We start from the raw sequence: 72,089 nt of genomic DNA, 5'->3' as shown, positions 1-72,089 counted from the left end.
CAGTGGTTCATATTTTGGGATTGGATTGAGAAGACCAAGTGATCCTGTTAGGTCAGATACCTAAACTAGAAACAAAATATCTTTTAACAATTTCAATCCACAGGTCTTTCATTACAAAAACGTTTTTCAAGTTGTCCAGAAAATTCATGTTCAATTCTCTGGAAACCATTTCCCATGCTTCAGTCTTGTTTATAGCAAATAAATCATGTGCTGGATTAACAGAAAACCCTAGTCAGGCTTTAGTTTGAGTCTTTAAGCTTGAGAGTTTACAGAGATTCAGCTAATTTTTTTTCTTCTTCTTCATTGCTGCCCAAGACCGAGAGAAATCAAGACTCCAGCAAAGACATGATGGATAATTTGATTTTGTCACATGATGAATATTCCCCAAAAGATGATTTAATCGATTATACTACAGACATGAGACCTCTATTTTTCTTACTTCAGCTCTAATTCAGCAAGAGATATTTCTTATCCTCCTAATTTCAATTATCCTTGAATACGATTTTCAGTATAGTCATAGTATTACTTCAAAAATATACTGACAGAAACTCTTTTTTCACAGCACCATATCACACATACATAGGATGCTGAAAGAAATATTTTTCTCGGTAACAACAACTCTTCCTCCCCAAGAGCTTTAATACCTTGCCTAATAACAATATGAAGACTTCTCATGAAGAATAGTCTCATGAGTTCCCTGGGTCTAGAGTTTATTGAACATGTTTTAGCCGACCCAGCAGTAAGTATTCATGAAAACAATATCTTTATAGCACATGTAATTGTGATAACAATTATCCCCCATTTCCAGTTTCTTCCAATTTAGTAGGATCAGTTGCCTTTGAAATCTGGCAGCTCCTCCTATTGCGGAGTTTTCCAGTTATTGAAGTAGCACAGGTTTACCACAGATTCATCACCAAATCCATAAGAAAATACACTGAAGATAGTATATAATATGCACTAATTAAAAAAAAATCTAAGTACATACTAACTTTATCAGGATCTATTTTGACTTTCAATTTTCAGCCATTAAAAAAATTTCAAATGTCAAGGTATTGAAATTCTTAACATTAGCTAGGCAACTAAATTAAACTTCCATTCCACACAATAAAATTGAAGCAACACTTCTAAAATTTCAAAATAAAGTTACCATTTCTCATTCTATTTCCTCAAATAATTTTTTTTTTTTTTTAAATAGAGAAAGAGCAAGATGTATTCATCCAAGTGAAACTACAGGACTATAACTGCCTAGCAAAAAATAAGGGCTTTCCCACAATGCAATGTGTACATAGCACAAAGCTTTAGGAAAGACAGAGCTCCCCTACAATCTCCTTTGTGTTCCCAAGAGTCACAACAGGTGATCTGGCTCAAGGCTCTCACTCTTGAGTGCATAACTAACTCTGTTTATTATGTTTGAAAGCTACCGTACCTAACACAGAACTGCCACTTTCAGCAGAGTACCTAAAATTTTAGCACTGCAATATAATTCTGATGGCCAAAGACATGAATCTAGGATCAATGACTTGCTATTATTGTGTCCAAATCAGTAAACAGATGGGAAAATCTAAAATGAAGCCTGACTTTATTAAATAGTCACAATAACAGCAAGTTATGGTACATGTTTTCTTTTCCCTGCTGTAGAAACTTCAGTCTTGCCCTGACATCCAGAGCAATACCAAAGAGGTCAGCACAAACCCTTGCCCCTTCTGAGCTGCTGAGTGCATCCCTACTTGTGTCTGGGCATCCATACAAATCATTTTCCCATATTTTGTGCACGTTTAGACTGGAGAGTATATTTATTGCGGTAGAGGGCAGTAGTATTCATTCAGAAGCCAGACAGAGCTGTGTACAGTACATATAAACACCAGAGCAGTTGTCAGACAATTTAGGCAAACAGAGTGTGTTGAAGGAAAAACAGTTCTTCCTTGGAAGGTAATTGTATTTTTAATACCTTGATCAGAGAGCGTAATGAACTCACATCACACTCTTTACGGATAAAGACAGGTAATCAGATTGTGTAATCCCAATATTAAAATCATGCTACACATGTTAAAATTAGTAACCTCTTAGGAAATCAGTCCAAATTTATGAGTGAACACAGTCTGCAACCACTTGTGCTTCACACAACAATATGTGTAATTTAAAAATCTGCAATATTGAACTTGGGGCCATCCCTACCCCGTTAAAAAGAAAAGTCTCCTCCAAGCCAGTGGAAACTGGCAATCTTCACCGAGTAGCAACAGCTTACAGAAATATATCTCCATTTGTAATCATTTGAGCATATGGATGATGACATTTAGAAACATCTGGATCTGATGATGTCCACAGGAGATTCCAAAATGGTAGTGTCTAAATGTGATGATACAATAAATACAAGATGTTTTATTTTAGATTGAAATAGCAGAATAAAGACAAGGGCAGATTTAGATAAAGCACTCAAACCTGGGACTTCAGGTGGCAGCGTGCATGCCTCCTAACTCTGGAGAACACCTCCAGCTACAGCCACCTTCTGAGAGCTCAGAGCAGCCCTGCAGCTGCTCTCCAGCCAAAATTCTTAACAGCTCTGTGCTCACCAAACTATGTGGCTGTAATTCAAACCATTCACTGCTCGACATAATTAAGAACCAATCTCTGAGTCCAGAACAATAGTCTGCTCAAGCACTAGCACATGGGAGCAAAATGAGACTTTATGTCTTGGCTCATGTTTGCTTTCGTCATTTTTTTTCTCCTCCAAACCTTAGCTTCCCCTCTCCTCCCTGTAGCACATCCGTGGGCAGCTTTCAGATCACCGTAGACTCCTTCAGGCTTTCTTTGACACTGAAACAGAGCCACAGAATGACCCCAAATATATTGTCACACACGAGCGCTAAAGCAGTAAATTCTGGATCTCCGCAAACCGATCGGGCACCATTACTTCTGGTCCACTCCAGCTACTTTCGAGGTGGAACAGAGGGGAAAAGGTGGGCTTTACACAACCTTTGCTGTTTCTCAAACCCTGGATGACTCAAAAACTACTTTATGCCTCAGCCTGACCAAGGGTAGCCACAGGGAGATCTCTGACAGCCAAGAATAGTTCGTATGGAGCAGCCCTAGGCAATTTCTGGTTTCCCACTACAGTCCCTGCTTCACACAAAGGCTGAGACGGCCGAGAGAAATAAAATCTGTTTTATGACGCAGTTTTCCTCTGTCAGGAAAATTTTCTTCTGGACTGGGAGGGCACTCGGCTCTGCAGTCAGGAGGTTTCCAGTGGTCAGAAGGCTTGGAGGTGGGTCTTCCTTATCCCTGAGGTGTTTGACACCACTAACCACACCTGCACAAAGTTTTTGTCTTGGGTTATGTGCGGCCACTGCTAACAAGATGCAACTTCAACACAGGTTAAAGGTTTAAACGAAGAAATAGAGCAATGAAGAAAAACAATTAACACTGACAAACGTGTAAGACTTTCTGGGCCACAAGCCGAGTGAAGAGCTACCCTGTCATGGAAAATAATCAGAAATGAGCTCCTCTTCCTACATGCACTGGGTTTTTTGAAAAGATCTTTCCCTACTTCAAGCTACTGACAAGACATAAACTCAGGAAATATTTTCTGTTTTGCATAACAAATTCCTGCAAAGGAGGCCAGGAAAGGAAGAAAAAATATATTTTGAAATTCTGAAATCAAAACCACGTGGAGACTCATGGAAACAGACAGAAGACAGGGGTTAACAAAGAGTAAATCTAAGCAAGGTTCATGTCAAACTTTTTCACTATTTATTCCTTACAACTGAACCAATGTCCTTCCCCATGGAAAGGCCACAACTAGTCTCCATAGGTCTGGAATTTGCACAGATTAGAGGGATCAGCTGAAAAATCTAAAGAGGGGTCCTACACTGCTAATGTTGGTTCTAGTTTTCAAAGAAATATAAGGGGTACACAGCTCAGGTGGAGTCCCTGTCTACTTAAAGGAGACTACCCAGCTTTCTATGGGGCTGGAATGCCTGAGGTTTTAGGGGGGGGAGGGGAAGGGGGCTGGCTGAATTGGTCTCTGGTATACTTCCACTGATAAAGACCATGGGCCCATAAAAGCCCTCCAAACTCAGTGAAAGAAGTATATTGCTACCAACTTCTTTAATCTGGTGCATTTTGTGAGTGGGAAGGGAAGAACCACCAGAAGGGGTGCTCAGCATGCTCCAGCTGGACATGCTATGGGAACCACCATTTGGAGGAGCCAAAAAAAATTGTATTTGCAGTTCAAAATCCTCTACCCTCACCATGGGGCATTACTCATTGTACTATCTCTCTGTCTCCAGCTGACTAAATTAGAATTACTGAAACACAGAATAATAGGTTGATTAAGTTGAAACAGGGCCTTTCTATCCCTAATTAACCTTTGCTATCATTAAATTAGAAGTTTCTGAGATTGTAAAAGATACTCACCGAAGCTGAGAAGTAACTGTGCCTGTTTACTTACCTAATCAAAAATAAGGTATGGCACAGTTTATGTCATCTTCCATGGAAACATGGAAGGACTGGAAGCCAGAAGGAGTTGGAGTCATCTACTTGCCATCCATTAGCTCATTTCCATTTAGGAAGTAAGGATTTGTTGCCAGGAGTGTATTTACGTGCTTAGATACTATTGTCATTTCATTAAAATTGTTCTTAGACTTCCCAGACGCTCTGTGGATGGGATGTGCATCGCTGCTCACTCCTACACATAGGGTATTCAGGCTTCTGAACACAGCTCTACATATGAAGAGGAGAAAATCACCAGTGTCAATGTGAGTCCTGTTTGCTACTGGCACCATAACTACTCTTTTTAAAGTTAACATTTGGTACTACAACTAGTTCTCCATAAAGTTAACATTTGTCTGCTGAAAGTATCTACACTACTTTTTTACCAGAGTAAAGAACAGCATTTCAAAGCCCAGAACCATCAAGGCAGTCTTTTTTTCACACCTTGAAATCAATTGCCTGATGCTTCTGCATATTTGAGCCAGAGGAACTATTTCAGAAACTTCTTAGGTCTTAGAGCACAGAGCTCTTTGTTCACATGTCCCCTCCTGTCTTCAGAATACTTGTTACATAAATTTATCATTCTCCCCCCTTCTTTACTTCAGAATCCTAAAAATCACGTGTTTGCTCCCAATTCCACACTATTATGTATGTTTTTGCACACACAGTCTGAGTGACAAAGCTGGCGTATCACATCAGTTTATCCTACAGCAATTCATCTTTCTGTATTAGCCATGTGATAAACTATGGAAGAAAGAGAGGCTTTCTTTCCAGTCCTCTTATCTATTGACTGTTGTAAATATTATCAGGAAAATGGTGACCTGTTTCCTTCAGTTTCCCACGATAACTTTACTGGATTTGTTTAAACAAACTTGCGTCCCAGTCCTCTGAAACACTAACATGTTTGTTGTAGAATCACTGCAGCTGTTGATAAATCACATATTTTACAAGACTACTATCAAATTTTTTGGATCAGTTTTGGCTCTGTGTCCCTTTCAGATTGAACAATGATCACACTGCCATGCTGATGAAGGAGGGCAAAATTCGGAGTAGGGAACAAAGCTCTTTGCAATGGAAGGGAAAAGAAGGAGAGAAATTACAACAGAATTTTCATTAAAACACACTTGAGTTTGGCCAGAATGGGGTTATACTTGTTTTTATCAACGTACAAAGAAGTAATCCCTTTTCTATTGTCTTAACTTATATATACAGCCATGGCTCTTTTATTATAGGTATGTTGCTTTATGCTCCCACATTTTGAAATTAAGCAGTTTAAAATAGTATATATAATACTGCTCAAGTGCTTCAGGTCAACATACTGGCTTAAAGATATTTCAAATGTTCACTCTTTCAGTTGTTTTCCACTGTAGATCTCAAAACTTTAAAGAGTTGTGTATCTAAATGGTATGTCTCATGCTCTTTAACCAAAAATCTCCTACTGCAGTAAGTACCCCCCATGTTTGATAAAACTCTTCACTTCAAACCAGCATTCAGGTTTTGAAACCATGCTCTTTAATTCTCAGTCATCTAAAACCAGGAGTAGTATGCTGTGAGGAGTATGGAAAAACTTTTGGAACATTCTCATCTGACGAAAAATGCCTCATGGCACCCTGCTGGGACAGAATCCATACACAACATCAGGAATGACAAGTCAGTCAGGGATGCTGCTGCAGGGCTCTGAGAAGGACAGGAGCAGCTTTATGTGCTAGGAATGAGGTGTACCAACAGCCTCTATCCAGCATGGGAAGAGAGACACTATCCCTGATTGACCCCCTGATAAGCCTAGGAAAAGGGATTTTTGCTTTTCTCCTTTCCTGGTCCAATGCAACCTCAACACACTGTTTTTTGAAGGTGAAAGCCACCAATACTGCCCCTCCTCTCCCTTTTTCTCTCCAGACTCTGGAGATTGTTTTTCCCTTGCTGGTCTTATCAGTTCTCAGGCCCCACCCTGCTGAGATGGAGGGACACTTTTCTTAAGAGAGCCTTTTCAACATGAACATTTCCTTGCAGCTTCCCGTGACTCACAGACTGTGTCTCCTTGGTGCTGGGGCCCAACATCTCCATGAAGGCTGATGGAAATATTCTTTTATATAACACAGCTCCTTTTAGAACTTCACTTATGTTACTTGTGTGACATTTCCTGGGAGAAAGAAGCCATGCTTTTTTCTCATGTGATTTGCTAAAAAGTATGAACTATGTTAAAAACTAAAACCCTGCAAATACCTGAAAAGTCTTTGTTTGGGCATTCTTGACCTAAATTATTTCATTGGATCATGTTAATGAAGCAATAAATGGAAACTTAAAGAAAAGAAGAAATTTGGAAAAAGCAAACACTGAATATGAATTAGCTGGCAGTCACGTAAATGTTGTAAGTTTCTTTTCTACTTACAGGCAATTTTAATCCCAATTTTGTGCACTTAGTCAAACACTAAATCTAGATACCCTGTCAATTTAGTTTTTAAAATTCTGGCTAATTTACATTTTCTTACTGAACATTTTATAAATAATATATGCTGAGTTGTTTTTATAAAGCTGTTGAAAGCTAATGTCTGCCTCCATTTTGATATTCAGTGTGGAAACTGAGAGGAGGGAGGAGCAGTGAAATGAGTGCAGAAAATAAAAAATTACCAACGTAACGCCCTTCCTCTCACGACAACAAATTGGAATAGGAGAGCCCTTTTCACTATCTTAACTCTAGAGCTAGGAAATACTCAGATAGCTGTAACCTTTTGCAGAAATTGTTCTCAGACCTTTCCCAGGGTGAATCGAGCTGGATTTACAGCCTCAGCATCTTACGAAACGCCAGGGCTTCTTGTGCAGACATTTATTTCTCCATGGGCCTTTTATTTCTCCATGGCTGGATGGTGTTGGAGATGAGCCTGTTGGGTTGACTCCCACTGCCCTTTTAACCTGTGCAACGATGCAGCACCTCCCTCCACGGGTAATTGGAGAAGAGACAATCTTTGCTCATCAGCTAAAACTGGCCACTTTTTCCAATGCAAGAGAAGGTGACATCTTGCCTGATGCTGGTTTAAAATATACACTCCCTACCAACACTGACAAAATGGACAATGCCTGAAACCTGTGAGGCTTTGATTTTTATTTTATTGATTGTGTCTGCTGTACACCTGTAACATAATGTAACTTTCTACTGGAAATGAAATACATGCGTATGAATTCCCACAAACATATAGTAGCATATAATAGCATATAACAAAATTAAGACTCTCCTGGGCTTTTGCCAAAATAATTGGAAATCTCAATTTTTAAGAGTTTTAAAACCCAGTACCAGCTGGCAGCTACTGTTTGTAGGGGATTCATTTTGATTATGGTAACAAATAACTACTTTCTTTTAAGCTAATAACAAACTCTAGTTTCAAGTTGAAATCCAATATAGTAAAACAACCTTGCTGCAAAATACCTGTTACTACAGTATCCTGGGAAGAAAGATAACTATTCCTCTACAGTTGTTCCTAAGCCGACACCATGGAAGGGACTAGCATGCCTGGAGTTTGCAACTTTTCCACCTAACTGCCATTAAGTGAAATTATCTTTTAAACACAGCAGAGTCTTAGGTGTGCTCTGTCAGAGCTTTGTATTTAAAATGAAACTTTAATCCTTGTCCATCAATGCCAGTGGCAGAGATTAATATTCTGTACAGAAGGAGATTTGCATAAAGGAAATATTGTCCCAAGATCACTGGATATGCCAGAAATAAAAGAACGTGAAAGCATGGAATAAAGAACTAAGACTACGGGATGTAGCATAAAATGCCACATCAGCATTTTTCGGAGAAAGCCCCTTATTCTTTGCCAGATTGAAATCTCCTCTCTGCTGTTTGAGTCATTTGGTCCTGACACTCCCCCCCCCCCCGCCCTGCTCTCATCTAAGAATATATGTGAGGAACTGTGGTATGAAGAGAAACCACTGTCAGGATGGCCAGCATAAAACCCTCAGCAGGCTTATGTCACCAGGAAACCTTCTTGAGTCACTAAGAAATTTTTCCTTGTGGGTTTGCATCACTTGTATAGAATAACCAGGGAGGGGTCTGAAATAATACCTAGTTTTCTCCAGAGTCAGCGATTCTGAGAACAAGTAAACTGTATGAATCACTGTATGAAAGCATTTCACTCCTCTCTGAACATCAGGTCAGCTAATGAGTCTGACTGATGAACGAACAGAGAAGTATTTCAAAGTGAGCAAGAGGCAGGCATGCTCAGCACTCCCAGCAGAAAAACCGTTTTACCCAGATGGTGAAGTAAGCATCCAGCTTTAAATGCTTTTACCAATTTCTCCTAGGCTTGCTTCTTCATATTTCCATCTTTCACACACAACCATTTTCTTACTTGTATGCAGAAAGCATGGAAGCACTTAGGAATGAAAGCAGTAAATGTAAAGATTAGTTTGGTGAAGGGGCTATGGATAGAACAGTAAGAAGACTTTGGATACATTCAGGAAATACAATGGGTGTAAATACAAGGAAAATACAAGGTTTAAAAATCTGTAAGCAAGGGACCTCAGAAGCACCAAAGAAACTCTTTACTTCACCTCTTTGTGATGGAGTAGATATTTTTCACACGAGAAAGGATCATGAGCCACCATAATGCAGAGAAAATCTGGGAAACAGGTTGCAGGGAAAACTTTCTGGGGCTTGCACAGAGGGGACTGAATGTTCAGCTGAGTGTTGTCTCCCTGAGACAATCACAACACCAAACCTTTCAACTTTTGTTGCAGTAAATGGGCTACACCTGCCAGGCAAAATGAATTCTGACAAGAAGAGATGATTTGGGGAAATGCATTTTTCATTGTCATTGATGTTTTAATAAAACCAGTTTTGTCCACTTTGCAAAGACCATGTGTTGAAATAGAGACAATACATCATGATAAGACCCTGAAAGCTATTGTTTATTATCTCTCCCTACTAAAACAAAGTTTTCAATGCTCCTCAAGCTGTTTCTGTCTTTTCCTTGTTTGGTTTTGGTTTTTTGAGTGCCTTGTCTGAGAGTTTCCTTTTAACTTTCCTGAGGAAAATAAATTTTGTAGAGTAGAGCTTTCAAAAATTCTTGCAACTGTGAACTTGAAATCTTTAACCAAGCATCTACATGAAATTTTAAACTGCAAGCATGGGAAGAAGCTAACGCTCCTGTAACATTTTATGAATCGTAGGAATCCTACAATCACTAAAAACATGCCTGGCACCAAGGACACCAAGCAAACCTGAAAGAATTAACAGGTGGTGGGTTAATACTGGGCAGAGCTGTATACCTAGGAGGAGACAGAAACAGAACAATCAAAGAGGAATGAGCCTCTCTGACTGAAGCAGCAGTGAAGATCCTTGGCTCTTTTTCTTTTCCTCTGGATTTCATTTACATCAGGCTCATGCTACCATGGACATATAATCACATGTTTTTAAAAGCAAAAGACTGGTCTATGACCTCCATCCTGGTGGTAAATGCTCTTTACTTGATAATTTGGAGATCCTTCACAAGAAGAGGCGGCACACACATCAGCGTTGTTGGGATAACTTACTTGTGGGCAGCACTCAGAGTCACTTCTCATGGGGTCCTGGTACTGGTAAATGTACATGAATGTGGAGCAGAGATTTCAGCCAAGTCTTTGTCTCAGATTTGAAGAACAAAAAAGATTTTTGGCATCCCAGGGATGTGACCAAAAAAATTATTGTTTTTCCTTTTATTTCTATGTTATTGTTTTAATTAGGAAACCACAAAAGTTATTGTAATGAACTGAACATCTAAAAGAGAAAGGTAAAATTAAATCTGAATGTCCTTGATAGGAGCGCTTTGATGTAATGTTTAGTTTAGCTGAGAGATAGAAGTGTAGAAAAGAGGGGTAGGATGGCTTATGTCTGTCAAGTCTCCTACCAGAGCTGAAAAGAATGATCTGAACAGTCTGTTGTTAAAATGTCTGAGGCAGATGTTACTTTTACCACCACAGTCAAAGCAAGGGTCTTCAGTGTTTGACTTTCAAAATCCCCTCTAAGTTCCTTACAGAGACATAAAATGGTTTGTTTATTAAATCTGTAATTTTACAGAACTTGTGAGGTCCAGAATGAAATGCCTGGTTCTCTGCAATCTCTGGAGTGACAGAGATTTCCTTAATCTCTTTAAGAACATACCTCCTTCACTTTACACCAAATGCCATATTTATAACCTAAGAAGACCCTGTTCTTTTCATTATCATTTCAGCTATAGTCATCTTTAATACTTACCAATTTAGTAATTTTACTCCTGTGAATATATAGCAAAACTCCACATCATGTCTCATTTCAAATGCCTGAATATACTCATACTTACTTGCTGCTTTTTGTCTCAAAAGATTTCAAAACCTCATATACAAAACACTCAATTTACCAGACACAAAAGATGGATCATTACTCAGCAGCAGAATGCAGTAATGCTAAAGAATGAGAAAGAGTTCATGTCAAGAAATACAAGTAGAATCTGTCCTGAAATACATGTTCAATTAGTATATTTTTGTTTCCACAACAATCTGATCAGGCAGTTGCATCTTTAAGTACTAGAAATCAAAAATGGAATAACAACCCAGCGGTAACACTGGGAAACAATGCAGCTAAATGCATCTATTGTCTGCATTTAGACTTATCAGTACTTTGATAATACTGATTAATCCACATCAAAATCTGAATGACAGAATAGAGCCAGACTTCAAGGAGGGAAAGGAAGTAGCACTCCAAAAGCGTGTAGGATGTATCTCCTAATGTGAAGCAGCATTTAAGCCATGGAGGAGACCCTAAACTAAGCTAGATAGACATTTAGCTTTTTTTTCTGACTGAATTACATTCACTCACTGTTCCATGTCAAATGACTGACAGGAGTTTAAAGGCACGCACAGCAGCCCCACAAGACCCCAGCATTTACCCAGGAGCTGCCCCCATCTCTGATACCACAGTAATCATCAGCCAGCTCCAAATGTTTAGAATTGCTGCGACTAATTGAGATGAGGACCTAAGCTCTGCAGCAGGGTCTGAAAGGACCAACAGATGAGAAACACATTACCACAGCCTTAGCCAGTCACCATCAATCCACAGACACCACCGGAATGTCACATGCTGATTGCCCAAATCTGACACTGGGCTGACATAAACCAAACTGCCAGTGGGACAAAAGTGTGGCAGCCTGTCCTGTGATGGAGAGTGAGCTGGTGAGCTGGGACGGGCAGGGAAGGGAAATGGGGGGTATAAAGAAGGGAAGAAGAATCATCTTGCCTAGTCAGGATCTTGCCTAGGTCTGGTATTTTCCCCAAAAAGGGAAAGAGAAAGCACAAGTAAAATAAAGCAAAGGCCATAAAATGCAGAAAAGAGAGAAAAGTCTGATTGAGTAAACATCAAAATTCTGTCGCTCAGGTCTACATGACCCTGAGACGCTGATTACAATTTAAAGAAAGACTTGGAGTTTTCTCTGCTGTTACTGCTGCAAAAAGGAAACAGTAACAGACTTCTCCAGGATGGGAATTTTCTTTCTTTCCAGGTACTCTACACATTTTTATATGTCTTGGTACAATTTGTACACAAGTGTGCAAAGAAATCAGAAACAGATGCATCAGCTCTTTAATATGTTTATACAGCAAAAATCAAGTTCAGACATAGAAAGAGTGGCTCCCCAGTATCTAGGTTTCCCCAGAAATATTCCTTCACTGATTATATATATATATATGTAAAAATATATAAGTAGAAATAGGAATACCTGTCATGCATTACTTCTTAGAACCAATACAGAAGGAAAGCTTCTCCACTGATTTAAGGAATAAAAAAATAAATATTTGTTAAAAACACTTTGAACAAGAACAGGAATTCTGTTCTAAGTAAAAACTAAATTTAAAGAGAAAGATCTGTAATTCTTTGCATACATACTGTGTGACTAAATGAGGAAAAGTGTAAGAAAATGTACATCCTTCATTTGGTGCACCAATTGGAACAAGCACAACGTCAGGTGGCATAAACTATTCCTGAACACCTTTAAGGAGTGAATTCAATCCTTTAATCGGTCCCCTGAAATCAGTGAAATGAGCTCTATTACCTTCAGTCACACCTTGTGGACTTTGTGAATGAAACAGAAAGCTGTGTTACAGCAAAGCCAGAGAATCAAATGCACACTCAAAATAAAGTGAAATGCCTCTTTGATAAATACCATTATTTTTTACTCAAGGAACCCTGAGGTCTTATAATACTGTATGATACTTTATTTTAACTTGAGCATATTTTTCCTGAATTCTTTCCAGATTATTTTTTCAATTTTTATTACATTTCAAAATTGAGACATAATTTCTAGATTTTTCAGGGTTTGTTTTCTTTTAATTCTGTATTATTATCAGAGAAAAATGCCTCATGTCTGCTGTCTATTTTATTTGGAATCAAACAGTCAGAAATAGTTTGGGGCTGGAGTAACCAGTAAGAGACATTTAATTATAGCTAACTCACAAGACTAGCAGAGATAAAAGGGAAGTTTTGTAAACAACAACAGAGTTTCCAAAACAGCCATCCTGCAATTCCATCACCCACACAAGAAGCTGAGTCCTGGTGTGCAGTGAGTTTATCAGGAGCAGCCTGCAGCAGAAAGTGGAGCTGAAGTCAAAGACGAACTTTAAAGCAAGGCAGCTCAGGCCTTCTGCCACAGCATCCATCCCTGGGGTGATTGGAAAGAAAGGAAATAAAGAAAGGAAAGGAAGGAAAGGGAAGGGAAATTAAAAGGGAAAATGGAAAAGGGAAATGCTTTTTTTGAACCAGTTCTTATAGCCTCTAGTCAAATTAAAAGTGTTAAATTTTCAAAAGCCCACTAGGTGAATTCAACTGTGGTTTTAGCAGGATATCATGAAGTCCTTTGGAAGGCTCATCCTGTGCAAGTGCCAGCAGAAGCACAGAGAAATTTTGCTGCTGGTACCTCTGAATTTTATCCCATGCTGCTTCTAGCTCCCCTTGATTCTGCTTTCTGCTGGTCTCCCAGTGCTGTTGCTGGAGACCTTTTCCAGGAAGCTGATGTGGTGGGAGCAAGGACGGTAGCACTAAGGTCCTCACTTTGTCTGTTGTGGGGAACCATCTTGAGGGCTCTGATGAGTCATTAACACTATGTTACTTGGCAAAACAAAGCACATTCCCAAAAATCTGGTCTTTGGAGTTACTAGTACCTTATCTGTTTCTGTCACTATCTCTGAAGAATATCAGTGCTTGAAAGCGCTTGCCAATGTGTTGTTCTCTCTCTCTGTACAGTTCTTATTAACATCTGGTCACAAAATATACTTCCACTGGTTGATATTACTTCACTCTTCTTAAAATGTATTTGTTCAGGGTTGTATGAAAAGTGCAACTACTCCCTGGTAATGCCCAATACCACATGATTAAGAAAGAGTATCTGGACAAGCCAAGCGTGCAGTGGCAGTTCCTCAGAAAGCCCATTCTGTTTCCTGTCCTCTAGTTCTTTATCTGTTGTATTCCGCAGAGAGAAATGTCACTGTCTTGATGGTGAGCTCCAAACAGTCATAGAGACAAAGAGATAACACCAGTAAAGGTAATTCTTTGAAACACAGCTTTAGGGCTCAATGTTAAGATGTGGTCTGACACACTGCAGTGTTTGCTCTCTTCCACTGGCAGAATTTCAGCAGAAGCCTAACATAGATTATCCCATTAAGCAAGAAGAACCCTCAAAACTCTGTGTTTCTGTGTACCTCTGAAAAGCATTTGAAACCTGAAAGGAGACCTGGGGCTTTGAAAAAGAAAGCAACTTTACAATGGTTGTGATCTCTTTTGGTTGACTATAAGCAAAACATATTTTAAAAATCTTTACATTGAGGTCTAACCACAACAACTTTTGGTCCTGTTTCAAATTAATTCTACTTTTCTAGATGCAAACCACTTTATTTCTACTAGTTTCAGCAAACAGAGGAGTTCAGAAAACATCACAGAGGAACCTACTGTTGACGGAATCACAGCAATTTTTATGGCTGAGCTTACATTTACAAGTAGAAGTGTCACCGGGGTCACAGCCCTGCTTCATGTCATGTGACAACTGAACAAAGTTGAACACACACAGTCAGACATTTAGGTGGCCAGCTGGCACAGGAGGTAAGCACGGCAGTATCACTTTGCCCACCCACATAGACAGTGTTTTAAAATCAGTAAATAGAACTACAACAGTAGTTTTATAGAAAGGCCACACCATAAATAATTAATCCATTGAATAAATATGCTTACATCAGACAGAAAGGCAGAGCTCACCAGCCAAACTTTACCTTGTATAAAATTTTCTGGAGCATGTATTGTTGCCAAATGTCATTAATAGAAGAAATACAGCTCTGAAATTATCCAAACTTTTTGTTGCTTCATGCAACCAGCTACACTAGTAAAAGCCTTTCTCAGGGGACTTGCTATATTTGTGTCATGGAAACAGCTCTGATATCTGTCACATAGACAGTTTCCTTCAGGACTCAACTCATTCTGCAGTTATCTCATTAATGTGATGAGAAATGTATTAGTAAATATGAAAGCTTCCTGTGTTATAAGGTGAACTCTGGTAAGTGTATTTGAGTATTTCAGGCAATTTAGAGTACAATACAGGTAGGTATTAGGAAGTGTGCTCTTCTCTCTTTTATTCTCAAGAATTTATCTCTGTAACTGTATCAGCTGGAGAAAGCCATACGATTCTTCCTTATTAAAAGAAAAATAACTTTAATTTTATCCTTTAAAAGTAATATACATTTACCATTTTCATTAACCTGACTGTGAGCTAGGCAAGCACCCTTAGGACTATCAGAGCTCTAAGTTTAAAAAAAAAAGTTAAAAAAAATTATATTGAAAGTGGGTTTTGCCACTTCATTATAAAAATAATGCTGCAGTTTAATATTATTGAGGACAATTCTGTGAGGTTTAGTTCTTAAAAATATAGGAAAGCTACTCAATATCACATTCATTTTTTTGAAAGAGAAAACATAATTTCAATAATTCAAAATTTATTGTATGTACAAGGGACAACTCCCTTTCCTACCTAACTGCTGTTTTCACTACACTGGCGGTAAAGGTAAAGAAGAGGCTAAGAAGATCTTCCTCCTATACTGATCTGCTCTGAGTTGAAACACTAAAAAGTAGAACTAAATTGTTCCCCATAAACTGGAGTCAGGTAATGAAACCTCTGGTCTTTTAATCCCTGCCCAGGTGTCATGGTTTGAGAACCCCAAAATCCAATTCCCTAGTTCAAACCCCCTCCCACATCTCAACCCAGTGTGAGATGGCTTTTCCAGGCACCACACGAAACTCAGAATGGGGGCAAGGGAATATATATTACAATGACTGTACAAATAAATACTACAATACATTATATACAATCTTAACTATTTCTACCATGACATAAAAGTATTTACAATGGATCAAGTCTCTTCTCCCCTCCAAATAAAAGTCCAGGAGGGAAGTAGGAAAAGATCCTTTTCCACTCTCAGAGCAGCAATGTCTCTAAGGCAGCAGGTTCTCTTCTTCTCATGCAGCAGCTTTAGCCGGATCTCTGCCAGTACACAGAAGGGGGGGTATCCAAGCCCCTCGACCACTCATTTCCAAGCGAGGGTCTTATCTTCCGTGGGCTGCATTCACCCAGACAACGGTCGCGTCACCACGTCTCACCACAAAGCACGGGGGTCTTCATGACGGTCTGTGTCTGCAGGGGATTCAAGTCCCCTTTGCAGAGCTCCGTGCTCTGTCTCAAGTAGCGGTGGGGGGCAAGGTCTCCCCCTCCGCATTCCTTCTCGGAGCTTTTCAGCTCCTTTCTGCAGTGCTGTAGCACTTTAAGACTCTTTCAAGTAAGAGTCCATCATCCCCTTCCTTTCTCGGAGGTCTCAGAGGGGTATGGGGTTTTATTTCAGTTCTTACCCCAACTTCCTCTCTCTCTCTGTAGAGCCTAATTCTCTCTCTGCTGCTGGCTCTCTCTCGGCTCTCTCAGACAACTCTGTGTCTTCCTGCTCGTTTGCAGGCTTGTTTCTGCTGCTTCTCCAGTTCAGTTCTTATCTGTTGGCTTTCAGCCATAGCCTCTGTTCACTGCTGTCTCTGTTGCTGCTCACTCACAGTGGAGAAAACTTCTTTCAGCTTTCTAGTTACAGGCACCTAGCCCAGTCTAACACTGTTCCAAGTCCCTGTAGCCCCCAGCCAGGGGCTGGGGGGCCAGAGCCCCAAGGGGTTCCGAGCCCCTTCCTCGTGGCTCTACAACATGGCTACCTCTTTTAAAACAACTACTACAACTACCTTCTCTTCCGTTCTGCTTGTGATATGTTTATATTTTGCAGAAGCGCCCATTGGCTCAAAACCTCAAGGGTCACCAGCCCCTGGGGATTTACCATTTTATAACTTCAGGGGGAAAACTGTTTCCCCCCACCACACCAGGGAAGCTACATGGTTCACAAATCGTGTTCTGGGCTATCAGGAGACCGAGGAGAAGATAAAAAAAGAAATACTGGAATTAGTTTCAAATATCAACACCTACCAATAAATCTGGGGGGGGGGGTTCTGTGTTTTGAGATTGATACATTAAAAATATGGTTCATGGTATAAAATTTCCTAAGCAATTCCCCTATCTGCTCCCATAACATTTTTCTTACCTACTTTCCTACAGATTGTGAAAGAGCAAAATCAACCAAAAACCCAATAACTTTTTTTTTTAAATCAAGTTATTTTGAAAATAGAACTTTATTAGCCTGCAATTATTATGTAGCTTTACAGACAAAAGTAAACACTTACCAATGCAGTGCAGAACTAGCCTTTCTTTGCAGCAAGATAGCATCAAAGCTAAGAATTTATTAGCATTCCAGAAAAGACTGGACAAGATATCAAGAAGAGTCACCATCATGTTGAATGAGAAAACCATATTTTGATAGACTTATAAAAGAAGCTAAAAGTCTCAGAACATGATCCAACTTGTACTGTGTCAGGGAATTAGGGAAATCTTAGTCTAATGTGAGAAATAATATTGAGTTTTACAGAACGTTGTTTTTCCCACTGACACAAAGCAATGGGCAGAGTTTGGTCCTGGCCAGATTGATGCTCCAAGTACCCACACAACTTATCCATGTATAAAATGAGGTCTACATTTTGTGTGTGTGAGGATACTAGGCTCACCAAGCCTGCAGTGTGGTTTTCCACAGCTGCTCCATGAACCCAGCTCATCAGATTTACTGCATATTCCTTACCCAGAGCCTTATGGGATTTTAAAATAACTGCAATAAGAATCAAAGTTTAACTCTCCCAATTCCTAGGTTGAATCAGGAAGACTAACACTTACTTGTAAGTTTGATTAGAAAATAACAGAGCTAATAAGAGGGGGGGCACGGAGGACTGCTCCGCATACCTCTTTTTGAGAGAGAGAACAAATACATTTTCGGGTTCTGTTTGAGGTTTAGGCACAATCTCACATTAATTCTACCTTCATCTTTGCTTTGTTTTCACCTGGTTTTACTAGAATTCCTAAAGTTTGACTTCAGACATTTGCTCAGTTACACTTTATCTCTTTCAGATCGCAGGTAGGGTTTCACTCCTGGCACACTCCACACAGCTACCAGAGCATGTTAGCAATCAGGGAAGCTCACTGTTTGGCTGCAAGAAGTAGGAGTTGTAGATCTCGGATGAAAACAGATCACTATTGTTGCTAACACTTGGTTCTCCAGTACCATTTTCCCACTGGGTGTTTTGTCATGCCACATTGCTGCAAAAGAAAATCTTCTACAGAACACAAGACTGTCATTGATCACAGTCATCGGTCCATGAAAAATCACTGCTAGCTTCAAAAAGGGCTTTGAAGTAAAAGGACACATATACCAATAACAATCAGATAACAGCTTTCACTTTCCCTTCCTGAGCTCTCTCCTGGGCCTTTTCCCTCACCTTTTTTCTCTATCTGTCACTCCATTCCTCATCGAAGCCTCAGATTTATGGTTGGACTCGATCCTAGAGGTCTTTTCCAACCTTAATGATTCTGTGCTTCTATGGTTTTGATCACTGCACACTATCCTCTCTGTTTTGTGCCACACACGTAAAAAACCTAAGGCTCCACCTGCTTTACCATTTAGAATATGTGTTTCTTTCTCATTAGTACATATTATTCTGTTTTCAACAGAACAGGAAAATAATGTGAGTGGGATCCATATGTTCAAAGTAAAGCTCAGTGTTTTATTTACCTATTTAAATCATTAAGGCACCTTTTTTTTTTCCTTACCTGCTAGCAGGCTATCTTGATAATCATCATGCGTGATAGCTACTATTTGTTGTTTTATTTTATTGAATTATCACATGTGCAATCAAGTTGGCTGCAAGAGATAAACACAGGAAAAGAATATGTAATAAAAGTCTCTTTCCTTTTTCATGGAGGCAATAACAGTATCTGACTATAATTCTATCTGTAATGCTAATGAATTGAAAATGAAAAATGAAAAAACTGAATCATCTACCAGTGATATGATTTCCAATACTCCTCTCTTCAAAGAAACATGTTAGGTTGAGTAACACAAGAAGACCATTAGGAATAAAAAATCTTGAGAGAAGATGTTCAAGGAGGGATTTTTACAATTCATATTTCAACATGAGTTAAAACTTTACCAAATAACATTCATTACTATACCAGAGTATCCATTTTTTTTCTTCAAATCTGTAAGTTTGATGCTTAAAATAAATCCCTGTTTATTACCTACTTAATGAAATATCTGAAGAGTCAAAAAGACTATTAGATCATACAATTAAATCAGTGAGGAAAACTATCTTGCTTTATTTTTATAGAATTCTTCATTAAAATAAATTTTGCCAGTTTTTTGTCCTGATAGTGAAATACATTTTGAATTAGGCATCTGACATCAAGTAAGGGCTAATACAACACAACTAGCTGAAAACGTATTTTGTGAAAACTTGTTTTAGTAGTTAAAATACCCCTTTATATCTGGGTTGCTTTGTACTTTATGTCATACAAAATTATTTCAAGTTCAACATCTTCATTGTTTGCAGTAATCCTTTTAATATTTGGCATGGAGAGAGTCAACAAGTCACAAAAGTGACTTTCCCTTCTACTGTGAAATTTGATTTGGACTGGAAAAAAAAAAGGTCCAAGCTCTTGGGGCTGTGACCTCTGTCAGGAAGTCCACAATTTCTAGTGTTCATCAGCAGGAGGGAAACAAGCTACTCCATCTCACAACCAACCTCAAAAACAGCCACATCCCTTGAGACCGAGCTTTAGAAAGGGCAGCTTTGGAGCTCAGATGGTTGACATCTATGCAAAAATTCTTCATGGTCAAATCCCTCAGAATATTGTACAGTGAAATTGCTACATTTGCAGAGAATGGCATTTTGTTCAGACTGAGTTGCTTTTTTTCTACTAAAAACAGCCACCTCCAAACAAAAGCTGTTTCATCCCAAGGAATGAAGATCAATCCTGAATTTAGGATACTCTGCCCTCTAAGCCTCTTTTTTTCTTTTTTTTTTTTTAAACCAGGTTAAATCTGCCTTGATATCATTAAACCCCTCTTTCCCTCTCTTATAGTTCTCTCTCTATAAGATGGAAATAGCAGCCCTGTGTGTCAAAAGGAGATAAACGCCTTAATATTCTCCAGGTACTTTGCTGCTACATTGATGAATGTCCTAAATAAGGCCAAAATGAAATGTATAATTCCACATTTAATTCAAGCATTAAAGACAGAAAGGACTCTGCAGTGAATAATGAAAAGAAAGAAGAAATAGTAGGAAACTGCCTAGAGTACTTGTGAACATGCAAATAAAGACTGTACCTTAATGCAAAAGGCAGATGAATTAGAACTGCAAATCCCCTTAGTGTGTTAGCACTCCTTGCTTCACAGAACTTCACAGATTAATGTTCTTTTAATGCATTTATGAGTAAGGTTGTGCAAACGTACACATATTTAAGCATTGAATGAGCAATGGCTCAAGTCTGATTCAGGAGAGATTAACTGTGTAACAACTAAAGGAAATAAAATCTGGATAAGAAATGTCATTTATTCTGAAAATTAATTTCAAAAGCTCTAATAAAAAGGATAGATTTTGTTTTACAAGTTAAAATTAGCACAGTCATTATAAAAAAACCCCAAAAACACATCATTACCTTAAACCTGTTTTAACCAACTCAGTCAAAAACTCCATTTATTACAAACTGTAACTTTGCTGTCATACTCCTATCATTATTTCCCTACTATTGTGATGATTTACAATGCTGCCACCCCTCACATCTGGGTTCATCTTCCCTGCCCTCTTGGTGATCTCCTGATGGCACAGTTCAGATCTGGTCTATTCATTACCCATCCTGCAGACACAGTGGTGTTCATTTGAGTCCTGCTTTCATGCTCAGAGCAGAAAGGGTTGAGGACAGGCTGGAAAACAAAAGGGGAGGGGAAAGACCCTTGATTGCTGTATTTTTATGTAGTGTGGATATGACTACACCATCCCTGCTGATAACTTATTTGATGGTTCATTCACCTTCCTCAAATGTCTGGTACCCTTGTGCAGCCCTCTCTACCCACACCAGCAATGAGCTTCCTTTACTGGGGTGACTTGTACAGGGGAAAAAAAGAAAAGGAGAAAAAACAGACCAAACATGAGAGTAGGCATAATTATAGCCTACATAGATGGTGATTCCTCTCTCAAAGGCCTCCTCAGAAGCTTCCCTCTCTGCCCCTTCTTGCTCCATACGGATACATAACAGGATGCACATTAGAACTGCTCTTCAGCTGATGTTAATTCAGCTCACTTAACTCAAAGCTCCAACAACAGGAGGGAACAAAGGGTAAAATAAATAAAAATAATGAAGCAAGTGCTCAGTGAGTGTAATTGCACAGGCTTCAATAGAACTACGCTAATTTCCAGCAGCTGGAGTTCTGCCTCTATATTTTTATTTATTTTACCTCCTGTTCTTAATTTCCTACCCTCACATTTGTTTGTTATTTCCATGTCCTATGGTAGCTTCATTTGGAGTGTAAATTTCTCAAGGAACCATGGGGGGGGGTGGTTGTTGGTTTTTTTTTTTTTAAACAACCACCCAAGTCTGACATAAAGTAAATATAAAGTAAATGCATTCCATCATAGGATAGGTAGGAGAGATGTGATAGGTATAGAGACAGTATAGAACTGGAAAAAAAATTATATCCATATCCAGCTCCACAAATATTTTTTAATTTGGACAAGATCTTATTTCATACACAATATTCATTGTTCCATTTACAATTCATAACTTAGGAATAATTTTTTCTTGGTCAAATTTTGTATGAAACAGCCTCCATATATTTCTGGGTAGACTTGCATTGGTTTTTTGAAAATATGGTAACTTAACAGACACATTTCTTAATGACCATCTTTTAAATTGACTGAACAATCCACTTCCACACCAACAGTTTGAGTAAGATTGGGGTGAATGACATGCAAAGGGTTGTTTTGAAAGTATCACAGGACTCTCTTTGCCTAAGCTACTGCTGGTGGGCGGTCATACTTAAAAACACAACAATTTGACACATATTTCACTTTCAGAGCTGTTTTCTACTTCTCAAAAGAAGGACCTTTGAGAGAATTGATAACTATTTTTCAGCTGGTGTACTTTTTTTTATGATCTTTTCTTCTTATGTTTGTATCCCTAGCAAGGCAACCAATGGTCCAAATCAGCCAAGTTGTTTCATTTGCTGGGAACTTTTTACAAAGAACACCCTAATTTGAGCTCTCAAAAGTTTAAATCTGTTGAACCACAAACCAATCAAAATACAGTGAGATTAATAACACAAACATATACAGAGATGCACTAAAATACAGCATAGTACCCTCACTTCTGTAATAGATTCCTGGAGGCCTTGCTACTTGTTGACAACCAAAAAATTTATTGCTGACAATTATTATGACCAACCTGTGACAAAGGTCCTCCAAATTCTTAAGTTAATAAATTGAACTCTGGTTGCAAGTTCCTTCTGAATAGCCAAGATAGGTTGGTGATATATTTTATTTGTGTTCTCATTTTTATCTTAGTAATATTAATGCCATAGACATATGAGACTTAGTTATCATTAAGTATTGTATAACTATCACTGCAAATTACCAGCTAACTTAATACTTATTTAATATTTAATAAATTATGTGGAATCAGTTTTATCAGTTTGTGGGGGGAAAAAATCCATAAAGCAGTAACAATTCCTAGTCAAACAAGTTCTCTCAGCACCAGTTGCACAAAATGCTTAGGACTAGGACTGAAAGGACGTAAAACATGCAATCTTGTAATGAAAATGTGAGTAGACCTTGACTGTTCCCAAGGGGAGGAAGGGCTTTTCTAATACAAAGCATGCCTGTAGACATGCAGCAGGGGGGCTGGGAGTCAGCATGTACCATTACTGCACAGATGTATAAAGTTTAATTTTTTTTCCTCTAAACCACTCCAAATTATATTTACACAGGTAGAGACATAGGTTACGAAATCAGTTCTTGCTTATTACTCTCATTCTTTCTGGCAATTTTTCAATTATATTCCTCAGATCTACCTATCAGCAGCTAATACTGACATATGTTAATGTATAACTTAAACCAGTGTTTTACTTACCCTCTCTGTACAGTGCTTCCACAGGTAAAGTAGAAACTTCAGGTCACAGTCTGTGAAGATATTTTTGAGATGTAAGTTTTAACCTTGGAGTTGTACTATGTAGCCAACATAATGATAAAATGCCATTTAGATGTTTATGGGTAGGGATGATGTCTTGAACAACAATTCAGGTCAAAATAATCTTGTTTCATGGTTTCTGTAGCAAAAGTTACAACAATCTTCTACAAAGATGGTTGTAGTCCATCATCAAATTTATATTATTTAGTATTAACAATGAAATTTTAAATTCTAAAATAACAAAGCACTTCTACATTTTAGTCCTAAAGCTAGATTAGTTAGGCAAACTGGCTCATAATTTTCACATAACTTTCAAAATAATATATTTTCAGTTAAATGAAAATATCAATGCATCCATTTATCAAAAAAAAAAAAATCATTTAAATTGGGTCTAAGTCATTCTGTCACCCACATTCAAAGATTTTCCTTATTTTTGCAGACCACTTTCATATAAATATGCCATAAATATTTTCCCATTAGGTTTCCATTCCCTTATGTACAAATGTCATTCTGAGATATAATTTACAAAATATCATCATGATAATTTATACTGGTGTGGCAGCGTAGGTGGAGGCAAGCGTGAAAGAAATTGGTTTGTGGGACAAAGGCTGATTGCCAAGGAATCATGAGCTACAGTGTTTTAATAAGAGAATTCTTCTGTCAGAAATCAGATTATTTAAATGGTAAGAATGAATTAGATTTGCAACAGAGGAGTATTACTGTTATTTTCCCAGGAATCTCTTGTGTCTCAGGTTTTGCATGTAAGACTCATAAAATAATGCCAAACTCACCCCATCTTCCCCAGATCAAAGGCCCCAGTATTCCCTCTGAAATTAAGCTGGCACTCATGTAAGGGTTTAACAAGGACAGCGGGTCGTAGACTGAGCTGAAGAATGGAAGTCAAAATGGAAGTTGTAAAATTTGGTCTAAGGACTATTGCAGAGCCAGTAGTTAATGAGTTTAGTCCAGCAGTAAATCAGGAAAGGTCTAACAGCAAAGGGACTAAAGAGCTCGATGGTGTCTATAGTGTTTTTCTTATATTTCAAGAGATTTCACTCTCAGTCATTACAGTAGATGAATTTGTTCAATTAAAGCCTCAAGGGATTTGCTCTTTTAGTAACAGACAGGAAGAGACTAATTTCTTTAGTACAGACTTTATCCAGTTTATGATTCCTCTGAAATGTCTTTGCATACACATATTTATATCTGTTTACTGTGAGAACCCTTTCCATAAAAAAAATATAAACAGCTTTTACCAATAATTCATTAAAATTTACAACAGCTTCATACTGTAAATATATGTATCAAATGGTTCTTAAAAATAGCTGAGTTTATACTGGCATAAAAATCACTATCGGTTTTTGAAATTTATTCCTCTTATCTCAGTTATTTCGTGTTGCCTGCATAAACTTCTAATGCCAGCACTTGTTATCATCTTAGTCTTAAAATCCCTTGTGAGATAGACTTTTTTCCTGGGATGAAGCCCACCTAAATGAGAACAGAGACATCTGTTGAAGCAGGAGACAGGGAACCTAGAAGTTAAGGGGTTTATTAGGTTTATTGTGCTCATCTTCTGCTTTGGTGTTAAACCTTTCAAAAAATTGCATCTTACTAATCATCAGGAAAGCTCTTTTATAAGTTCATCTTGGTATATCCTACACAAGACCTCTAAATGATGTTTATTGTATGGAAAATACAAGCTTTATCTTATTTAATAGTTATTCTTAGCTTTTCATCAGACAAAATACAAATCGCAAAGAAACCTGAAAAGCCTATTAAATCCCAAAATGTGCAATTTTTTTTTTTCTTTTCAAATTAACAGCTTGGCTTTTACATCGATAACAAACTGAACTGTACTGAGCAATATTTACAGATTACTCCTCAGATTAAGCACAGGTTACATAGTGTTTATTCCATTTTTAGTTTAAAATACATACATATTAATATTCCATTATAGTTAAATTCAAAACCAGTCCAATTTAACTAGAGGATAAAGAGTTTATTCATAAGTTATTAATCCCATTGTCAGCAGCATTTATCCTATACTGCACTTATTTTACTGTTCCTGACTGCACTTATTTTTATTGTTCCTGAAATCTGTGAAGTAAAAAGAGAATAAAATTTTTTTTAAAAAAATCCCTAGATAATTTATCATGCTATAAATTTGTATCACATGTATAAAACCCTGGAAGTATCATTTAAAATGTGTATTTCCAAATTATTGATTGTTGCTGTCATCATGAATTATTTGGTCCTGTCAGGTAAGAACTCAAGTTATCAATTAAAGTCAAATGAGAAATCCCATTTGACTCAATCTGGTCACATAATTAGCACTCATTTATAGACTCTCTCATTCATAGTGTCACTCCATTTACAAACTACTATAGTCAGGAGAAATAAATATCCCAAATTGGTTCAGGCTGACAGAAGGAGAAAATTGCAATTCCAGGTGTAGCAATAATGCCATTTATAGCACAATTCTGTGGAAAACAAAAATCTTGTAAGTATGCCATATATTTTTATAACCTTTCTACTGGTATCTAACAAGATATTGATAAGCCCATGAATCTTTAACAGTCAAGGCAGGAGTCTTCAGATATTGAAGTTTTTCCAGTTTTGGGAAATAATTATTTTCCTGTAATGATGAAATCAGGGGAACTCAGAGTGCACCTTTAGAACGAGTCAAATATATTCTAAGTGCCACAAAATATAGACTGCAAAGTAAATGCTATGTTACTGTAGCCCATACCATTTTCCTTGTCCTGCTAAAAGTTGAAAATAGATTCCTCACAAGTAGAGGGTTTTTTATGTATAAATTCTTACTGCTCAGTGACACCAAAAGACATAAATGCTAAAATTTTTAGGTCTCTTTTTTGCCTTTCCCAAATGTAAAGCCCTTTTCTGTGACACGTATAACTTTCTCACTCAGCATTGCATGAATTTTGGCCTATTTTAGGGGCTGAGGATGGTATAAATGTATATAACTAAGATTTTGCCTTTGATGTTTTTGGCCCAGACTGTATTATTTGTAGTAAAAAGCAGTAGCTGCAAGTTGCCACTGTGCAACAACTACAGACACTTAAATTCCTTTTAGTTTTCTCAGAGAGTAAAAAAGGAATAGATCACTGAACTTCAAGGGGTACATCTTGCCATATGTTAGCATTCCAAGAAATTAAAATATATTCTGCTAAAAGACTCATCTGAAGAAATACTTAGAACTCCAGGATTTTGAAACTCAAGCCCAGTCCTTATGTTTATAGATTACATGTAACTTTAGTTGCATGAAATAAATTTACATTTGAACAGGGATAAATGAAGTAAATGAAAAAAAAGGAAGGGAAAAATATATCAATTTTATTTTTTTTAAAGTTCAGAGTTTTAACTGTGAGACTATTATACAATTTTTAAAAACAAACAGTGAAACATGAAAATACTCATGTTTCTTCTCCTTTAAATGGTACGAGAAAACCCTTCAACAAATACATATGTGCATTTGTACAACAGTTTCAAATTACAAACTGCATTCTCTAGTTATTACAGAAAACCATTGTTTTTGGTGGCAGTATTAAATTATTTTTTTATTGGCCTAGGATATGTACTAGTTAAGCAGAACTATTTAGTCAACCACACATACAGGACTGTTTACCCACAACTAATGCAGCACAAATTAATCACGTATGAGCAGTACGTGTAGACAGATAATGGGGCTGACTGCAAGCCCCAAGTTTACCTCCATGATCTGTAAATTGTCTCCAGTCAACCACTCAAACATTTTCTCTGAGCACAAAGAGGTGGAAGGACAAATCAACTCTGAATACTAAAGAAGTGGCTTTTGAAAGAAGCTCCACAGATTTTAAGCTACTGGAAATAGTACCAGTTACATTTAATTCTAAATCAATAGACCTTCAAAATTATTACTGAAAGCATATGAAAAACCACAAAATGGGAAATAGCTGGGAAACTGTAAAAAAAGGTGGGTAGAAGCATTACACACCCAAATACCCTTTTTCTTCTCCTGTCATCATCTGCCACAGAGTCAGAAGCTGGATGGAAGTGAGTCTACAGTGCTAGAGAAAGAAACCCTCTGCTAACTGAAGTAACTGCTGCAAAGTGGACAGGGACAAGATATGCATGAACCTGGGAACACATCTCCACCCTGTTATGCAGGCACCATTGTTTTCTTGTTGCTATTGTTCTCCATGGAAAAAGAATGCAAAGGCTTTCAATGTCCAACATGCCCTTACACGAAATTTATAAATATGTAAATGCTTGTGCTTGGGTTCTCTCAGACAGTAATTCTTAATTTAAGGGTCATGTTCAGAGATAGAATACCATAAATAGCATCAGTGACAACAGTTTACATTACCACAGTCCTTGCTGGTTTTAAGATAAAACAGAATCTGTGACACAAGATACTCTAAATCCTGAAATTGGTGTAGTCATAAAATAATGCAAACCAAGGGAAATACTGGATCTGCTGTGTTATCTGACAGCAAATTAAAGAATGTGTGAGTGTATCCTATAAGGCTACCTCCCATAAGGCTGCCTGCAGCACTTTCAGTATGTTAATCCTACATGGAATCCTAGTTTGCATTTCTCACATTGTCCTGGTTAGAACAGCTGGGACCGATTCATCACTGAATGGGTATAGCCCAAACTGTGTATTCTATAGCCCTCCATGCCATTTCCCAGAAACTGTTGTCAGTAGAGGCCTGCGAGGGGGGGTGGGGGGGGGGAATGTTCCTGAGCACCCTCATATCCTTTTATGGAATGAGCACCCTCATACCCTTTTATGGAATTCCCCGCTCTGAGGGGAGGACTGAACATTCCCACCTGAACTGGAGAGTATATAAACCTGGAGTTTCGGAACCCTTTTACCACTCGTGGGATCCAGAGGAGGACTGCAGCTCGTCGCTCTCAACCTGCAGCTCATCACCACCCTCGGTTGGACTACAATTACCACTTTTGGTTGGACTGCAGCAGCTCTCCCACCAGCAGGTTTTTTCCCTTCTCCCTTTGCTTTGGACTCAAGGGGGGGGGGGCCCAGGGAGCACTGCTTTGTTTGTGCCCCGGGGTGCTGGGTTGTACATTTGGGCTTTTGTGGGTTAGTGCCTGTTGCTTGTCTGTGTGGTTGTACTTATTGTATTATTTTATTAAATTGTTATTCTGACTTGTAATCTCTCTTTGAGTTGGCTTGGTTTCCTCTGCTGGTTAACTTTCAAACCAGCACACACATGAATATTCACGACATCTTAGAAAGCCTTTTTTTTCTGTTTGGAAACTTTGCTCTAGTGGCAGATTGTAAGGGACAAGCAAATTTTTCTAAGCACCATGAATGCTAAATTCTAGATGTGGTACTTTGAAATAGCTCTATAAAAGCCATTTGATTCCAAATTCAAGATTCAAAAGCGTTATGCTTTCATTTCTGCAATGCCTGGGAAACTCTCCAAATAAAACCCAGGGTTGTACTATCCAAATTTTGCAAACGTTTCCCAATGTTCTATGCTTTTTTCCACAATTATGGCAGCCAAATAATTTCTATCTGAATTAGCAAAAAAAAAAAAAAAAAAAAAAACCAAAAAACCAAAACCATTTTGACATGTCAAAGGTTTGGAGAAGATGGTAAGGAAAAGGGAAAGCTCTCTGTCAAATGCAGACTCTTTTTATGGACGATGCAGACACACTGATTCCATCAGCTCACAGCTGAAGCTCTACTGTCACTGTGATAATAATACACTGTGCTTTTGTGCACCTTTAAGTAGGTGAGACAATAAAGAGAGAATTATACACCTTCCTTGTAAGTCATGTGAAACTGTTCGACAATAAAACATGAGCAGTCCCCCTCTTTTGCCCTAAACATAATGGCTTCTCTGTAGTGTGATGCTTGGATAATTCCTGATTTTTTTTTATCCCAGTTCCTTGTCCTCTAAGGTACCACCCAGGCAGGGTTTTGGGCAACGTTGTGTGTGTTTGGGTCACAGAAAAAGAAAATTAAACCCTCTACTTTTCATCTTATTGAGAGTTTGGGAGTGCAGTCCATGCTGTTAATATTGACATTCCAGGACATACAACTATTTTTCTCCTTTGAATTTTTCTTATTTCTAGTCAAGACAACTGGTATTTGGACTTCTCCGTGGACTTTAGAAAGAGAATAATCCCAGGCTCGTTCCCATTCTTGTTTAAACTAATGAAACATTTGCCATTACTTCAGTAGAATGCCAGGCCTCCAAGGAGGACTTTCACAATATTCATCTTCAGCTTTTGAAGTTCCACATGGTTCAACTCAAAAGTTGAGTCATTTGGGAGGAGCAATTTTTTGACTTCTTCTTTGCACACCAAAATTCACATTCCAAAAATAGTAGAGGCCAGTTTAAAATAGAAATAATTTCACCAAACCTGCCACACTTTTCCCTCCACTTTTCCATAGTACCTGCTGTTTAGTGTCACCTTGGCAAGTCCATGTGTGACTTGCCGTTATTACAATAGGACAAGTCTTTGTAAGAACAAGTCAGTAACAATGTCTTCTGTGACACTGAGTAGCAGTTAATTTGTACAGATTTAGCTACAGATTTAGCTACAAAAAATACAGGAGTTGAGAGCCTTACTAAAAAGCCGCACTATACTCTGCCTACAAATATTATCTGAAAGTGGGCTCCTTCCAGAACAAAATACTCACATTTGACTGGACCACCTTCTGTGTGCATCACCTCCCCACAAGCTGTATCCTGTTAGTGGAAAGCTCTTCTATTTAACCACCAAAACATACTGTCACTACATCTCTGCTCTAGAATGATCATGTGCATCACCTTCTTGTGACCCACACTTCCAACTCACAAGGAATAAATATCATGCATTTAAAGAAGCGAGGACAGGGATTTATGCTGTCTGAAGAAGTCACTTTCAGACGAAAGTCATTTGTGCAACCATTTCCACTTCAGTGCAGGAACAGGATGATGTTCTCCCATCCAAGGAAAATAGTATGGCTGCTGCAGCAAGGGTGAAACAGCTTTAATGGGGGAAGCTGGCATACTATTTCTTTTGCAGAAATCTTCAGAACTTTCTGAAAAGGGACTCCGTATTTGGAGAAGCATTAAGGACTGTTTGGAAAATGTGCTTTGATTCGTAACAAGTTACTTAGAATGTGATTCAAAATGTGTTTTTCTAACTAAAGAGAAACGTGTGGTGCAAAAGAAAAAATATAGAAATTCATGAAAGATATCTTTGTTAAATGTCAGTGATATGTGCCTGTTATTTTTCTGTCTTGCAAGCTAATAAACTTAAGACCAGTTGCTTTACAGACAGGGTAGTTATTAGCTCTCAGTAGAAAATAATGTACCAGAGGGAATTTATAGTACAAGAAAAATGCTCTTAAATATTTAGGACCATCTGAGCCACCCAGGTTAAGTGTTTTCTGGCAGTAGAGGTGTTATTGTTGTCATAGCCCTGCCACATGATGTTATTCTCCTAAGTAAAATGTAGTTTTTCCTCTTAAAGAGCTCTGCTTAGGACCAGTGGTAAGTAGCCATGATTTCCTTCTCATACCTGGGATGGAAGAGATGTTTTTGAGGGTTGTGCAAAAAAACAGAAAGAACAAAATTACAATCAGTATTTTAAATAAAGCAGGTGGGTTCCAAAAGAAATGCATTTCATTTTTGGCAGTGGTCTTAGAAAATAGAACAGTTGAAGGACCATATTATTGCATACAGTAACTGTGAACTTGTCGCTTCTCTCTTTCATGAAGAACAGAAGACACCCAATCCCAAAAATAAGATACTACAAAAACAGCTCTATGAGGACATATGTAACCCTAATGGTTTTGTTTTCATGGAACCTTCTTTTCGCTATTAGACATTTTCTGTTTTTTCTTAATTGTAACTTGAATCTAGTAATTGAAGCTCTAGGTCAGCCATAATAACAGCTACTGTTGCAAGCCCAACAGCTGACTGATTGGCGGGATTATCAATCACGTTCCAGACAGAAAAATAAACATGAAATTGTGTTTCAAACCCCTCAAACAATGTCTGTCTATACACATTCTTGGCCTTATACGCCGCTTTTAATAATGTAAATATAAAATCATTCTTCATTAAAACTTGACAAAATTGCTTCATCCCTTATTCCAAGGCACCCATAGCGAAGTTGAGGTTTTATGAGTATAAGTAGATTAGACCTGCAATGTTATTTTTAGTCATGTGGTTATTCATGAGCGAAGGGCTTTTTAGATACAAACCAGGTGCAGACCAGCTGCTTTGTGTATCTGTGAAAGTGGCCCCAAACTGAACAAAAACATTGCAGATGCCTATCTTTGAATAATAGCATTTCTATGTCATACAACTCCTTCATGTTATTCTTGTGCAACATTTTTCCATAACTAAATAATTGGTGGGCTCCTCAGCTGAGGTCAAAGTCGTGCGATGTGATCTGTCTGAGCATGTTTGACAGTCTCCAAAGGGCACCTTCATGGCCACACCAAGGTGGCAGTGGGTGCAGACTGCTCCTTCCCAGGTCCATAGAGCATTCTGGGGTCAAGTGAGCTGCCCTTCCAGCCCCTGCTACACTCACACACAGTCAGTACGTGCTGAAAGAGCCACACAATAGCAGCACAGATAGAAAAACAGCATATTATGCCAAATAAAACAGGCTGAGACAAGGACTGTAAATCCCAGTGGAGGTCAGCATCTCCTTGACCATAAACAAATGATAATGATTAATATTAGCACATAAATTTGTATGTGGAAAGGAATAGATGCCTTAAGGAAAGCTACAATACTTAGTAATAACCTAAACTTCATTTCGTATATCTCACAGTGATTTGCACTCAGCTTCTGAATAAAGGCCGGAAGCAACATTTGATTGGAAAAATATTATGCAGCCAGAAAGCAAGAGCCGAGAAAGGGGAGCCTACAGCACTTGAGACTAGGGGCTGAAAGTTTCATCTGATAGAAAAATGAATGCCTGTTGATCTGGAGAAAACATAATGGGAAAAATGTTTGCTGAGTGAGAAAAATGTTGGTTGGGCAATATCAAAAACAGCTGTGGTGTGACAGTCAAAAAACAATTAACTAAATGTGACATGGCAGCAAAATAGTCTGTGTGGATTAGGGTCTGTGACGTTACCAGAGGGGACAGTGATGTAGAAGTCAGTCACTAAGCTGTAACTGTGACGACAGCATAGGGGACCTGCCAAGGGTGAGGGGCACTGTGTGTATTAATGTTTCTATGCATCTTACTTTCATAATTATTATAATTATTCATTACATCTTCCAGTTTTCCAGTTGATCAGACACATCTCATGCTATGGTGAAGGTAAGTCACCAACACATGAGTTGGTGAGTAGCCATGTTCACCTGACATTTACCTGAGAGTTTCCATTCCCTGGATTTCTCTTTGTTCTTCTTTATACCAATCTTGAAAAAACAAACAAACAAACAATCAAACCACATAACCAAAAAAAACCAAAAATCCTGATATGCAATTTATTCTTCAAAAAAAAGAAAAGTGTTAGAATCACTGTGCTGTGACTTTCAACTCTGTAAGAGTATAATAAAATATCTATACATTTTTAGTATTCAGAGCAGATCTTCTGTAAGCTGCCAATCTTCTCCTTTGAAGGAATATGCAGTGTCTGTAAAAGGATGAGGTTCGTTGTTTTTTGAGGTATTACTACTACAAAAAAATCACTGTTTTTTCTCTAAAGACCAGATATTGATGATAGACTGGATAGGTGAGATACACTATCTATCAGTGTTTTGTAAAGCGGCATGGGATGAGAAACTTCTTTTTGAACTTGAAAATACTAGAAAGTCAAAAATTCAAACACGGAGAAGAAGGTTTATGTCCTTTTCATCTTTTTTTTTTTTTTTTGTGGATTTCTTCATGAACAAAGAAACCAGTATTTGATTTTTCTGTTTATTTGAATCACTTAAAATATTTCGCCAGTGAGTCACTGTCAAGAGACTAGATGAAAAGACTTTATCATCAACAGATAATGTGACAAAACAACGCAAGTTCATGTTCCAGACTATTATGTAGTCATTTCAACTTAATGCTAGACTTCTTGTTTTCAACGTATGCTTGCAACAGTTCAGTCAAACATGAACTAACACCCAAAAGGTGTTAGCAGTTCTAGTTCCTGAAGCTTTCTACACTTCCATAGAATGGGAGTAACTTTCTTTCAAGCTTCCCCAACAGACTCCCACCTTTTCCTTAAGAGACTACTTCAGGATGAATGGATGGTTTAGTCTCCATGACCCACGCACTCGCTGGTGCCACTGTGACTGCCAAGAAGTGACTGACATTAGATTCAACTGCCAGGCAAAGACCGGGAGTAGTTAGACAGACACCAGCAAATCATCCTTCACATAATACATATTTCTACTACTGTTAATCTGCCTAAATCAGTGACCTACAGCTAATGGATTCAATAGGCTTTTTGCTTAAGTCTGATCAAGTCATTACTAACACAGCTGGGAAAAAAAAAAAAGCAAACAAAAAATACTTTGAACATGAATATGATCTTTTAATGACATTCCCTATTCCTAACGCCTTCAGCCCACTTGTTTCCAGGTCAGACTAATGTCTAAAGCAATCATCCCAAGAAGCAATGGGTTATCTTTTGTGCCTACAAACCATTCCACTTGGTGAGTTTTCCTTTTCTTTTTTTAACAGCAGCTGGGAAAGTAATTGCTTGTGGAAACACATGGACACAGTGAGCTTCAGCACCGCCAGGACTGCACTAGACCATGTGGTTAACTTGAACTGCATGAGTTTGGATTCCCTGTCTTAATTCTGAACCCACAACATAAGGGGAGCATATTTCCCTGCTCCCACATCATTAATTGCAATCACAGTTACCCAAATAATCTGGTTCATAGATAAAAATTGGAGAGAGACAATACATCAGTTAACAATAGACTGGCTAATCTTTTAGGAAAACTAATAAAAATATAGCGACATATTAATAAACCGTTCTGACTCCTGGCTCGTCAAGTTGTTGGTCTATGAAGTATAACAAATCCAAAATCCATCTGGTAAATTCTACTGACACTGACATCCATAGGAACTCTGATTCTTGTGTAGTGTGATGGGTCAGTTCAGTGAGTTCAGCCAAGCACTAAGGCCTGAACTTGGCTTCAGAAGTTCTGACATGCCTCCACCTCTGAGTGATCACAAAGGCTTACCAAGTGCTGTAAATAGCCTAGGCACAAGGCTCCGAGTGAGCAAACAACCCAAGAAGCAGCTGCCTTAAGTTTTAGCAATAAAGATGTTGTTACCTTCTGCCTTACACAGATTTCCTACGTGACAAACATTAGAATTAAACAGTTGCAATATTCAGCACATTTTTATCCAGATAAATATTGAAAACATATTTAATGCAATATTGAAGGGATTACAGAATTCTGAAAAGGAAAGTCTGACTAATGCTGCAGCTGTGCAGCATTCCAGTGAATCCAAGCCATTGCCAGCATTTATTAGCCACTCAGCCTTTGACAATAAACAATCTTCAGCTCATGATCATATATCCAGACAGATAGATGTACAGAATTGCCTGCACAGATGCATTAACACTGTCCTGACTATACACCATGAATACCCCAATATTAGTTTTAGTTCAGTGAGCCTGTTACAAAAGGTGCAGCTCAATGTTGATTTTATTTTCTTTAATAATAAAAGTGTAGATAATTACACTATATCTTATTTTTTTTTATTTACTTTTGTTTTCTGGGAGAATTACTGTGGCCTGAAGTACGTGTAGACTGCTTAGTGCTGACAATAAAATGAAGACTTCAGTCATTTCACAAAATCAAATCTTAGATTGGAAAGGATGCTTTTCCCGATAACTTTTGGAATCAAAATACTTGAAGTTATGGTAGTAACTGCAATATAGAGCAGATTTTCGTCCATGGGAGTAAGTGTGCTTTGAAAAAGAAAACACCAGTGGAAATGTCTAGGCTTGCACTTCTCTAGAGAAATGTACAGGATTAGAATAATCAAAGAAATCATCATGATCCTATCCCATTAGATCAGACAAAGAAAAAACTCTAGAATTGTTTTAAACCGTTTTGTGGAACAAGTAACACAAGTTTTGTTAAATCTCTTCCATTTCAGCATGCACTCCACACTGCATCCAGATCACCAGGCACACGCGGGATAGACTCAAAGCCTCAAAGCTGCCTCTCTTATCTTTGGCCACCACCACATTATAAATTTCAGTTAAGAGTTTTATTTATACTTGGTGTATACTGAAGGTTCAGAAAAGGAAGCAAAGGGAGAATTGTCGTTAACTAGAAAGAACTTAGCAGCATGAAAGTGCTTTGTTGTCTTGAAATACCTGGTTTCACAGGGTTTATATCATGCAAGTCGAGACACTTGCCTTGACATACAGCATTAAAACTGGACTAATACCAGCTAAGATGAATCTCCAATCAGCCATTCAAGAATGGCCTAAACAAGAAAACAAGAATGCCTTGTACAGAAAAGCCAGGGGAATGATTCAGTTCTTCTGACAATACAAAGCAGAAAGTCAAACAAGAGAGGCTCTCATGTAAAAATATGTATTTTTTCAATACACATGATAAAATAATTACTTGGCCCCCTTTCTCTTCTGTTTCTTTTTCTAAATGAAGAATAAAATGTCACAAGTATTATCCAAATATAGTGTTGCCAAAGTTCAACATATCAGAGAAAAATCTCTAATAATAGTGAGAAAGAGATTGTTGTCAGCTGGAGAGTGTTTTATTGTGGTACCTTGCTATAAGAGTTTTATAAATAAAATCCAAGAACAAGTGGAAAAAGCACAGAATCCTTGCAATATATGAAAGGATTAGAGTAAGAATAATATATCTATTTTCATTTTTACTCCAGTGTTGAATGTTCCAATATGAAATACAATGGGAAAGTATTTTAAAAGCATATTTTTCATTAACATAAAATTTTCCCTTCAGTGCAACCATTTCTGGGGCATCCAGACTTCTTAAAATGATGATTCTCAAGGTAGCCTTGGGTGGTGAGGCTGCAAACGAGCAGTAGTGGGATCAAGCACGCAAATGGGGATCCAACTAACATCAACTCATTCCTGACCCCATCACACCAGTATCTAAGCTGCCAGACATGCAGATTCCTGAATAGCTGCAGTTTGTAGTGCATTTTAAGTTGAATATTTGGAGGCAAACCAAACTGGATACCAACTTATGGTTGGAACAGACAAGCAGCTCAAACAGGTATTAATGCATGATGAGCAAGTCTAGCTAATATTTTCATCAGTCATCCCAAATTGCCTGTGCTTGTTAGTCACTACAATTCAAAACATCTCTCAGAGAGGCATTTTTGGAAAAAAAATGGACCCATAAATATGCCCATATCCAGGATTTACAAAGAACTGCAGTTGAATGGACTTTGATCCTTTGACCACTCAACCAGCAGAGCAGGGATGTCAGCAAACAGCCCCAGGGAGGCGAGAGACAACTCTGATCACACGGAGCCATTGCTGAGCCCCACTTGAAGTTCAGCTATGGAGCAAGAGTTCTGAGATCGGAACTGGATACAACTGGCATGAGACAATTAAACACTGTAGCTGCTGCACTGTTCTCAGATATTTTTAGTAAAACAAGCATTGCTAAGATAGCACTTCAGCCCAAAACTGCTCGGTGGCACAGAGTTATCAGGCAGTAATCAAAAATATTCAGTGTTACAGAGTCATAACAAATTGGACCATTGATAGCATTTGCATCCTCTGTCATTAATGACTGAAGAATGCAGGAAAATTACCGAACATTAGTTCTGAAAGTCCCAACATACTTAATAATTCACATTTACTGGAATTTCACTATTTCAAATAGAATTCCACCTCAAAGAAGAAGGATATCACCCCTGAGTTCACATCAAGTTCAACTTGAAAAGCACCACAGTACAGTATGAGCTGCTGGATATAACAAAATAAAGAGAATGACTACAGCTAAACTGAGATTATTGAACCTGAGAGAGTTACTGGAGTCAATGATCTCCAACTGAAAGCCTACCTCGGTGGTCTGATCCAGAGGACATTTTTTACTGTATAAGGAGCCCAAGGGACCAGACAAAACTCAATAAATACATTTTTCATTTATGAGTGCAGTGATAACCTGGACAGTCAAGATCCTTTAACAACAACAAAAAAATCATTCATTTCTTTGGCCTTTTGTTAAATCTTTTTGATGCTTCACAGAGGTTTAGTAGAAGCTGTGGTCAGGGATCAGGAGCTCAGATGCAACTGCCTGCAAGTGATAGTTATATAAAAGATAAAAGGGCCATAATACCATATGGCACCCAAGCAATCAAAAAGAACATTGGCAGAGAAGTAAGGAAAGAAAAGCCTGAAGTACACAACTCAAGTTGTATACTTCCTTTAAAAAGAGATACAGACTAAATCCAACTTCTTTTCCATTGTAAATTACTCTTCCTTTTGAATAACATGTGAAGTTATGCTAATCAAGGTGACATCTATAGGTCAAAGTAAAACACCACCAGCTTCTCAGTTATCCTTTCCAGAAAAAAAATAATATTTGCAACTAAGACTTTCAGTAGTATCTGCCTATAAAAGCTGTGTTCTAAATAAATGCTATTATTTTTCAATCATACAACACTACTGTATTATTTCCACTCTTGAAATCAAGCCAAATATTTAAGCACATTGTACGGTTTTATTAGCCATTCTAAAAATCTAATTCTTTCTATTAGGCCTGTGTTAATGAAAGACTGCTGAGATTCTCAGCTTGACCTTCTAATTATTTGGTTATGAGCAGAGTTCATTGTGGTTTTGAAGATCAATTTTAGTTTAAATTAAAATGCCATCATATTTTTAGGATAATCCTTAATTACTGAATGAAGGAACTAAAGATAAGTATGAACACGACTTGTAAGGAGATGATATTTCTTCATATAGTACTCAGTGATTATTTCAACTCTTTTTTGCATCTACAGGATATCACACTTTGGTAACGCCATGATGATAAATTATTTGAAGACTCATGGCATGGCTGCATTTCTTTATAATATCAGGCAAAGTTTGCACAGGCTTTGTCTCATTCTTCCCACCTCACTTTAGGCACCTACATTGGAAGATACGCTATTGCAAGCACCCTCTTATGGTGAATCAGACAATTTGTATTTCAAAGCCTTTTAGAGACTCCTGCGTTTTTCCACTTCATAGACTCCCAGGTGTTAGATCCCATTTGGAGCCTACAAAATGAATGTCAAATTGAAGTAATCTGTAATTTTCCTGATTTAGCCATTAATTTCCTTATTAAGTAAATGCTAAGGAGGCCTCACACTTCTATAAACATTTCATTAGAAAAAACTTTCTGGAATTCCATTTTGATTGTAATGATGCAGATTCTTGAAGTGACACTACCTGTTCTTTGTCAGCTACCACAGCTGACATCTTTCCTTCACATTTACCTCTGATTGGCATTTCCATGGCATTCATACATAATCATCTGCTTGGGAAAGCAGTATTAAGAATTATTTAAAGTTATTAATCTAATAGACCTTTATATGACTTACAAATTGGCAATTAGAAGGAAAAATAGCATTATAGACAACCAGCTGGATTTCCATGATCCGCTAACAGACCATCTGTGAGGGTGACCACAGTAGTTTGACCTTTTATCCACTAGCACTCTAACCCCAGACAGGACCCCTGGGAAGTCTGGCTTGAGAATATGTGTTGGCTGTGAGCAGAAATATCCCAAATGCTTTGGAGCAGGAGCTACATTCACAAGTCTGAAGACATAATCACCTCTTAAACCTAGAAATACTGCCCCTCTGTATTCTGCTGCTCTGGACAATTTCTCCATAGGTTAACTGGCTGAGTACCCAGCAAGCAGTTGTCTCAACATAGTGTGAGAATCTCTGAACTAAATCATGTCTGTGATATTAATTCTTTAGGAAAAAATAACTACTCTACAAAGTAAAGTGCTGAACCATGCTGAAGGGTTGCATCAAATACAAGTGATTTCTGTCAAGTTGAACACTACTGGAGACATTTCCAAAGCCTCATAAGGACCACCGATAACCCCTTCCCGTTAATGGGCTATGAGGCATCCAGACCCCACATTAGCTTTGAAAACTTTAGAGCTGATGAGGGATATTTGTTCAGATTCCTATTTCATGTTTGGAGGGTCTATTCTGCTACAGTTGAGTAAAACCAGGTTTCATGTTCACTTCAGTAGGATTAGTCTCCTTCATGAGAGGGGACTAACCAGACTAATGTCTTCTTATTGTTCTCTGTTCGAACTTTATCAAAAAGTGTAACCCCAGAGTGCCAACACCTGATGTATTCAAAACAGTGAGATATACTGTGCTGCTCTGACCTTCGTCACATCCTGCTGAGAACCACCAGGTTAATCCAGGCTAAGTGAGACTCTGATGTTTAGAGCAGGTCTGGTTTACAGTAGAATATTCAACTCTAAAAGGAGATGGGAAGAAGTGTCCAGAAGCATTATTTATAAACGAAGATAAGTGCTGGCTAACTTTCCTGCCTTATGCTTATATCATCTAATTACTTTGGCACAGTGTTTCACTCTTTCATGTTCCAAGTCTGGTTTGTGCTCTAGCAATTCACATCATTCTCCTTCCTATCTCTTAAATTTTCTTTCCACTCCCTTTAGACACACCATTACCAGTCCTAAGTAAACTGATCTTCAGAGGTTTATATATGCTCAGTGTAACATAATTTCTGCTCCCAGTTTCCAACCAACACTAATTATTTTTTTGGCTGCAAGACATTACACTGTGATGGACATACTTTCAGTGGGATCTCCCAGACCCACATGTCACTCTCGAAGCACCCCAAACCCAACGAGAGCTATAAATCTCAACAGCTATGTTCTATATTTTGGGGAGAGGGAAGTCTAGAACTATGAAATTCTTTAAACAACAATGAAAACTAAGTGAGGCGAATAAGGCCTAAGATACAAAACCTATCTAGCATGTCTAAGTGTTCTCTTTTTACAGCACATTAAGTTAAATGTTCAAACTGCAACATGGTTTATGCCTTGCATGTGCTATTAAAAAGGTTTGTATGAGACACAACTCTCAGTCTCAACATCTTTGAATCCCCAAAGCCAAACAGGATTTTTAAATGCTTCATCTCTTTGATCTTCCTAACACTAACAAAAAATCCTTTTAACCTCACTACCTATATCCCCTTCTTTTTGGGTTAGCTCTGAGTTTTAAGAGCCTGTTAAAGTTTCATAAATGTATCTTATGTAAAGGACATTTCTTAATCCCAAATTGAGATAATGAAATATAATTCCTCATTCAAATTGTCTAATTATAGAGTGTTAGGAAATGACAAATCATGCTCTTCAAGGTAGCTGGCAGAATAGATTATGTTTAATTATAAATATTTGCATTCCACTGTTAATACATGATTTAGGAAAAAGATTAAAAATGTAATGTAAATCTTTTTTTGCATCCATTTTTTAACAAGTCTTTTGTTCTTCTATACACAGTTGTGTATGTGGCTCTAGCATTAATTTGTAGAAACTAGTTCAGTGTCAGGGGAATCTTTGATCTGCACAATTATCAATTACCTAATTAAAATAAGAAGAGTGAGGATGCTTTGAAGATTTATTGGTAACTTAATTTATTCTCAGTTATTAATTTTCATTGCCTAAAATTGAAAAACATGAAACAACAAAGTGTGTATGCTGGCTCAGTAGTGGTCTTTGAATTAACAAGTCTCCTATGAGTTCTAGGAAGGATATTTTGGGTTATCTAATAATAATGTATTCCTAAGAAAATATAGGCAGAGTCTATGAGGAGTAGATTTGTAATGAGTATTGTAGCAAATACTTATATTTATGGTTTTATGAAAAAATAGGTTAGTTTTGAAGATTTTAACTACATTTTCTCTTTCATTTAAATTTACTCTAAAAATGCTTTCTCCCTGAAGAAAGAACAGGGTGGATGTTATCATTCCAGTCCAATCTGTTTTCTTCACTACTATCTAATGCATTGAGGGGAATTAAACACAAACCATCAGGCAAATCAGATCATCTTATGATTACACACAATAACCTGCTGCTTAAAATGAAATCATGGTACCTCAACCCTTCTTACATGGATTAAAGAATTTTGAACTTATGCAGTCTATTTGTACTTACCAAAGATGTTACACAGTGACATTGTACTCTCATGAGCAAAGGTAAATCACACCACACAATTTTCTTCCAGTTAGGTGAAGTGATTACTCTAGAATTACTCTTTCTGTGAAGCTGAGTAATATTAACTATCCAACTGGTTACTTGGAAGCTAAAAGATATAAAGAAATCTCTGGACTAGTTGACATAGTGGAATTGGTAAAAAAATATATTGTTGATGGAACACTTGAAACAGCTACAAGCCAAAACAAAACAAGGCTTAGCCTACTTTATACACTCAGATACATGAAAGACACATTGGGTATGAATACTACCAAAAAAATCATGGGGTTTTGAGGGTAACGAGTTTTTTAAAAACATAGTGTACAAGTCAAAGCAACGGAGATGGATGCTGCATCTGCAGACTATAAAAGTTAGGAGGAAGTAAAACGTTTTCAGTTCAGAAGTAATGTTTTGGATTTTAGAAGAAACCAATTTATTTGAGGGAGTTTGAGGAAAAAAAACGAAGGAAGCACGTCCGAGCATTTCAGCAGCAAGCCCCCAGCCTGATACCATCAGACTGATTTTTATAATCTAAATATCATAGAAAACTACCAGAAACAAAGCTGTGGCATTGTAACAGTCACATAAGTCTACCTCCTTAAGAAACAATTAAGAGAGTTCTGTCATTCAAGATCTGTTTGCGAACCTGAGTTTGAAGGTTCATGTCAAGTATTCTGCTCATTCACATCATGTACTCAAACAGGGATATGTTTTTGTAACTATTATGTACAAAGAAAACAAGAAAAAAGTAATGAAGTTCAGAGAATGGGCCTTCTGTATGCCAGCCCATAGTCTTCGTGTAGTTTTTCTACAGGTGTATAATTTTTCTCTGTGTATAAAGGGTGAGTAACTGAAGACAAAATCCCAAAAGTTACTCTATTCGGTCATATACCTCTATGGTGACTTGTTCTAGCAATCAGGCTTTCCAATGCCACCTCATACATGTGATAATTTTATTATTTCCTGGTTTCAATTAGGAGAGAAATCACAAAAACATACCTTTTAAAACGTATTTTCCCTTGTCTTTCTGTTGGCATTGTACCTTAGAACTAAACCAGCAGAGAAACAGAGCACAGCAGGATAATGAGCATATGGACCATAAACAAGGGTGAGTTACTTCTTTCATTCCAATGAGTATTTATGTAAATGTTACTTTAATCAGACATGATCAACACGGGGTTTTTTAAGCTAAATGCAAAAACCCAGCCCAGTGAACTGTTATCGCAAATGTGAAATAGCATCAGCTAAGTCATGGAGCTGACTGAAAACAGAGCTACAATTTCTGCTTAAAGCTAGAAAGTAGAATGGCACAATCTGTGGCAATCACGAGACAAAAACAACCCACATTATGATACATTAATTAAATGATTTTACCACAATGTGGTTCACTTATTGTTCAGAGGGGTCAGACATGCTAAGCAAGTAGCATCATAAGCTACCCCTCTCCACCCTAATTTGTTCCAACAAAGCCTACAGCATCCACCTTTATATTTCATAATTAACATTTTGAAAGGATGCGTGTACCACTGTGTCTTTCCTTGGAATGGAGCTGCAGAAGACCCTGGCAGTTCTTATTCCATGGCTGGCAACTGGTTTGGCCCCCAGTGCAGACTGGGCAAAAAGCAGAGCTTTGTCTCATATTCACATCCTACACACTGCTTCTGGGCAGCAATAGAGCCAGCAAGTTCTCAACAAAGAAATTTTTATGATAAATGCAATTTCACTGCTTTAAACCTAAGTAAAATAGTTTTAATTTCATCAAGTGTTTGCTTGAGACCTCATTATTTCTCTGTAACATGTATTTCTCGTTCAGAACATAGTCTGATAATTTTAAAAAAATGCTGGAAATGTACCTCAAATTTGAACATAGTTACTCGGAATTACTTTCCAAAGATTCAGAATACAAAGCAGCATTTCCAGTGATTTGTGTCATGCTGATAACCTGGAATTGTCAGGAAGAGAGTTCATGGCTGCTTCGCATTCCCGAAGTGGCACAAAACGAATGGGTTTACTAGAGAATTCATCCTTTCTTAAGTACTCTTCTCCCTTCTTTTTCCAATGTTATATCAAATAACTAATCCACCAAAAGAAAAAAAATCCCAACTTTTACTGAAGAAATAAGACTGCTATACATAAGAGTTGCAACATTGCTTCACTGAAATTTTTCATCTTCATTTTTCCTTTCTTCAGAAACTCTCTCTGATAATCCATAACAAATCCATTTAGCCATGAATGACACGCTTGATGGTCTGTAATGCACACTGCATGAAAACTATGGAGCACCTTTTCCAGGTACACACCCTGTACAGACATACACACACGTGCAGGGGTTGAGCAGTCAGATAGTAGGTATAAAACAGGTAGTAAGCATATGACCCACCAGTGAGTTGGTAGGACACTCCATTTTGGTGCAAAAACCAAGCAAGAAGAGAGGAGGCTGTAGTTTGTTCCCCACACTGCCCACAATAGGCAGAGGAAAACAACATGTTTCAGCCAAAACCAACACACATGTTGCTCCTCTCCTCTGCCTCCCAGGTCCTCTGGGGCAGAGAGGTTCAGAAGAGCATCCCATAAGTCAGAACTGTCAAAACCACTGTGAAGCTGGACACGAGTCCTACCCTAGCCGTAAACACATGGTAAGGATCTGTGCATAGTGCATTTTTCTTCACATGTCTGAGTTCCTTGCAGGACCAGGGAGAAAACTGCACTATCTGACATCCACTTACACAGAAGCTCAGCAGAGAGGGAAGAGCTCTGAGTAGTTGGAGAAAATGGAAGTACCAGTTTCCTGAGGACCACTAAGGCAACACACTATTAAATGTACCGTCTAACATTGTTCTATTCTTCCTCTCTTGCAGCTACCACATGTGATGGACAAAATCCAAGTTAAACACTCTCACCAGAGCATGCTCCAAGATAGACGACTGGGTCTTGCCAAAACAATGCAGTTCTATTCTCTATTTATTTTTGTAGTTCAAAGACCTGGCAGTAGCCCATTTGATGCCTGCCATAAGGACCAGTGCACCCTTGATTACTGCCATGAGATTTCCAAACCCACAGACGGCATGTATTCCAGACTATGCCAGTCACCAAGATAGACTATGTACAAACAGCAGCAGGATTCTCTGAAAGAAAGAAAAAAACCAGCTCCCATTTCCACTTTGAACCCACCAATGATATGCTGCCAACTTGAGGACCTTGCTTTAATCACAGCAACCACATGAAAGAGTTTATTATGTTTATCTTGGTTCATTTAGGAAACCAGTGATAAGTCTACCATGAAAAAAATTCCATCTTCTGGAAGCTGGCATACTTGTGCCAAGATACAGGCTTTGATTTCATTTTAAGTGTGGTTATTTACAGTCACATCACAGAATGCACAAGTTTTCTCATTCTACCGGATGACTTCTCTTCCCCAATAAGCAATCTTGTGAAAGTTTCAAAATCCCTCTCAAATACAATGGTATCTCAGGGTGGAAGTGATGGGAGAAGGGTAGCAGATCCTCCTAAAGCCTCTAGTGTGCAGGCTGCATCCTTGATGTGTGCAGCCAGGCAGGAGACAAGGGGTGCTGGAAGAAGGGCTGTGGCCCACACATGGGAGGGAGTGAGACACGCAATGAGACCAAACTTTCTTTCTTGCACTGGACTTTCTGAAGCAAATAGGACAAATGCAGCCTCAAATAAAGATATGAGACTGAAGATGGAGTGTTACCTTGCCATGGAATAGCAATAACAGGAAAAAACAACAGACATGCAGACTAATTGCAGACAAAGTCAAATAGGCCTCTCTGCCTCTCATGAGGTAGATGCGTGTTTCTTGGCTGTGGAGTATTCAGGATAATCACACAGGTCCTCCATAAAACAGAAGTGTATATAGTCCAACATTAACATCTACAGAGTGCTGGCTGTCCCCAGTGCTGTTGCTGCTGTAGCCAGATGCTGTTGCATTAGTTTTCTGGGCACACCCAGTACCTCACAGGGTTTAAGGGTCAATGAATATGATTCTCTGTTAATGAGAAGCATTAGAAGGTGTAGAATAACCAACAGGTTCTTTTGAACCCAGTTATGGAAGGCAAGTGGCTATGGGGATAGGAGTACACCCTGGAGACCATGTAGGCACAGGTTGCTACAGGACTCCAGCACAGATGGTAGCAGTCTGCTGTAACCAACTGAAAGACATTTATGGACATATTGTATTCCTGGAAGCTACATGAAGCCTCAACTTCTGGCAAAGACATAAATGGGAATGGACAGGAAAACTCTTCTCATATTTGCAGAAAGGTGCATAATTTTCACATTCTGAAGGATCATTATCTTCAGCATAACCATTTTTCCTCTTGAAATGCAAGTTATATTCCTACATTTATGTCTGACTTCTCAGCCCTTGGCACCTATAATTCAATTTTCCCATTTAAAAAAATTGCTGAGGTCTCTCTGCTGATATCTCAGCAAACACAATATTTCATTTCTAACTGTAGCCTGTTTAGTCTGGATTCGTTCATGTTCACAAGCAGTAGATTTGAAATACAGCCTTGCAGAATAATCAGTAATAAACACACGACAGTGACAGGCAATAATTTCATAGTTTTCATGGGAGATAACATATGATATTTTGCAAAACTTTGCTGTGTTGTGTGATTGTGCCAATTTACCTCTCACAGTAAGACAGAGTTATTCCTATTGCAAGATACTAGGAGATGCTACCATAAATCTTGCAGTATCTTGCAAATGTGCAATTACTCTTCACAAGTGCCCAGATGGGGATTATATCTCATTATATCAAATGCTATGCAAAAAACAAATGTCTGGCTGTAATTAATGGGGTTGGAAACTTCAAGAACAGATTTGATGATAAAAAAACAAAAACGTTCAGAGTTTCGGCTTGAATAACAACTCAAGTGACTGGATGTTTATGTTAACCTTGTCCAAAGTACGTAATCATCCTGAGAATGCAAAACTGGACCAAATCACAGGAGTGACCTTCCCTGTAAGCTTTCCACTAAGTCCTTTATCTGTGTGTCTATGTGTTAGAAGTTTGTCCAAAAATTTTCCTTTCTGATGCTACTGTAGCATTTAGATTTCTGATCTTTTTTTTTTTTTTTAGAGGCAGAAATAACAGATCCCTGAATGAAAACAAAAGAAAACAGTTTTATACAGCATTAAAGTTAGAAAAAGGTCAATTTTGGTGAAAGCTCAAATGAGTTCCTATTTTATGTGTGAACCAATTCACTCAAACACCTAGACCTGTGGTTTGCTCACACAAGTGTAACACAGTGTTGCCAAATTCCCAATTACACTCTCTAACCAAATTTTCCAAACATTCCCATTCCCCCTGCCTGGAACCGCAAAACGTGTCACTGAATATTCAGTTCCCTTCAAGTAACATCTGTGAACAGAAATCATCCCTGGATTGTCCTGCTCAAGAACTGCTTGTGGCCAACCCTCACACTTTGTAGGATTTCAGTTTCATTTATCCCCCCAACAACAGATTTCCCCAAAGAGACATCTTTGGATGATCTCATGTGCAAGTCAGAGACAGTCGGTTATACTGGGTCAGGCTTGGGATTTTCCCTGAAGTTTTCTGTAACATTATTAGATGACCTGGCTCCACTGAGTATATATTCAGATATGCTTCTAGTAAATTTGACTTTTAATATTAGTTATGAGCAGATCTTCATATTTTGCACATTTTTCCCTTACTGCCAACATACTTAAAGAAAATTGCATCTGAATAAAGTTATTCTCATTGTCTAATAAACATTTTGATTAAACACACCAAGTGTGGATCCATCTCTAAAATATTTTTAAATGCTTTGAAATGTGAATTTTCAGTTTTCTCTAAAAATAACATATTACATCTATTCCAGAGGAAGTATGGGACAAGTCAGATTAGATTTTTAAGGTGTAAAGTGGAAACAGTTGAAATTTTTCATTCAAGAAAAATGACTTCTCTGAAAAGAAGGCTTCAAATTTACAGTTCTACAAAACAAAACTGAAAGCAATTCCTTTTCCTTGCTATTGTGAAAGGAGTCAAAATGCTGAGATGGGTGAGTTTCACTTACCTGCCTTTAATTTCACCCCAGTAGTGTCATTTGTCAGTCGGAACCAATGAGAGGTTGGCACACTTATCAAATGAGCTCCTTTTACTGAGTCCTTGCAACTCTTATTACTGTGCAAGCCAGGAAGCACGAAAGTCCACATTCATTTTCAGTCCAGTTTGCAGAACAAGTAATCAGGAAAACCATCACAATGCTTCTCTTTCCCTCCAGCTCCCAAAACCTGCCTTGACAATGTTTAATGACCCTAACCCTGCAAAACCACAGTGCAAATGGATGCCACTTCTTAACAGCATCCTTAAACAGACTGTCATAAACCATGATGAACAAGGGGAGCTGTAATGGCCGTTTTCAGACGGATGGCACCAGTTTCAGAGAAACTCATTTTTTAAGAAAGGTTTTTGGTTCACCCTTTCTTATATGCAGCTACATCAATTTACCTCAGCTTCCTCTACAACAAAAAAAAAGGAGTAAGTGATGTCCAGTATCATACCTGGGCTTTCTGTTAGATGGAGAGGAAATGTTCTGCCCCTTCCATGGACCAGCAGCTCTCACTTAGCAAGGACTTGGTTGACTGTGGTAAACTCCAACCCACACGTTTATTCTCCTGTTCTATTAGTTTGCTCTTCTGACTTCTCCTTGCAGTTTCTTCCATCCAGTCTGTGCATAATCAGCTTTTCTCTCAGCACTTAGAATGTGAACTTCAGGTTTTCTTCTTGTTAGAATTCCTGCTTATTTAATCCCATTCACTGTAATTTTGTACTTGTTGTATCTGCCCGATACTATGCTCTTGCTAGAGAGCCAGTGTGTTTGCAGTAATTGGCTCTAATGGTTGCCCTTGAAGAACCACTGCTGTTTTATGTTTGGGAATACCTACCCTGACACGATATGTCAACACTTAATTTGTACTTGAACCATTTAGTAGGTGAATTGACTTTGATCACCGTAACACTTAAATGAAGCCAAAAAAAAACTAACAAAAATCATATACAATGTGAATAAAGATGCTGAAATATCTCTGCATTCTTGAACTCTCTGTCTCTTCTTCTGATCTGTGCAACTCTGAACAGGATAAAAGGTGTTTTGTGCTATTTATGTGCAGCTTGTTCAGGAGAATCTCCCTGCAGCTGGAAGAATATGACAGTGTGTTCTTACGACAAAATACACAACACTGAAACGCTGCTCTGAATTTTTTATGGGTGGGGAGTTAATGATACAGAGCTCTGTCTACAGATTAACTAAGAAAGTATTACCTGGATCTAATGATATGCTCTTGCTTTCACTAAAATAAGATAATGCAAACCAGAATAAAACTCTGGTTGTATATCCACAAAATATAATTTTTTCCACCAGAAACTAAAATACTTTAATGTGTTGATTTTTACATCCTGCTACTGTCCTTTAATAAAATCATCCTGGAGTGTGGAGGGTTCAGGTATTGTATTTAAAATGCACTATTGTCCTGATTGCAAAGTTGACCATTTCTCCCTCTCTCCTGCCCTTAACAATATTCCAAAAGAAAGGAAAGAACTAAACTGTGCTTGTGACATACTTACATAATTTTCATCCTAATAAATTAATGGATTTATATGTTCTACTAACTTTTCTAACAAAGCCAGAAGAATATATTTCTAGGAGTTAACTGAGGCTTCTAATCCAGAAGATACCAAAGAGCAGAACTGGTTAGAAACAGTAATTATAGAATCATAGACTGGTTTGGTTGGAAGGGACCTTCAAAGATCATCTAATCCAAACCTCCTGCCATGAACAGGGACAACGTCAGCCAGATCAGGTTGCTCAGAGCCCCGTCCAACTTGACCTCAGGTGTTTCCAGGGATGGGGCATCTACTCCCTGCCTGAAAAAAAAACCAAAACCCACCAACACCCAAGAGAACACACTTCCACCCAGCTAAAAAAAAAATTAATTAAGAAATTAATCCCAAATCTGTATTCCCAGAAACCCCTAAAAATATTTATTTTTTCACAGAAATTAGAAACAAACAGAAAGCTCTGGCCTCCTGAATGTGTGCCAGGAAAGCTCCTGTCATCTGCCAGAAAGTGAACTTACAGCAGGGAAAAAGGTGGCTTCAATAAGTCCAAGAAGGGAGCAATAAAAGCAACAAAATTATTATAAACAGCTTGGTAGGTAGTAATTGCAGCCATAAAACCATTGCTATTTACTCCCTTGTTCTTTTATAGCTATCATGGCAAAAAAATAGGAAAATGTTGATGAGATGGTTTTGAGAAGCTTTAACAGTTGGAGAAGCTCATCACATTCAAGAGCTGTTAAGAATGAAAGCACAAAAAGGTTCACCAGAAAATTTGATTAATGGGATATGTGCTCTGATTTTTGAGGAAATCTGATAAAAACAACTTTGTGTGCTATTTGGGGGGGGGGGGGAAGTCAGTGTAATGTTTTCAGGGTAATGAATTTAGAGATACTTCTTGAATGAATAAAACCATCAGTAACTATGGGAGAGTTACATAACTGAACTCAATATTTGCACTAACACTTCAGACATAACATTGTTAATTCCTGATAATCACTTTGCTATAAGTAGTTTTTATGCAGAGGTGCTGGGAAAAAGAAGTATTAACATTTTACAAAGGAAACTAAAGTAATATTCGGAAATCATAAACATTTGTAATGCATGTGGTTGAAAAAGTAATTGAAGTTTCAAGGTTTAAAAAAAAATTTAAAGAAAAATGTATACCTATCTGATTTGGTACAAATAATCCATATATTCTTCTTGTTGTAATGTCACTTCAGAGTTCAATGCCACAACAGAGAATTAGTAAGAGCCGTATCCACAGCCAGGAACTTTCCACACCATAGTAGGAGATTGGGTTGTCCTTGAATTCCTTGCCAGTGGGAGTAAAGATGAAGAGGAGATCAAGGAATATGGTGCCTTCAAAGTCTATGGTGAAGACTTCTTTTACCATTTTTCCTATATTTTTGCTCATCACCAGCCAGATATTGACAAGAGAAACTATTCCTAATCAGTTTAACTATGAATTAGCCTAGAAACCAAAGCCAGCCTAGTTTAGCAGTGACATTAATATCCAATAACCAGGTCACATTACCCATAATTACTATAGAGACTATAGAGCTCCTCATGGAAAACAGCTTCCTATAGTATCACAGGACATGAATAAAATCCAGGATACATCTACTTCAATAATGGATTCAGTCAAGCAGAAAATTAACCAATGCACAGTCCAACCACTAATCCTGTAACTCTAAAATTCCTGCAGGATTTCAGGTATCTGTTTCAATCAAACCAGTGGGGAGAAAAAAAATCCAGAGAGTTGTCTCATAGAATGATTGAAGAGAAGATAATTTCATTCAGAAATTAAAGACTAGATGATTTCACCTGCTGAGCAGTGCTCAGTGCAGCAGGCAGGCAAGAAGGATATCAGGGACACTCAGTTCTAATGATCCTTCAGGTAAGAGCGGATTTGCTGTGTGTGCCTCATGCCCATTTGTTGGGCATGTCCTCCAACATAGTTCCTCAACCTGGTACGGGGAGTCTTGGCAATTAGCAGAGGAGCTCTCACTGGCAATGAATTCTGCATGTGGGCTAAGCAAATTTTAAAAAATCCAGATCACGGAATGCCTTATTATTTCAAATGTCTTCCAGCTGTTTTCTGTCAATCACAGGACTTTTCTATGCCATGAAAGTACCATCTTGCTGAGAATGTCTGATGATGCAAAATCTTGGCAGATCATGAACAGCAAGAATCTATCAGAAGGAAAACTTGGCGCAAAATCTATGCCTAATCTATCTAATCTGCACATAAACGGTATTAAGATCCCGATCTTACAAATTTCCAACATTCTTCAAGTCTACACTGCCACCTTGACAACTGTTCTGCTTTGTGTGGAGGCAATATATGAGAAGTATGAAGAAAGCTTACATTGGTTTGTTCCCCAGTTGTAGTCATAAGGGGATAAGATGATGTTATAAGAAAGAACACGGGGCTTTAATTTGAAAGGGGTTTAGATTAGATATTAAAAAGAAATTCTTTACCTTGAAAGTGGTGAGATGTTGGAACAGGTTTCATAGAGAAAACGTGGACGCTCTAACCCTGGAACTGCTCAAGGTCAGGTCAGATGGGGCTTTGGGCAACCTGTTCTAGTGGAAGGTGCCTCTGCCCACGGCTGGGTGGTTGGAACTTTAAGATTCCTTCCAACACTGTTTTATGATTCTATGGTAGATACCAGAGTCCCACAGTTTAGATGTAGCTAAGGATGACTTACCTGTAATGAAAATATGTAGATATAGGTTAATCTAAGAAGTTGACACAGGCATCTCATAAGCACATCAGGTACCATATCCTTAAGTTCCAGCTAAGTATATAATAATCAACAGCAAAAGAGAGATTTTTTTTTTTCAGTTTATCAATATTGTATCAGTTTTTCTCACATGAAGAGAAACAAACAAAATAACAAAAATACCCAAAGCCAGCCATCAATAAGACAGCAGAGCACCCTTAACTTTCACTGATTTGCACAGTAGATAAGGCATCAACTTTTCTCTCAGTGTGAATTATTTGCTTTTTTACATTAAATTAAGATGCTATTCAGCTTTGAGAAATCTCTTTCCCTTTTTAAGTATGTTACCTCAATCTTTAAAAAGAATTGTAACAAACAAAACAAAGAAAAAAGGCATAACTGAAATTTTTCACCTTTAATTCTTTTCAAGGCCTAGACTAGACATGTTAAAATGCCTTATTATATGTGATCAGACATTGGCGTGCCTGCTCAGTACTTCTGGGAGATTATGTGGTTATGCACTAGACAAATATCAAGGTCCTTAAATTTTAACTGAGGTACATTCCCTGTGGTTTCATTGCAGAGGTCAAGATTTTAATTCCCAGGGGCAATTATATTTTTAAGGTGGGATTATGTATTTACAAGGTTTTCCATTGTGGGTTATTTTTTCTTGCAAGAAGAATTGTTAAAAACTCTAGTAATGCATAATTTATTAAAAATAATTTTTGTCTTCAGTCATTTTGAAAACGTATTCTGTTTTGTAACTATACCTCGTCTTCAGAAAGTGACTGCGAGTCAGAATGCATCAAAAGCCTTTAAGAATAAAAATAAAGCTATTTTCAAAACTGCTTCCCTCATACTAAAACACAGTTTGAGAGAAGTGTAGTGTTCAATTTGCATGGTAAAAATGCAGGAACCAAATGGAAGGCAGTTGCTGCCAGGAACATTTGGTGTCAATTACAGCAGGGCTGGAGAAAAAAAAAAAAAAATATAGATACATATATAATTTTTTTAGAGAAATGTTTTTCTTGGGGTTTTCAGAAGTGAGGATTTCCTGCATTTTCTGTTCTCTCAAAAGACAGTTTGTCCCAGCAAAATGTCAAGATGTCTTTATCTAAGTAATCGCCCCACTTGCATTCTCAGTAGACCAGAAAGTTGTACTATTTTCATGAGTAATAATGAGAATACTAGAATGTGATTATTAAATGCAGACATCTGAGGGACAGAAATTGTAAAAATGGTGGACAATTTTCCACTTATTTAAATGGCTACCACTATTATTCCTGGAACTTTCCCATGACTGTTGCTATTGGTGGCCACATACCTCAGAGACTTTATGCACGAGTAACTTACCCCATGAGTTTCCCACTCATTTCCCACTGATTTCATTCCCTACCCTTTCCATATATCTATGGGGCAGAATCAGACCCTTATGAGATAACAAAAAAGCTCTCACACTGGATATGTAGAGTGCTGCACTTTTCTTAAAAGCCTTTTTTAAGAAAATAATAAAAAATATCCATGGATCCTAGTTTTCAGTTTATAAAGAAAACTAGTGCTTTCTGGGTTGAAAAAATGACCTCCAATGAATAATAATGTCCTTACTTGTGGCTTCAGAAATTCACCCCCATAGGTTTTCACCATTTAAATCCCATAGTGTGATTCCTTTCTCCATAAACTAAAGCTCCAGCCCACATCAGTTTTATTACGTACCTTTAAAATGTCATTTTAGGCTACAAATGTGCTAAATGAATTTTAAGTATGTTCTACCAATCATAAAAAGAAAAGTACGTATAGACCTCCATAGATAGAGTACAGAAATTATGTCATGTTGGAAAAGAAAACCAGTTCACAGAATGCTGGTGAAGCAGGGCGAGACAATTGAGCTATTTTTGGTTTCTCCAAAGCAAATACGGATTTTTCCTTTCATTCTTTGTGTCCCTAGCACATGGATGCTCTATTGCTGTGTGTGCAGCCAAAATGACCTCTGAGCATCCTGGGTCACCTGTTGCACACCTGGAAAGGCACATTCTGGAGTGAACAGGAGGATGATAAGGTATCACTGGAAGTTATTAAGTCTGCACAGATTTCCCTGCAAATGATGAAGGCCTATGACCTGGCATGAGTAAACTCTATGTGAACAATTTCTTGTTGGGGAAAAAAACATCACAGAAAAAAGCAGCTTTCTTGAGCTGTCTCTTGAGTAAGTTTTGCAATTTTGTATCTCAGCAGAGTATAAAAGGAGACCCAGTACGTGATCTCATTTCCACCACATCTGGAATAATTCCACTGGAGTCACTAAAATCCCTCTCGTGCTGCCAGAAGAAAAGGCTACAATTACTTCAAAAACTGTTAGCCATCAGGAAGGGTGGTAGGAATTCCCCTGTTCCAGGGGCGCATTTGGCTACAACATACAAAACCACGTCCCACACCTTAGACTTCTATGTACTTGAGCAGGGCACCAGCTCGGAGTTGCTACAGGTCCCTATTTCACTCCACTGAAACTCAGACAATTTAATTTTCAGATGCCTCATCGGCACATCGCAAGGTGTAAAGTCACTGAAGTTTTTAGCTCTTGCTCCTAGTCATAAAGTGTTCAATATTGATGCAAAACTTTATTACACATGAAAAGCTACTGAAAGTAACTTACATGTTTTCCCTCTCTCTCAGACAATACATTTGGGTCCCGTAGCAATGAGGGTAACTTGCATTTATAAGTGCAGTGCGACAAATATTACTGCAAAGTATATATTTTTTTAAAAGTCCCCAACATTTTCCTTGGAAGAAAACAGTATTTTCTGTAATTCTGTGTTAGCCCCAATTATGAGACCTTCCACTACTTTCAAAAGTGATTTATTTGGGAGGATCTGATGGGATACAATCTCTCACAGTAAAATTAGCATTAAAATTAAAACAGAACTCCAGTTTGATGTCCTACTAGCACAAATCAAGTATAACCAGTACAACTCATCATACAGCTATCTCAAACTAAAGGCCACCATCTATTCACACTTCTTTATTTTGTGAGTTTCGAGAAAAACTTCACATATTTCTCTGCACCAGACACATTTTTTGGTCTAATTAACACCCCTTTAATTTTTTTTCTTTTCTATTCAATATTTTATCAGAAAATGTGTGGCAAAAACATATTCTTGACTTTAACATCTTAATTAAATGAAAGGTGTCAATTCCATTTATAGAGAAAAATAATCAAATTTAAGGAAACAGATATGGCTATTTCTCTGGTAACCCACTGCCAAGACTGATTCTAATTTTACCTTAGTGGAACCTGGGAAATATGTTGCTAGCACTTCTCTGCATCCTTCTCCCATTATCAGGGAAGAGTTGGCATAATCTCATTTTATTTATTTCATTCAAAGACCTTCTCACCTTCCTTTGGCTTATTTTTTTCCCTTCTTTCTCCTCCCACCCACTCCCACTCATAAAGCTTTCTGCAAATTATGGTAAGCTTCATGGCTCTGTGGATTTAAAAAAAAACTCTCATAAAATAAAGACTTTTATTTTTAAAGCAGAACACATGCAGGGTGCTTAAGAGCAATGTGAAAATGCTCTCATTTGACTACCCTCATTTGAGGGCAATTTTTGGCAACAGATGAAATTCATAAAGAACACAAGGAATAAATTAGCAGGTCATCAACTTCCTTGCAGCCATAGAACATAAGGAGAAATATAATGGAAAATAGGTTGGGTGAATCAATGGAAAAGTATACATATAAAAAAAAAGACAAGAGGGACAATATTTGTTTGATCCTCCTGCAACTATTAAGTAAATTTGTTTTTCTTTTAATTTTTCTTTTTTCTTCATCTCCCAACTTCAGTGCCTCATTGCTGAATGCTCTCCTTGGATCTCCAAGCCTGATCTCAGAACTGAGTATTTACAGTTGCAAATAAAGTGCTAAAGCACAGTTTCACAGGCAGGTCTGATACGCTACAAACAGTCACCCAATGCATATGACCCACATATGAGTGGAAATATTGGCAAATATTAGTCCAAGTACAGCAGACTGTGTGAAAGAGAAAATAATATGAAATTTTTACCTTGTAACAATTCTGTGTCTAAACTAAGTATTTTACAAGCATTGTTATATCAGATTACTTAGAAATGTGAGGGATTTGTCCTTCATTTGAGTAGAAAGTAATTTTTCCTGCTTTCAACCATTTTACAGTTACCAGATCTATCTCTGCTGCTGCAGAAACAAAGCGAATACATCAGCAAATCAACAAGGAAAGGTTTATTTTTCTTAATAGTTAAATGAATAGAAAATGACCCATCTACACTGTTCTCATGCCACTGGCAGTTAAATACAATTAAATAGTAGGAATATAGCACCTTGCTGATACAATTCAAGCATTCAGAAATTCACCATATGCTTCACATGTGCTAAAGGTCACAGGCAGCAAATGGCAAAACATAAGAGATTTTCTAAATGTTACAAATTATCATCTTGCAGCTAAAAAGGCATTGAACCCAACACATCATAGATTTTAACATTGGAACAACCCGAACTATGATTATCTTCTAGTCTGATCTGTTGCATTAAGTATTTGGACCGGTTTAACGGATAAAAGACGAATTACCCAGTTTTCCATATATCATCCACCCTCAGATAAACCACCATCCCCTGGAAGAATAGTATGGACATAACCCTCCGATAATGTACAAGTTAATGCAGAAAGCATCTGGCTCCAGGCAGTAGGCAAGAGCTATGGCAGATTCCCTCCCTCTCAGCCCTTTTCACGGGGCCCTCTACTCCACGCACCATCCCGTCTCCCATGCACACTTCCCTTCACTCTTCACTCCTAGCACTTACAGGTTGATAAATCAGCTCAGCACACAGAGTTGGGGTGGCTGCTGGAGGCAGGAGGAAGCCAGGAGGGGAGTCTGGGACAGCACAAGCGAAGGCAACACCAAACACCAACTGGGACAGCAGGACATGGAAAAGACTTGTCCGTATAGGGCAACACATGACATGTAGGAAAATCATACTAACCTTTATTTTTACGGCTTGACAGCTCACTCTCCTTGCTGGGGTCAGGTTGGCATATGGAAGGGAGCTCTGGAATTTAAAAAATTCCTTGTTATTGTGCAGCACAGTAATTCCTAAGTATGTTAAATACATAGGTATATACGACCAAGTTTATTTATATAAGTAAATGTCTATAAATATCGGAATTTCATGTAAAATGTCAAAAGTTCACATTTCCGTAATAAAGTAAATCCAAAATGAACCCTGATTTACTGTGCATTTGTGTATGCCCCACTCTCAGCTCATTTTTTCCACAGCATTTTTAGGTTTTTCCCCCATTCTCTAATTTTATCCTTTCCATGCACATTGATTGTTCTCTTTATTAATTAAAAACTGAGCAAGAGTTAATTTATACTAGTTGGATGGCTAATATGGCATTTAGACTGATCAGACTATGAGCCAAGTCAGACAGGACAGCTGCTGAGTTCCACTTTTAGGAAAGAGGTAGAGGAAAAGGCACAGGACACCAACTTGAAGCTTCTCCTTTACCAATATCCACCAATTTTACCTATTTGTAAGAGTAAATTTTGTAATGAGAATTTCTTGCATTTTAAAGTGTTCCTGAGATTGCCAAACTGGTCATAGACAGATGAAGACAGAAAGCCCAATATCATGGTAACATGAACTTTTGTTTCCCTGAGCTCTCACTTTATGTCCAATGCAAACAATACTGTCTTTCTGTTTTCTCTATTTTTTTTTAACTTTACAACTCATATCAGCCTTTCAGTTAGGAAGAAACTCCACACATTTTGGCATGTGCTTTGTTCTTTATTTTGATTTAGCTCATCCTTATTTGATGCAGCACCAAAGTCTATTTCTGAAGTTATACTACAGCTGTAGGATATGACTCCATGTATGATTGAGGTTTAAAACTCATGAAATGAGACTAATTGCATTAGAATATTTTCCTAATATTTTTTTCTGCAGGATATACTGTGCTTTACAGAAGGAAGATATGTGAATAGATAAGAAAAAAATGTCTGACTTCGGCAACTGAATCAATTAACTAAATTTAGGAAGAAACTTGTAAACAGTATAGCTACTGAAGATTAATTTAGCACTGTATGAGGAGAGAAATCTGGCTAGTCTTTGACATGAAAGTCACTTAATTGTGTTAGTTCTAGATCTTCAATATACTGTCGGTAATTCTATTCAGCTTATCTATTAACAGATTATTGATCAATTACTACAGACCTGACCGTGGGCTGATAGAACAAGGCATATTATAGCCATTCATGCAATAGGGTTTTATTGTATAAGCTAATGCTTTGGTGGCAACAATTACCAAAAAAAAAGATGTTTTCCTCTTTCAGCCTTTGGCAGTTCCAGCCAAAATGTTGCTGGATAGAGCAGTGCATACAATGTTTTGTACTGCTTTGACAAAGAAAAGACCTGACCATTTAAAATCCTTAGAGTTCCAAGGCTTCCTTAGGATGCAAATGCTTATCTCTTGCTTTAGGATGTAGCTTCTCTTAACAAAATAATTAAGTGATAGATGGATCTGTCACTTTCAATTATCTGTTTTGGGACAAGAACACTTCATTACATTAAACAGGAGAGTTAAAGAAGAACTTTCAAGTCAGATTTGGTTTGGGTTTGTTTTTTTTTCAAGAAAAATAAAGGGCTATTTACCAAATTTGAAAATCATACAGGCATTTAATTTTTAAGCTATTTTAGCAATTTTGAAAGGGAATCTTCTGAGCTTAAAGGGAATGCATTTTCCCATATCTTACTTTTCAGTAATGGGGTACAAGGAAGAAAAAAGAAAAAAAAAAAAAAAAACAAACGAAAAAAAGGAAACATTCAATTTTTTCCAAAAACTTCTAAATTATTTTAAGAATTTTGGATAACTGTATCTTTGTATTACTTCTAGTACATTTCTTAAACAATATTTTTATCTTTGCATGCAAACTGCAAGTGAGTTAATATGTAAAATAAACTTCTACAATTCTAAAAGAAGGATTTTCGAAAGACAATACTCATCTGCAGTTCAATGGTCTTCAGTTATAGCCCAGAGTAAGTGATAACAATGAAGGATGCAAAGGGGTATCTCTAGGTACTCTCGTTTATGATTCACCCTGTTATGGTAAATCACTGAGAAAAGGACAGCTTACAGCTGGGATGGGGAATACCTAGTATCAACTCATAGCCTATTTTTATAACCTGTCTAAAACCAGCTGGATGCTAAACTCAGAAACAGGCTTCAGAACAAGAGGAACATAACCTTCCCATCCCTTAGGGGCTGCCAGAAGCATGAAGATGCAGAGCTATGATCTCTATTGAATGCACTTGCTCAAATAAAAACAAGGAGACCAACAAGGAGTCTACACTTTAAAAATTAAATCAATGCATAAACTCACATTTGACAGAATTTGAACTTTTGACAGAGTTTTGGGTGCCTGAACCTTTAGGGAAAGACTCAGGGTCTGTATAAGTGAACTGAAATAGTGACACCCTTCACACAAACACCTCCTTACAAAGCTCCAGACTCCTTTGTGACAGCCAGCTTTTAATTAACACACGGGGGGGCATTCAGCCAGTTGCTTTGGCTGGTGAATATCTGAAGTGGGCTTATAAATCTCCAGCTATCTTTGCTTTCTCTTCAGCTGCTAACTCTGTCATTCATCTGGGAAAGAAATAAATAAGGTACTCTGCTATCCAGTAAGATCCAAGCTACTTTTCAGAACAGAAAACCTTTCTTCCAAAGAAACCACATGTTAGAGATCCCTAGAATGTGTCAGAACTGAATTTCACATCATAAGCAAAATGTTTCTTATTTACTCTACCACTAGCTCATTTACCCAGTGCTGCCTATGAAAACCAACTCTCTTACACATCCCTTGGGATAAATCATTACAGGTGGATGTCTGATATTTTTCGTGAGGATTACGTTTTAGTGATTGAACATTTTTCTACTTGATGTTGTTGCATTAATTTAACCTAATTACGATTTTAACATAACAAGCATCAGCTATCCAGACTCTTTAGCTGATTCTTTATATCTATTTACTTTTAAAGATCAGTCTTATATTCTAAGAAACCTCCCTGCTTTTGATTTTACTTCTCAAAAGTAAGTTAAAAGAAAGTAATTCAACATTTCCTGGTAGATTTCCAGAAAATGGGCATCTTTTCATCACCCAAAATGAAAAGGCAAAAAATAGCTTGTTATTTTAATTGTGGCTTGAGTATCTTCCCCCCACCCCCTTTCTGATTTTTAGGTGGAGTTTTTACTGCTCCTCTTTTCTACAAATTAAAGTGCTTTAACACCACAATCAACTTCATGTATTATGGAGAGTGGCCTGGAATATTGCTAATTTGATCCTTCATTACAAAAGCAAAAAGACTTGTACAAATACTTACTCTTCAGGAAATCTGCAAATTAAACCCACAACAGCCTTTTAATACTAAATTCTATTTCTTTTTCAGTGTAGGTTGTTTAAGTTGAATACAAGCTCCATCTTACACTATCTTTCTGTTTTATTTCATTTCATCACATATATAACAAGTAATCAACCAAAGCTATGAAATGGTCAAAGACAGATTACTGAAGCTTTTAAACAGTGGTTTTTAATACTGAGACAAATCAAACTTCCTTGTAAAACACACTACATTCAGTGAAGAATTGCATGGGAGATACTCCAGCAGTCAATAAACTACAATGAAATTAAAACGTACTGGAAATCTACTGCATTACTCCCATTTTGATCTCATTTTTGTAATCTCTATAACTATCACATCCAGTTCTATGTATACACTAACATGGATTAGATAGGACTCTGTCTGCTCCTCACATAGAGGTATAATTAGACATTATTCAGATTAGAAATGTGGTTATATGCTTTTTTTTTTCATTTGTGTACCTTCTTTTTTTTTCTTATGATAAAAAATAGTACAAGGCAAGATCAAATTTGCAATCCCGTTCTCTAAAGACAACATACTATTGCCTTAACTTCGCCCACCAAGGCAGGCTGCTGTCCCACAAAGATCTTGCTAATTGACTCCCTTTTAGGCTTCCAATTACAGCATGGCTATTTCCTGAAGATAATTAATCGGGGCACAAAATCTTCATTAAGCACTGTAAGAGTTCTTCAAATTTGCATGGGAAAACTCTGCCAGCTGCAAGGCTCAGGTAATTGCACTATTATCTCCTCAAAGTAGACAAAACAGAGTTTTATTTTTCAGTTAAATCCATACTGGCCTTTTAAAGAAAAAGGCTGTATTCAGAGTCACACACTTGTAGCACCCTTTCTGTAATGCTCTCACAGCAGTTCACCAAAATACCAAAATTGGAGTAGAGACTTACACTAGAAATAATACTGTTCAAGTCCTTTTGTGAAAGCAAGCATTTATATAAAATATCAGATTATCTTTCCCACTAGCTAATACTCATTACGTTGCAAAATATTTTCATCTTCACAATTATCGAGAGTAGTTTCTCGTAAAAATGCAGAATTGCATGTATTGCAGGCAGGCCACTCAGTATATTAGGTTTGCTTGTTGTTTAAAAAGGAAGATATTTTTTTCTCCATCTTGCATGTATTGTAAATATCACTACATGTTCAAAGATATTACTTCAAACTCTTACTTTGTTGCCACTGATCTAAATCACTATTTGTATCTGTTTCCAAAAGCTGCTTACAAGTTTTTAATCCTCAGAAATCTTGACAACAAAGATGAGATGGAGGTGACTGTAAAGGATCTGTTTTCACAAAGCAATTAGTTACTCAACTTGGAGAAGGATTTTCTTATTTTGTTTAAGAAGAAAGAAAATAGAAACCATAAGTAATAAGTATATACCATAGCCCACTGGACTAGTGTTGTTTACATAGCTGAATAAAATTCAAATCCATAATGTATCAGTATTTCTTTTTTCTTTTACCCTGAGGTAACTCAGTTCCACTGAGGCTGGTGGAATCATCCTTGATGTGCAGAACTGTCACAACAGTGCTGCTCTACCCCTGCATTATGCACAATATTTATTAGCAAGACAATTTTCCTCTCATTCTCTTCAAACACTTCACAATCATTAATTCTCTTTTCTAATCAAATAATGCTCTGCAAGGAAGCCTGAAAGTGCCAGGGGTCAGATTTTCAGCTGGTATGAATGAAAGCAGATCTGCTGAAGCATCAGGGAGCCATGTCTACTCACACAACTGAAGCTGTGCCTTCTTCATGGCTCTTCTCTTCCAGACATGCTCTCCATCACTTGAATTGTGAAAGCAGTTCAAGTCGTTCTTTTAGTTAGCACATTCAAATTATACTCCAAATTTAGCTCAATTATTACTTTGTCTTAAGACAACCTTGCCAGAGGGACATTTTGGTGGGTATTACAAAAGGCATTAGTTATCAGAAATGTGTGGTTCTGTTTCCTAAACAAGATATTTATTATCTGTGAGGAGTTGATTCTCATCATTAATTCATGCCTTCACAGTTCCTTGCATTTGTTACTGTTGTCTCTCTCAACTATTATTCCAATTCTGTATTTTTATTTGGGAAGATTACTAAACTAGTAATCTAATCTAGGTTTATTTTATTTCCATTCCATATATGCTTTTTTCTACTATTTAAATACAGAGGCATTCTTAGCAAAAAAAATATTGTAGGGGTTTTATCTCAATGATTCTTAGTTTTTCAAAGTCAGTGCTGGTTGATAGCCAGTTCTTCAAACAATTAGTTCCCCTTTACCCCATCACAATTATCAGAAAAAAAAAAACTTACCACTTTATAAATTCATCTAAAGCTCATTTTACTGCTGAACAGCTGGTTTAGAATGTAACTCTTTTACAAAGTGAATGGTGATTTATGTTTTTTAGCATTAAATAATGGGCTTATGTTACATTGAATGCATGCATTAAAAACCTGAGTGCAAAGAACTCATTTGATGTGCAAGAAATCTTGGAAATCATACATAAGGTCAAGTGTGCTTGTTTCTAGATGTAAAGGTTTCCAATACGAAGTGATATTTGACTTTTACAAAGCTCTTCTCTTACAATAAGCATCATACTGTATTTTCAAAGAATGTAAACTTTAAACTGCAGCCACAAATATTTACCATAGATTAGATACATAGGGAGAATGACACTTGAGTACAAATTCCTCCATTCAGATAGCCAGTAATAACACAGGACATGAGTATATTCCCACAGGTAATGTCAAAGTTGCTGTCACTCCTTCTTCACTACTGTAACACAGTGGTTTCTTATTGATTTCAGATATTTCTATATAATACAGCAGAACAACTCTCAGCTTCGCCACATTGGTACATTGAGTGACTTGCTGAAGCAGAGAAGTAGAAGGATGCCCAGAAGAGTGTGAGATCTGTGCCTGTGGATCAGTGATCACTTGGGTCAGGGATGTTGTGCAAAGACATCACAGATCCCTTCTCCACAGTGATTCAGACAGTTGTGAAGGGCCATGGAAGGTTGGGGATGATCCTATCCTTCACCTGCAGCCTTGGTCTCTGCTGGGCTTGTCACTAATGAAGGAAGGCCACCTGTGTGTCATGGGTAAAACATAATCTCATTGGAAAAATACACCAAGATATTACTTCAAAAGGTCCTGCTGGCCCTACTGGTGACATACCCAAATATTCCTGTTTGTGGAACACAGAAGGAATTTACCCTGACTTTTAGACTTCCCACCTCTCCTGGCACCCTTTCCCTTCCATTGATAAGCTTCAGCTGTAGTGAAATAAAAGCTTCAAGAAAAATTATACTCTTCTTGCAAGTTCTATTGTCCAAATATGAAATGTAGTAAAACAGAAAAGGGGAAGACAGGAGCAGGAAAATTTACAAAGTACTTTAGAAATTCTCTTATTAACAGGATTGCACATGTCAAATGACAGCCCCTTACTCCACCACCGGCCCCTTTCCAAAAGATGTTTACAACCATTTCCAAAGCTAACTTAATGGATTTTTTTATCATGTCTACAATTACAAGGCTCTCCCTAGATGGAAAGTTTGATTTTGAACTTCTCCTGCTTTCATTTAGTGGAATGTCTCATTTGTATAATTCAACTGTTTCTGTTCCGTGGAAAGTATCCTGTTGTTTTTTTACTTTAGTATCTCTAGGTTTCCCCAGAACTTAGCTGGGGCAAAAAATTGCAGTTGCATTTGAAAGAAAGAAAAAATAAAATAAAAAAAAAAATCTGTGGGAATAATTGTGGTACAGAGGTGTTTGATCTTGTTCTGTGATTCTGTTCAAGATATTGACACACAGATTGCTGTACCATGACACACACCTGCTCAGAGAAATCTTCACCACTAGAAGTCAAAAATAACGAACAATGGACCACTCCATTATGTCTGGTCTTACACCCTGACAATTCAAATCAGACCAAAAATTAGGCCCATGCGCCACCAGAAAGTCTTGGGTCTATATAAAAGGTTCTAAAAATATTTATCCAGGAACTCATCATGCAAACAGACGAGTGAGGGTTTTTTATTTTGCTCCATTCACTCTTGTACACATGAGAAAGTAGAGAAATAAGTCTCACTACCTCTGTATTTAAGAATGGGTTTATCTTTCTGACTACTTCTAGGTGTAGACTTTTTTGGGCAAGGTTGAGGAGAAAGCAAGATGGGAAGAGGAACCTCCAATAGTTGTCCATCCCTTTTTAAAATCGTTTCTCAGTGAAGACAATTTAGTCTTTAAAAGGTGCCTGTCTCTTACCTTTGAATAAAGAGTAAGCTTTAAAATATACCTTAAATGAAATAGCCCCATTTAGGTGGGTAAAAACATGTGAAATGCACCACAGACTAAAGCAATACTTTGGCTCTCTACACGTAGGTTAAGATTCACCCTTATGAAGCAAATATAGCTCTTAAAACCCATTTACACATGAACATTTCAGGATTTCCTGGGTGATTTTCTTCTTGTGCTATAACAACACACTACACCATTTCTTATGTCTGTCACGTGTTGGCCTCATAAGCCACCAGTGTGCCTGTAGCAAAAGTGGATAGTGCCTTCCCAAATCTTCGTTCGCGAAGCCTAGCCATGACACCATTTCTTATACTGTGGTATGCAAATAACTGTTTGACAGTTCCAGTAGAACTTACACAACAGAGAGATACTTTGACATAAAGTGTACCAGCAAAACCATGACCATTCAGGAAATTATTTCAGACCAATTGCAGGGCAACAGTTCTACTCCACATCTGATCCAATGAGACATACTTCTTAAAAAACCCCAGCAAAGCTTTTTATCTTGTGTTCTAAAAATACACTGATTGCTTTAATAGACCAGAAAACAAAAGTACTACCATCAAATTCCAACCACAGTTTAGAAGGGTGCAAAAGAGCAAAATGGAGTCCCATTTAAAAAAACACACGTATCTTTGAAGTCTGTGAAGAATTTCCTTCTTTTTAGTGATTTCAAACACAGTGCCAGCAGTTATTTCTTGCTCAGCTACTTCTCTGAAGTAGTTCCAGTTCCAGTAGACGTAACTTCCTTCATATATCTCTGCCTCAAAAGTCTGACTAGGCTGTCGCCAGAAAACCTCAACAGCCAAGGGTCCAGATCCTCATAGATGGATAAAAGGGAGTAAGACATCTTAACAGGAATTGGGTGCTTTTACAGATCTGTGTCTAAATTTTTTATCATTTACAGCAACCACTTCTTCTGAAAATGTCAAAGAAATTTTCAGTGATTTGAAAACTCTCTATTTGTCCAGAGAAAGACAAGTGTCCCATCCCTGAAAGTGAGCAAAGCCAGGTTGGATGGGTTCCTCAGTAGCCTGATCTAGTGAGTGGCATCCCTGCCCTTGGAAGGGGGCTTGGAACTAGATGGTCTTTAAGATCCCTTCACACCCTAATAATTCTATAACTCTGATTCTATTTTGAGTCACTTTTCGTTTCACTCAATGCTCTTGTTACACAAAAACCCTTGTGAAGCACAGCTAAAAGAGTCTATTAAATCAGGTTTTGTGATTTGCAATGCTTTTAGCACAGATACATCGATCAAATAAAGTTTTCAGGTTTAAGTTCTTGTATGTGAGTGGAAGGTTAAATTTCTCAACTTTGTTATCTGGTTATGGCACTAAGCAGGTAGAATTAATTAATCTCAGGAGTTAATATTTCCTATACATAAATATGCCTACAGAGGAGAGAGGAACTCAGTTGTACAAGAGAAAATTCTGTCTCTGCCTTATATCTACCTTATATATACACTGCACCATTTCCTATGGATGAGGTCCCATATCTAACTCACCATCATTTGACACTGGAAGAACATGCTGGTTTTAAATCACCCCTGAAGTTTTGAATTGAATTTTGGCACCTCCAGCAACAATAGCAGTATGGAAAATACTACTACAACATCTCCTACCATCTCAAAGGAACAAGCTTCTCCAGGAGCAGCTGCAACAGATCAAACAAGTAGCAGAAGCCTCTAACTCCCATCCTTTTGGAAGACCTAAAAAGACAAATCTTGTCTCCCACCCTAGTAATTTACAAATTAATTTCAGCAGAAAAAAGGATTCTGAAGGGCCTTCTCCTCTGCCTTGTAGAATTTAATTTTCCCTTGAGATGTAAAGGACCTATGGCAAAACTCCACACTTGTTTACAGCAGTTCAGCCCCATGTTTACTCACTTAGAACTAAATCAAAGTTTTCAACCACAGAATTCTGTTTGCTTGACTCGCTTGGCTCCCCTCACAGTGCCTTTAGTGACACATCCAAACATTTTGTGGTTGGTAGCTGTTGTCTCCTAATCTTTAGTGACAGCTCAGCTCAATCTCTGGTGTTTTCCAGGCCTGGATAGAAGAAAGAAAATAAAATAACTTTTTCCTTATTCTCATTAACAGTTTTCCTCTTTTTTTTTTTTTTTCACCAAAGGTTCTCTTCAACAGAGTTTTTCTCTGTTTTTCTCTTTTCACTTTTAGTGACTGAGCTTTCAAATTCTGGATTTTAATTGATCTTCTCTGTGGCCTGAATGTTTCTCGTTATTTACACAATGCTTAGGAAAAGAGGTTTCTAGAGATAAAGACTTCAAAAAAATTGTTAATTTATTTGATGTCTGATGCAGTAAAATTGCTGTATAAAGAAACAAGCAACTTTTCCCTGCTTGTTTTGCCCCACCTCCTTTACTTTCCATTTTAGGAGGGAAAGACAGCTAGAAACAAGGCAGCAACATTGAAAGAAAAACACGCTGAAGATCTCTCCCAGAGGATGGTCTGCAAGGCAGACTCCCAGTAGTTTTGAACACCTCTGGTCACTTGTAGTCACACAAGCGAGAAGAAAGGAAGAATTTATCAAGCCAACACAAGCCTCCCTGCTCCGAGTGCACAGACCGATCATTTTCTGTCTCTTGGCTAGTCTTTGTAATAAATATAGGCTTGGTGTGTAATGAAAACCAGCTGAGCGTTTCTCAAGGTACAGATGCTTTCTTTTCTTCTGATTCCAGCTAAGATTGTTCTTACTCTTCATAATCTCTCACAGCTGCCAAAAATCCATCTTATCGTTGCATGAGGTGAAGTTTCCATTAACAGCTATTATGGTAGCAGAGGTCAGGCATCCAGTGTCAAATGAGCTGCTAAAGAGAAACACTGTGCTAGAAAATCCTGTACTAGGGAAGAAAACCTCAACTGAGGTGTGTTTTAGTATTAATTAGAATAGTTGTTATGTGCAGATGTGGCTGGGCTGTGCTGCTTGACAGACTGGCTTCTGATGTTCAGGAAAAAGAGAGGGAAATTTGGGGTGCGGAGGAAGTGGGAATACACATCCGCTTGGCTGATTGAAGAAGAATTTTAATAGTTTTGATGATATTCAGTTTTCAGTCTGTCAGCCAACCAGACTGGCGGCTCCTTAGGCTGGAGGGCTCTAATGAAGGAAGCTTTGACCACAAATATCATTTGCCTTTTCAGCACTCACATTGTTGCAGGTGAGGTTCCTCCCAGTCACCACGGGAGGATAAAATAAAAGCAATAATAATAATAGCCCTTGATTCCCAACCACTTAATGGAAAAGTTCCCCTCTAAAAGAAACAACTCCGTCTCAAACATTCTCAATTTCAAAAGACCTTCCTCTGGCAAAAGCATCTGGATTGAACACATTCTTTGTTGATAGTGATGGCATAATGTTGATAGTATGATGCCATAATTTTCTTTTGGAATTACCTACCTGAAAACACATTTGACATTTTGAACAGTAACGCTGTGTACGTGTCTTTATATCTATCTACATGATAAGTTTACCAAAGCTATAATCATACAGGTGGATGCACTGTGCAGGTGTCAAATGTTAATTGTCAGTCCGCTACATGGCAAACAAAGACAGAAGTAAGCAAATCAAAAATAAGTTTCAATAAATTTAGGAATTGTTTTGCAACTCCCCTCAATTTTAAAATAATGAAATGCACAATTATTTGGGAAAGCATTACAAAAATATTGAGTATCACAAGGTATTTTACTTTCGATATTTGAAAACAAAAAGAATTAAGTATTTGCAGAAAATACTGGCTATTTTTCAAAGTATCACCACATTAGTCTTTCTACAATACCTCAGTACTGCAGGCTCTAAATTCTAAATACAGACTCTGCCAAACAATGCCAAAACTCTCAGACATCAATACTATTGCAATATCTCAGCAACATCCTGCTGAAACAAGGGCACCCTTCCTCTACCAAAAAGCCATCTTGTAAGTTTTTGGGTCAGGTTATGCAGACAATGAGACTTTTTTTGTCAACTACGAGCAGTTTTATGCAACATGGAAAACCATTTCCCACACAGAGATGCACTGATTTTAGTCCCATGTTGTGCCTCTTAAAAAAATCCCTACTATAGTAAAACCATTACAAAGCACAGGAAACCACGCTCAAACCCCATCTCTGCTGACCTGTTGAAGCAAGTCCAGAGGAAGCCACAAGGTGATTAGAGGGAGGGAGCACCTGTCCTGTGAGGAAAGGCTGAGAGAATTGGGATTGTTCAGACTGGAGAAGAGAAGGCTTTGGGGTGACCTAATTGCAGCATTCCAGTATCTGAAACGAGCCAACAAGAAAGACGGAGAGAGACTTTTTGCAAAAGCATGTAGTGACAGGATAAGGGGAAATGGCTTCAAACTGAGGGTAGGTTTAGATTAGATATTAGGAATATATTCTTTACTGTGAGGGTGGTGAGACACTGGCATAGATTGTCCAAAGAAACTGTGGATGTCTCATCCCTGGAAGTGTTCAAGGCCAGGTTGGATGGGCTCTGAGCAACCTGGTCTAGTGAAAAGGGTCCCTGCCCACGGCAGCAGGGTATGATTCTATGATCTGCACCTCTAGCAGTCAGCTGGAGCAAATACAGTGCCCAATGCCCAAAACTACCAGCAGAACTTGGGGAGCAGTTTATGCTCAGGAGGAAATACACCACCACCATCACAGACACCTAGACCGCAGGGTCCCACAGGCTCTGGCACAGAGGGTACAGGTTCTGTACTGGAGGGTAACCGGTAAGCAGAGATGATACCTGTAACATCTTCACAGAGCCCCAGAAACATGACTCTTATTCTGTACGTTCTAAAATGAAGAAATCCTGTAGGAGCATAAGATCTAGTATTAAGTAGCTTTTTCTAGCCTCCTCACTCACTGCAAGTAGAGGTGGACATTTCAGAGATGAAGTCAAGCCATCTGAAATAGTCTGCAGTCACTCCTTCGCACAGAGATATACTGTCTCCCTAAGTGCTAAAATTTCAAGAAAGGCATTAAGTCATAGATCTGATTCAAAAGAATGCTGATTTAAAAAGCCACTGTCTTTTAAATGGATTAATGAAAATGTTTTTCACTTGCCTCAGCTACACAAAACCTTTTTTTTATACAAGACATGGCTGACCCATAGACACCAAAGTGGTTTGGGTTTTTTCCTTTCTTTTCCTAACTGGGAGAAGATTAACATATATGTCAGGATTTCTGGTGGAAATCTGGTCTGTTTCAAAGGATACTGATAATAGGAATACCAGATTAACGGGCATTTCAGTTGAATTAATGGAAACAAGGCATGAAAGTGAAAACGTACATTACTGAACACAAGTAAAGAAAATATACTCTGCTATTTAGAATTACACTTTGAGTAACTGTGAGTGACCAATAGATCACAAAGAACATTTCTCAAGATGTTTTTTACATTAAAACAAATCTTTTGTAACCTATGTTCTGCTCCTTAATGCTGGGATCTTCCTTAAATGTAAGACTAAGACTACACAAGCATAAAATGGTTAAACCTATAACAGTTGGACTTGATATTCTTAAAGATCTTTTCCAACCTAAACGATTCTAGGATTCTACAACATCAGCATTTCTATTGTCCTCTCAAAATTACAAGCAAAAAAGCAGTATGTATGCATGAATCTCTGACAAAATGATTTTCAAGGCTCCTGTAGTTTAGCACGTTTCTGCCTTCCAAGTAAAATGGGAAGCTGAACCCAGTCTGAAGGCAGAACGGGGTGGGTTGGCTGAGAAAGACTGACACAGTGTTTGCCAGCCAGTCACAGCTTGCTTTAGGGCTGGCAATCCTGTAAACTGCCCTTTACATGCCAAGAGGACAAAGTCCAAGCTGCACTGTCTTTTCAACCTCCCATTCTTGCTCTTTTCTTCATAAAGAAGGGAGTATTTTACCACCCTATTTGCAAATAGATGCAGAGAAAGATTTAGCAAGTGGCATCCAAGGTGGACAGGGCCCCTGAGAAATTGTCATACAAATCAGTGATGGATGAGGTCAGCTACAATTCAAGTATGATAAATGTGAGACAGTAACTGAAATTAAAAAATTAGGAGAAAAAAATTAAGAACTATTTCTACCACCAGGATGTAATTGTACACATTAGTGCCACAGGAAGCTGTGGAGATCAAACCTGAAAATAAAAAACTATGCAGGATACACGAACACAAAAAAATATGGAGTTGAAAGTAATACTAAAAATATTTGGCTTTTATCAGCAGCACACTCAATGTAGTTCATGATTCTTTCACTTACTTAGTATTACACACTTCTTTGTAGACTACCACCACCAGCAGCAGCTGCAATGACAGAGTATGGGGCTGATTTAGTGTGGCAGCTCCCATATTCCCTCTAGTTTCTCTCTTCCTCACAGTAGGAATCCATCACATTCATATGCACTGGAGCAGAAATAACAGTATTTCCAGTTAAAACTGTTACACAAATTAAGCTCTGCTTTGTTGGTTGCTATTAAGTCAGGAAAATTTTTTTTTCCTGAGAATTTTTTTATAAAAGCAAGATGTTTCCATTTATGTTTCTTAGCCAAAATTTTGATTTAGTTAAAAATTGACTGCATTAAAAATTAAAAAGCATGATGTTTGTTTAAAAAACATTGAATTGAGAAAATATTATCACAATTATGGTACAAATGCCTTATTGCTGTATTATCCTCTCTTCATTAGGGTCCTTGATCAAGCAACCTCTTTTTTGATGCCTTACAATCTCTTTTCTTGTTGAAACACCTGGTGTTTCATGAGAGATGGCTGGGCCCTGACCCGCAGAGCAACAGGGTTGCATGAAACATCCAGTCATCATATCCACACTTCCAGACAGATTTTTCATCGGGGCACCTTTGGATTTCTTTCCAATGATAATTGAATTTCCAAGTAAAACATTAAAAACCAGCTTTGATATATAATTTTCAACCTGTCCTCCTCATTATTATACACTTAATATTTCCATGTGTGCTGAGGAGATGATATTATGCCTAGGTTAATCATATATGCACTGAAATACATAACTGCATCTTGAGCATCTGCAAGATAGTTCTGACAGGTCTGGCAAATAACCTGGGAGCTGCACCAGGTCTTGTTTCCTAGTTTATCAACTGGAAAATAAAAGCATCTGAGGCATCAAGGTAGTAGAACAAAACAGTATGTACTGGTAGGGGCTGAGCTGTTTTTTTATTCTTTATGTAAGTAGAATATTGCATGGCTTATTTTTCTGCCAGTGAGACAGAAGTTCATAGGCAGTGGTGCTAAGTCGATCCAGAGGTTACTGGAAGGGAATTACACTCCAGCATGTCCTCTCAACACAGTGCTGGCTCCCCCTAACATTTACTTTCTTCTCCTCTCCACCTTCTCTACCCTTTTCATTATTACTGCTACACTCAATAAGGTAGCAACATATGTGGGTTTTTTCCCAGTCCAGCAACAGTAAGTGTTAAGTAGATGATAGTTCCAAAATGCAACGTATATATCATATTTTGTGACTAACACAATCTCCCAATCAGGACATTTTGATCTTCCAGTTGTAGCTAGGGACTTTTTCAGGAAATGATCTTTTTACATGCTCTCATAAACTCTCAGAATGTCTGGTTTTGTTTCACTCTCTCTGCTAAAGAACACCAATAGTTTCTCTTCGGTTTCCCAGTGTATGTTTACCAAGCTGATAAAGACTGCAAGATGCATTGAAAGAAACATTTGGTTTACT

This window comes from Chiroxiphia lanceolata, chromosome 4 (genome assembly GCF_009829145.1).
Source record: "Chiroxiphia lanceolata isolate bChiLan1 chromosome 4, bChiLan1.pri, whole genome shotgun sequence".
In the NCBI taxonomy this organism is placed as follows: Eukaryota; Metazoa; Chordata; class Aves; order Passeriformes; family Pipridae; genus Chiroxiphia; species Chiroxiphia lanceolata.
The sequence above is the reverse complement of the archived record's forward strand: the minus strand, read 5'-3'. Positions refer to the sequence as shown.